At 42.8% G+C, this 72,089-nt stretch overlaps 1 protein-coding gene and 3 long non-coding RNA genes across 4 annotated transcripts in view; 3 read left to right on the plus strand and 1 right to left on the minus strand.

Moving 5' to 3' along the window:
* Positions 1–21,759: 21,759 nt before the first annotated feature.
* Positions 21,760–22,434, plus strand: LOC141779923 (uncharacterized). Its single transcript, XR_012596475.1, has 3 exons — positions 21,760–21,945; positions 22,052–22,192; positions 22,294–22,434. It is a non-coding gene; the product is annotated as an uncharacterized LOC141779923 (long non-coding RNA).
* Positions 22,435–37,672: 15,238 nt separating this feature from the next.
* On the minus strand, positions 37,673–38,888 carry LOC141781605 (uncharacterized). Its single transcript, XR_012596898.1, has 2 exons — positions 38,260–38,888; positions 37,673–38,177 (listed from the first exon to the last, which is right to left on the minus strand). It is a non-coding gene; the product is annotated as an uncharacterized LOC141781605 (long non-coding RNA).
* Positions 38,889–44,751: 5,863 nt separating this feature from the next.
* On the plus strand, positions 44,752–48,508 carry LOC141781606 (uncharacterized). Its single transcript, XR_012596899.1, has 2 exons — positions 44,752–45,490; positions 48,367–48,508. It is a non-coding gene; the product is annotated as an uncharacterized LOC141781606 (long non-coding RNA).
* A 14,245-nt stretch (positions 48,509–62,753) lies between these two features.
* Positions 62,754–72,089, plus strand: part of rad23aa (RAD23 homolog A, nucleotide excision repair protein a) — an 11,634-nt gene continuing 2,298 nt past the window's right edge. Inside the window, exons 1-6 of the mRNA XM_074655014.1 lie at positions 62,754–63,005; positions 63,906–64,067; positions 65,038–65,240; positions 66,003–66,046; positions 67,667–67,794; positions 69,002–69,071. Of these exons, the coding sequence (XP_074511115.1) occupies positions 62,940–63,005; positions 63,906–64,067; positions 65,038–65,240; positions 66,003–66,046; positions 67,667–67,794; positions 69,002–69,071 (673 nt within the window). The 5' untranslated portion in view covers positions 62,754–62,939. The remainder of the gene's footprint in view (positions 63,006–63,905; positions 64,068–65,037; positions 65,241–66,002; positions 66,047–67,666; positions 67,795–69,001; positions 69,072–72,089) is intronic.

Genomic DNA, 72,089 nt, shown 5'->3' on the forward strand with positions numbered 1-72,089 from the left:
ATATCGTGTTAATTTTCAGGTTCATACTTGTATTTTGTGTTTCTACTAGAATATGTTTATATGCTGTACATGATGTTCAAAAAAAACTTTATTTTCCTCATACTGTCTGTCTGAATATACCTGTATTTACCCTCTGTCTGAAACACTCCGTTTTAGTGCATTTCAACGGAATTGCGTTGCAAGGCAACAGCTTGGGTCCATGTTTAATTCCTGTCAGCTGATGTTATTCGCATACACTGCAACAGGAAATAAACTGGGACACATTTAGAATGTTTATGTTTAAAACTGTGTAATGGTCTAAATATTGTATATTTGTGACATCACAAATGGATAGAAATCCTAACGGCTTGTTTCAAACGCACAATTTCTGAATACGGGCTGTGTGTATTTCTCCGTATATTGAGCGTGTAGTTAACGATAGTTTAATAGTATTTATATAGAACTTCAACCTGCTTTATAATATAAAAAACATGAAAATCACACTTCTTAGAATATGGGACCTTTAAGTTCAAATCTGCAAGAAAAGTCAAAGAGAGAGAGAAATGAGTGATAGATCAAGAGACCTGGAGGGAAAATAAAAGAGACTGAAAGACATGAGTTGGAGACAGGAGGAGGCAGATGGTCCTAGAAGACACTCAAGGGAAAGATGGAAAGCTACAATCTCTTCTCCTCTTTCCCCTCCACTGCTTCTTGTAACTCATGAATAATAGAAAATAGGAGATATAGGAGGTGCTCTCACTTTCTTCACCCTGTCAGTGTCTCTCGGTCTCTCACTTTCTCTTTTCCCTCTCCAGCCCTGGCTACCTTTTTCTCCATCTTATCCCTCTCACTTCTCTCCCAATATTAATCAACAGTGTGCTGTGAGGAAAATGTATGTAGCAACATGAACTAGTGTGTACAACCAAAAATATATCGCCTGAGCTGCTGGGGATTACAGTATATAACCCAACACTTGGGCCTATGTATCTTTTTGAAAGAAGAAATAACACATCCTTCCTCTGGCAAATAAAAAGTTGAATTCATAAGCAATAAAACACACCTTTGCTCGATTAACTATTAATGAATTAACCGTTTAACTGTTAACCGACATTAAGCATTTTAACCGATTAACGCTATCGGTTAAAATAAATATTTATAATTAATTAAAAAGCTGAGCGGCTCAGAGGAGCGGTTCGTCTCTTTAAGGAGAAAAGCTGGTCCACCTTACCAGCCCACCTTAAGAGGCGGAGCCGGAGCTGCAGAATACAGGAAGTCGGCTCCGGTCTCAGGCTCGCTTGAGCGGAGCGGAGGAGTTGTAGTTTCATAGCATTTATTCACCGACAAATAAACTGAACACACACTGATACACCTATGTTCACAGCTAGAACGCCACCAACAACCTCACACTCACCACCAACACACACACACGGACAATTGTTAAAGTTACGTCGCGCTGACAGACTAGCAATGCTAGAGCTGCTAACGTAGCACAAATACACACACTGTTTATCGGGCAATCGCTATCGTTAATCCGGGCAGACACACAGCTGACACCTGCTAAACTAAACTAAATGTGCGGTGGAGACTTTTACTGGGAAAGTGGCTGCATGTCCGCGACACTACACGCAGCATCGTAGCTGCTAAGTTAACGCCTCCGGACGGTGAACTGGAGACTCAGTTGTCTGTTGTGCTCATACACTGCAGCTGGCGTGAGGCACAAATCTTGTTGGTTAACGGTTAATAATCGGTTAACGAAGGTCGGTTATCAGTTCAGAACATTTTTCAAAATGAACATCCCTACTCAGGGGTTTTGCTGCTACAGCCTTACTTGGTCTGGTATGACCAATAGCTCACCTAGCTAGCTAACTTTAGATAGGTTTTGTTGTATTACTGTACCATCACCTAGTCAGTTTGCTGACTTTATGACTCTTCTCTACTTGGGCTTTTCTTATGCTACTTTCTCATAGGGAAAGGGAATTGCGGAGCATTCTGGGGTGCGCCGCCATTTTTGGAGGGTAGCGTATGGAGCTACGGTAGACTGTCATTATATATCACCAGTCTAGTCATCTGTCATCTGTCAATCGTTCATCATCAGAAATGTTTAAAGTATGTGCGGAAGACAGTAAATGAAGACAAGCTGACAGAGGCAAAGGGGCGATATACTGTATATAAAAAAAAATTGAAGTTAGTTTATGATATCGATCGTGACAAACTGGGAGGACTTTGCCACCTATTACGGTCACTAATGTGTTTCGGTGTTGGTGAACACCTGTCAGCAGTTCAAAATGTGTTAATCTTCGGAAGCTGATGTCCAATTTACAAACGGGCAGGTACTGTATATAACTTTAAGGTACAAGCCAAATTGCCAACTACACGATCATCCGGACAAAGATAAGCCCAGTTTTGCCAACTCTTTTCCAATGAAAGTAGCGAGCAGCACTAGCTCTAAAAGTCCCTAAATCTAGAGAGAAAATTGCCAAGTTGGCAACACTGACATTCGGGCAAAATGAAATGATCGGATGGGGTAATAGAGTGCTCCAGGGATGCACATTTTTGTGGGCCAACCAGGAAGTTAGCATCGCCCTGCTTCCTCGACAAAAAGCCAATGGGATTTTTCCATTGGGTTTTGGATTATTGCAGAAAATCAGCTCTGTGGCAAACACAAGTTTATGATAATCTTCACAAATGAACACCACTTTTATGATTTTTGAAGCATGAATACAATGACCAGAAGTAAAAAGCTAACGTTAGGCTATAAACAAACTACACCACGGTAGCATGAGCATGAGTATCATAAACGAGAGTATAAAGGAAGACGAGTTGGCGTGATGGCGTTTAGTAGTCTCATTTAGCCATTTGTTAGCAACCGCCTTTTTTCTAAGACACATAAAGGCTTCAAAATTCACGAGTGGGGTATTTACTGATGTATTTTATGTTGTAGAACAAAACCTTAAAATCTCTTCAGCTTGTGTTAACCACAGACCTGATTTCAGGCATTTAACTAAAAAAACATTCAATAAACCCATTGACTTCCAGACGAGGGAACCGGAAGTGCTAAAGTGCTAACTCATTTCCGAGTTTTAGGACTCGTTCCTTTAGCACTCTTACAGTCCTGCAAGAGCCACAGATACTGGATTTTCTTCTGTCAGAGTATTTGATTTATTGATTGCTGTCATGATATCATGAGAATTTCAACTAATGTAACAAAAATGTTACAGTAGATTTTTACCAACCGTACATTTAACAAAGAGTCATTTTGTGTGTGTATACTTTGGCCCGTCCTCCTTCTCTCACTTACAGTGCTTCATACAATGCGTGTTATCTCTTACATCTCAGCTAGTAAAAACAAATGCAGGTTCATGTCTTTGGACACTGTGTTGGAAGATCTTTGGAGCTTTGGGGAGCAACACAGTGGCACTGCAGAATCCTTCCTAAACTAATTGTTTATGGCAATTGAAATGGTGGCATGTGGTTTGTTTTGGGTCGCGTGAAACAACGCCCCAATGTTCCTTGTTCATTAAATGATGCCGATACCTTCGGGTGACTGAGAACGACATCTCAACCTTCATTTATGGCACACATATTCACGTTTTCAACACTGGTGTGTTAATTCAACATCAAATTGTTTGATAGGTATATTTTGAATTAAAGGAAGAGGAGACAGCTGTGAGGTGTGACAGCTGACTCTTGCTCAGGGTGTGTCTGTCTGCTTTTTATGGGTCAGCTCCCCTCAATCCCTTCGACACACACTGACACACACATGCACTCACTAATGCACTCAATCCCCCTCACCCTCGCTGCTAAATCCTGACCCCCATTGTCCCTTTCCCCCTGCAATCCTCAAACCATCAGCTCTTCTCCACGCACACGCACACACACACACACACACACACACACACACACACACACACACACACACACACTACCCATCTCCTCACTCTTCCCCAGTCTGTCTGCAGTCAGGGCTAATGCACTGGTTAATGGCCCTCTAACCCCCTATTCACTCTCAGATTACACTCTCGTGCACACTGGAATACACAAACTGCATACCAGTACATCACCGCGTGCGTGTGCACATTCACGCATACACTTAAACACACACACACATGGATGTGTTCGTATACTTACACACAGATGCACGTACACAAACACCAAACAGGAACTAATGGCCTGTTGGTCCTCAGCATGTACATTCACGAGTGGATTAGGATTAACAATCTACCCGCAACACCACCACCACACACACACACACACACACACACACACACACACACACACACACACACACACAGAGTGTATACAAAGAGAAACAGGACCAATCTCTAATGCACATTCTGCTGGCGGTGATAATCTCTCTCTCACCCACCACATACACCAGGCCGACTGCTCTCTGTGCTGCTGAGGTCACCAGATGCCATCTAATCTAAGAGCTTTAATCCACTCTTTCGGGGACCTTCTCTCTCGCTCCCCCACTCTCTCATGAATGTACTGTTCTGTGTTTAAATGGGAAAAAGCGCTGTGGGCAGAAGACGCATGTTTGTTTTACCAGCTGGTGTGGGACATATAAAACAACCCTTAAACCTATTCAGATAGGACACAAACAAAAAGATGAATTGTCAACATTAAAGGTCCCATATCGTGCTCATTTTCAGGTTCATACTTGTATTTTGTGTTTCTACTAGAACATGTTTACATGCTGTAATGTTCAAAAAACACTTTATTTTCCTCATACTGTCTGCCTGAATATACCTGACCTTTAAGGCTTCAGTATGCTTCAAAAGAACTACAGTAGTACAAGGTGTCGTCCGAACATGTTATTTAATACTCTTATCAACATGGGAGTGGGAAAATATGCTGCTTTATGCAAATGTATGTATATATTTATAATTTGGAATCTATTAACGACACAAAACAATGACAGATATTGTCCAGAAACCCTCACAGGTACTGCATTTAGCATAAAACAATATGCTCCAATCATAACATGGCAAACTGCAGCCCAACAGGCAACAACAGCTGTCAGTGTGTCAGTGTGCTGACTTGACCATGACTTGCCCCAAACTGCATGTGATTATCATAAAGTGGGCATGTCTCTAAAGCGGAGACTCGTGGGTACCCATACAACCCATTTACATTCACATATCTGGAGGTCAGAAGTCAAGGGACCCCTTTAGAAATGGCCATGACAGTTTTTCCTCATCAGAATTTAGCGCAAGTTTGGAGCGTTATTAGGGCCCGAGCACAAAAGTGCCAGGACCCCAACGGTGTCCTGGCACGAAGTGCAAGGAAACCTATTGTTTTTCTAAGTATTATTCTTTTTCCGCTGGGAGATTGCCTTTTTGGGACCTTAGCCATCCCCAAAAACTCCCCAAAAGTGGAATATGCGTCAGAACTGGTGGGAAATTCAATGTTCTGTAGTGATTGGGCTCGGGTGTCTCCAGGGGGCTCCATAGCGCCCCCTAACGTACGCAGTTTTTCAGAGAAAGTTTCTTCGATCTTCACGAAATTCAAGTATGTCATTGCTCACATCCTGGATTAAATATTTTCGAGATTTTTTCGGCCAGCAGGAAGTCAGCCATCGTGGACTTCCTGCGTTTTTTTTAAATTTACGAACACATGTTTGAGGACTTTAGGATGCACAAAAACTCATGAAACTTTACACGCACATCCAAACTAGTAATTACTTTGATTGAGTTGTGAAATTTTGCTTGAGCGTGGCATGTTGGCTCTCTAGCGCCCCCTTATGTCTTTTAGCATTTGAACATGCCTTTGACGCCCTTGGTATACTCGAAAACTCATGAAAGTTGTCAAAAAGATGGACACCTGTGAACTTTACGTGAACGTACAGTTTTTGGGTTCAGCGTGTTTAGTGGGCTCTATAGCGCCCCCTAATGCGTGGAAGGCCGTAGTTTGGTCAAAGTTGGTCCTATATTCATAAAATTTGGTAGGTACATCCTGCTCATTATTGCTAACATATTCGTCATCGGGTTTCATTAGCTCCGCCCACCCGGAAGTCGGCCATCTTGGAATATGTGCGTTTTTCATGTATTTTATGCATACTTTTACGAACTCCTCCTAGAAAGTTTATCGGATCCGCGTCAAATTTGAGTGGTATAACCCTCAAACTACTGTGATGCTAAATTGCGAAGGAATTTTTGATCGCTTGAACGGTGATGTCATACGTCATGTGCGAAGACGCCATTTTGTCACTTTTTAGGTATGGAACTTTGCGATACTCCTCCTAGAGGATACAAGCGATCCATCTCAAAGTCAGGCAGCAGAATCTCAACACCTTCATAATACTAAATTGCGAAGCTTCTGTGTTTTCGTGTAACGGCGTTCTTGTGGCGGCGCGGCGAATTTTGATGTTTCGCCATGACACAGGAAGCTGTTGTAACTTGACTTTACATAGTCTGATCTGCCCCAAATTTCACAAGCTGGATAAGAGTCCCGGCCTGAAGACATATATATGCAATTATGAGTGAAAGTCATAGCACCCCCTACAGGAAACAGGAAATTGTTGTAAATTGACTATACATTGTCCAATCTTCCCCAAATTTGACAGGTTTTATAAGAGTCCAGGCCTGAAGACATATAAGTGGTATTATGAGTGAAAGTCATAGCGCCACCTACTGACAACAGGAAATGGTTGTATACTGCCAGCCACCCTCATAGAAGTGCTTTAAAGGACGCCCCACATGTTCTCACAGTTCATTTCCAGCGCCACATGCTCCAAGCAGAAAATTCACTCTAACTGTTGCGTGCAGTTTCCGACTTTCACAGAAATGCACGACAGCGGGTACCCCGACGTGCGCGTTCCCCAGACGTGCCCGCGGGGGCGAGGGCCCGTTCATCGCTGCTTGCAGCTTTAATTTATCTCTTATATCAGTATCTTCACGCTAGCTTTAAAACGGAGACCACTTCAATCTCAAATTTGCAAGTTGCGTTAATGTGTTAAAGAAATTAGTGGCGTAAAAAAAAAGAAAGTGCATTAACTCGTTATTATGGCGTTAACTTTGACAGCCCTAATGAATATACTACCTATTTTGGCCGTTGAACAATGTCTTATGACCATAGAAAGGAGTGGAAGGGTCATTGAACTGTTTGCTGTGGTAACTTGACTACTACAAAAGAAACTGGTGATTGTCGTTCGTTGTTATGGTGACAACAGAACCCGCGTCAGTGAGGCCGTAAAGTGTGTGGTCGCAGCTCGCCGGGAAGAGAACGGATGCAGCTTCCGGAGAAAGCTGGTTGGCTAGTTAGCTAGGTAGCTTGTCCCTTTCTGAAGTGGCGGAGGGAGCGTTTAGACCCGGCGGTAGCTGGCCACCAGCCCGCTGTTCGGCTCATTTTCTGTAGTCAGTGCAGCACTAAAGCATGGTAAAACCAGCCCAAGAACTAAACCAGCCAGCTGTCCGCTAGCTAGCTAGCTAATTCCACCATACTTTAATACCACACTGGTTACAGAAAACAAGCCGAATAAAATTGCCACTCATCTGGTGTGACAGAAGTGTGTGGGTGAAACATTAAGTTGTTCAATTTGACTCATTTACTCTGGCTCTCTGTGCTTCGTAACCTTACTACTCCACTGTTTAGTCGTTACTGCAAAACCTCACTTTAGTGAGTCTGCAAATTCTATGATTGTGATATTTAAATACATTTTGACGTTTATTAAAGGTCCCATATTGTAAAAAGTGAGATTGTCATGTATGTTATAGTATAAAGAAGGTTTAAGTGCTATATAGATACTGTGAAAGTAGTGAAACATTCAATATAGCCTACGGAGATATACAGAGGAAAGCCAAACATCATTAATTTGCACATACCACCCGCATTGCAAAGACACAAAGCCGGTTGACAATTGTTTAAGTTTCCCTTTAAGAACACGTTAAAATGTTATGTTCTGTTAATTTGCCTGAACAAATAATACATTTTAGTGTGTTGTCCTTGATAAATAAATAAAGTAACACATACACTACAGCACTTACACAGGCATATTCCCACATACATTAGCACATACATGCATAAGTGTCTTAGTGAATGGTTCTCTCTCTCACTCTTATACTTCTTATTCCTTTCAGATGTTACAATACTTACTGTGATACAAAATAAAGACACCAAACTACAGCTCTCAAGTCATAAAGTGTTAATAAATTGCATGGTTGTGTGGTTATTTAAAAAAAAATAAAGTAAAAAGAAACAAAAAATGCTTAATCGACCTTGAAGTCACTTCACATTTTCAGTATGAACATCTCCAAGTTCAGCCCGGTCGCACCAAATGGCGTATGAATGATGAGGTATTTGGCGTGTCATGTGTACGCCGTGTAGTCTGTACTAACTGCAATGTAAACTCATCTGCGTAAATATGCCACATGGGGATGAGATCGGGGTGGTTGGGTGGGTCAAAAAACAGGACTTTCGCCCAGGAGGCCGGTGCTCGTGTCCCGTGTGAAACCACAAGTCAAAGATGATTTATTGGCCAGAGTTATTTTAATCAAAAAGGCAACCTTTTCCTAAAGCTAATTAAGTAGTTTTTTTCACGTAACTTCCATACTTAAAGCTTCAGTAGGCAGTATATTTTTGGCATCATTCGGCAAAAATTCCATAATAACCTTTCAGCATATTGTAATTCAAGTGTTCTGAGAGAAAACTAGACTACTGCTCCTCCTCATGGCTCTGTTTTCAGGATTTAGAAAATCTAGCCCGTGACGGGAGACTTTGACCAATCACAGGTCAGTTAATTGAGAGGGCGTTCCTATTGGCTGTGCTCCGGTCATGTGACCGGAACTTGGTGTTCCTTCACCAGATTTCACAATGGCGGCGGCGTCACAAACTTTCTCATTTTACAGCTAAACCATGCACTACAAGATTATTCTTAAAACATTTGAGGAGAGAAATAGGCATTACAGTAACAGAATATTGATTCATGCAATGCTCTTGGTGGGATCTCTTGTTGGCTCTCTAAACTATAGAGTACGGTCTTGACCTGCTCTATATAAATAGCGTCTCGAGAAAACTTCTGTTATGATTTGACGCTTTAAAAAAACTAATTGAATTGAATTGAATTGAATTCATATTTGATCAGCGCTGCCTAGTTTGACCGTTTGATCGGAGTTGGCGAGTGATTGACAGCCGGCTCTCATAGACGGCAGCTGGACAGCAGACCTCAGATCAGCTCTTACTGCTTGTTTTCCTCCAGTCTGTGAAATCTTGCAGATGCCGTTAGGAGCACAGGAGGACACAGAGGAACATGATTTTTTTTCAGGTTACCTGTTTCATGTACTACTGACACGATATAGCGACCGTTTTATAAAAATAACTTTTTTTAATCATATTTGCTCCAATCTGCCTACTGCTGCTTTAAGTAACAGCACTTCTGGTGTTATTTTAACCCAAACTGCGATCTTTTCATAAACCTATGTAGTTTTGTTTTGAAAATACTGGGGCGGAAATTGACACGTGAGTCACATGTTGCTGGACATTCGTAGGAAGACGCACAAAAAATCTGTTGTTGTAAGTCGTCCTGAGAGTCACGAAAACAAAAAGAAATTTGTGTCTATGTACACAAATGAAATAGATTAAATTTCGTGACTATTTCACAATCTGCCGTGAGACTGCGTCGGCTGTTTGTGTCCCAAAGTGTTGTTGAGTTATTTTGAAGTTTCTTTATTGTTTGGGACGTGTTTCCCGTACTTATGTTAACGTTGTTTACGTACGTATTATACTTTTACGTAGTTTATCCAATTAGTGTGAGTCCAACCGTGATGTTTTTCCTGACTAAGTGGTTTTGTTCCCTAAACCGTAATGCAGACATTACTGTAGTTTTGTTGGCTAAACATAACCGTGATCGTTTCACGGTAACGACGTGGTGTTAAATGACGTTTGAAACAGTGAAAAGCCGTCCCACAACGTTGAGCCCGTGGCATATAAATGACACGCGAAAAGCCTAAAGGCCTTTGTACACCAAATACATATTTTTTGTCCAAGATTGATGGAAATTTAAAACTAAATATGACCTGATGTTGTGTCAATCACGTTTACGCACCGACTCCAAAACTTTCACCCGTCATTAAAGTTTTCGGAACATTTTCTGCGTTTTTTTCACATCCGTCAAAAAGCAAAAGAGGGTTGTATGACCACTTAGAGCTACCGTCCGTATAAACGTCATCATCCAAAATGGCATCATAAACAATCGTCTCCCAGCACAAAGCACTTTACAATAAAGAAAGAAAAGAAAACAGAGATACAGGATTTAAAGATAGATTGTGGCTGGTGATTACAGAACAGCTTGGAATCGGGGATGATCCCACAACAAAGGATGTATGAAAGATTAGACAGCAGTGATTGTGCTCTAAGCAGCTAAACAATAGCTTCTTGCTAATTCATTAGCCCCATCTGGGACTAGCGGTATCCATTGCAACCACATAATTTCTTCAGTTTTGTCTTGTAATACAAATTTCCGCAACAAGTAGAATGAGAAAACGCATCGGACTGAGTGTGCAAGGTTTCTGTACGTAATGTTTTTTTTATCGGATGACAGATAAATAAACACATACAAAAAATATGGACTTGCTGTGCAAAGAACTTTAAAGGGACTGTTTGTAAGAATCAGAAATTGCTTGTTAACAGCCACACATGTGGCCGTTTAGTCAACGAAAGTCAGCGTCCAGTTGCTCGCATGAACGAGCATCGGTCAACACAGTGAGGCAACACACGTCAGCTAAAAGCACAATATCACTCAGCTGCTTGTTAGCTGACCAGACGAAGGTCTCTCCATGAATCAATGCTGATCCTAGTGTTGGCTTTTCCTGCCTCAGCCTCCCGACCACAGCCGGAGGGAACAGGGGAGACACCGGAGTTTTGGTCGGAGACGATTAGGTTTCTCTCTGCAGAGCCCCGTCACTTCACAAGACACGGGAAACCTCTGTTGGTCTGGAGGAGCTGCAGCAGTTATTTCTGCATAAACATCCACTCTACATTCACTAGATATTCTCAGAGCTACACTAACTCTTCTGCAGTGTGGAGTGTGCGCACATGCACGTGAGAGGTGGAGCGAGCAGAGCGAGCGAGAACGAGCGCGGTGTGTGAGTGAAGGCAAGCAGGCAGGCAGAGGAGCAGAGTACAGCAGAGACTCCGACCGCGGCCAACACTGTTTAACAGACGGGCTTCACTAGATACAACCAAGAGGTTTTGGTGCTTCCGTGTAGTTTGTGTTGGAGTCTGAGTCTGAACAGCGTAGCCACACGCGAGTGCGCATGGGACACCGACCCGGGTGATTTATACGTGTAAGAAGTTACAAACTGTCCCTTTAAGTACATTATCATAGCACGTAGAAATGTACTTTTGATACACCTCAGGGGATTGGGTTGCCACGTTAGTTTGCTAGAAGCTAAGGAAGATGTAATGGGGTATCATGCTGGACAGAGTGATGGCAACAGTAGTTATGCTAGTAAAATGATCCACTAAATTATCTTTTTTTCTCACTTTAATTTTATGTTTTCATATCACACAAAGACAGCTTTGAAGGCCACCTCGTGTGTGTCAGTGCTTCACAGAACTAGTGAGAGATAGATAGAAATCGGTTTGTTTTTCTCTCTTACATGAAGGCTATTTTTGGCAGTCTGTCTCTCCTTCGCTCTCTTTAACTAATATCTTTACTGTCTCTTTCTGCCTTAGGTTTCTCAAAAGATATGACCCCAGAGTGCTTCATGCTGTATCCCCACCTGGTCCTGCAGATTACCGAGCCGATTGGAACCTTGGATTCCCTCGTCTTCAGGCTCCCACCGACACTCATTATCGCAGCAAGGGTTAATCCACCAGAGCTGCAGCTCAGACACTCACATAACACTCGGCTATATCCAGATGGAGCTGTCAAGAAACTCAAATGTTTTCACAAGTCCGTGCCAGCTCTGGGCAGCTTTTAGTGGCACACGCTGCATTCAGCAGTGAGTTACTGCTGAGCATTTAAGGGAGGCCTGCACCTGTATTGACGGGATGGTCTAGCAGCAAACAACACCATAATTTAGATTTATTTAACCACAATAACAAAAACTATAAAACTATTTTGACTCTTACATTATTGTAGTAAATGAATTAAATTGTTATAAAAAGAAAATCTGATTATGTATCTGATTTCACTTGGCAAATCCATCATGACGTCATCACTTTATTTATGTTGACGAAACTAATGAGTTATATTCATTAAAGAAAGTTGATTTAACAAAAAATTGAGGATTTTGTTGGAGAATCAGCTTTTGATACAAGTAGGGGGGCTTCAGGGGAAATAGGTTGGGAACCACTGTTCTAAGGTAACGAAAACACTACAATTCTTATTTTCAGGTGATTATACACAAAAGAAGACATACTTATTAATATTGTATTCCATTTCTGCCAATAGATCCCCTTAAATGTTACACACTGTTCCTTTAATTGATATTTTTTTACAATGTATCAAGTCAAGTCATTTGATATAAATATAAACCAAAGATGAAATGGTGGATGCAGAGTTGTTTTTTTCCTACTTAAAAATCTGAGCGAGAAATACCAGGCTGTTCAGCTTAAAGACCCTGAAAATCCAACAGCCTCTTAGAAAGATGTATAGCTCCATATGCAGATACTATCTAGCCAAATGAAATACTGTCATACTGCAAGCGGCATCAACAGCAAACACCCATTAACCCAGCAGTAATCCAAGCTCAGCGCTGCAAGATCAATAATAACCCAGCAAACAACTCGCCTGCTCAATTCACATAACCGAGCCAGATCAAATATGAGGTCAGGTCATAGGGGGAGGAGCAACCACAATATGCTTTGGGGGTTGGGGGGGGGGGGGGGGGGGCGTTTGCTGCATTATTTAACCTCCAACAGTCCAAGTATCAAAAGTCAAATTAGTAGTTTTGCGGATAAATGACTGTTATATGTCATTATAATGGATTGTTGATAATTTATCATTAAAGGGGAACTACGCCCATTTTCAAAATTCAGAAATGTTATTCCTATGGTCTAAGACAGTCCAAAAAATATTAATAAACATGAACAACTCTCTACCAAATCCCCAAATTAGTGGGCTAAAACTCAAATTTTGATGTCATAGGGTATGAAGTGTGGAACTGCTCCACAGACAATGAATGGGGAGAGATGTTCTAGATACACTGAGAGCACCCAGAGGAATTTTCTGAGTATATGGGGACATTAAAGGTCCCATATCATGCTCACTTTCAGGTTCATATACTTGTATTTTGTGTTTCTACTAGAATATGTTTACATGCTGTAATGTTAAAAAAAACTTTATTTTCCTCAAACTGTCTGCATGAATATACCTGTATTTACTCTCTGTCTGAAATGCTCCGTTTTAGTGCATTTCAACGGAATTGCAACGGAATTGCGTTGCCTGGCAACAGTTTGGGATTAGAATGTTTATGTTTAAAACCGTGTAATGGTCTAAATATTGTATATTTGCGACATCACAAATGGACAGAAATCTTAACGGTTTGTTTCAAACGCACAATTTCTGAATACGGGCTGTGTGTGTTACTCTGTATATTGAGTGTTTCGATACTTTCACAGTATTATAAAGCACTTAAACCTGCTTTATAATATAAAAGATGTGAAAATCGTACTATTTACAATATTGCACCTTTAAGTCATATAAATCGGCGCTAGCTATCTATAGCATATAGCATACTCACTGGGGATTTCAAGAGCTGTAGCAATTTCTGTCCACTTTTTTTCCTTCTCCATCTATCGTGGTACAAATGGGAGGACATGTCAAAGAGGCACTCTTGTTTACTCCACAACTCCACCAGTTCCTCCATGTTTACTTTCTACCATGTTAGCTACTTCCTGTTTGGTGCTGGAGAGAGCGCTCCTATTGGTTGTTGACCATGCTCGCATCATTGAAGAGAGCACACATTACGCCTATTTTAGTCTTTACACGGGTTACCTGTTAGTTTTCGTTTTGATTTTAAAATTATTTTATTAGTTTATAATAAGGCACTACATGGCCTTGCACCAGACTACCTTGCAGAAATGCTTTTGGTTCATGACCCAGGAAGGCCCCTCAGATCCTCCGCTTCTTCTCTTTTAGTTGTTCCGCAAAGCAGAACAAAAACATCTGGTGATGCTGCTTTCAGCCGCTGGAACAACCTCCAGAGGAACTGAAAATAATGATATTTTTAAACGTAAACTAAAAACCCATCTATTTAGTCTGGCTTTTATGTAGTGTTTTATAATTTTATAATTTTATGGTATTATTGTTTATACTTGTTTTGTTTATCATCATTATATCATCATTACAGTAAACGGATTGAGATCACGGTAGCTTGCCGCAACTCTTGTTATTTTATTCTGCCATTGGAAATATATCTGCAACAGTGAAATCGCTTGAGAAGTCGTTTGGCGTAAGGTCGGCATTATTTGACACAATAGGTGTGACAGGGGTCAAACCTGTGACCTTTTGCCGACAGGATTATCAGTTTAAACACAATGCCACAGTGTTTAGAGACAGACAAACTAGACATGAAAGTCTGACATCAGTAAACTTTGTGTAACAAATTTACAGTCTAGTGCACAAGATCGTGGCCTTTCGGAAACCAGAAAACGATGGTGAGTAGATGCTATGTTCCATTATGAGGAACATCCATCATGTGAGCTCTTTTTATGCAGTTGACCCAGGTAAAAATGCTGCTGCAGGATAACTCTGAAACATTTCCACAGACATTCCTTATCTGCCTTTGCTCAAGTATGTTCATCTTTGTAGTTTGTACTTTGCTGTAAGGAAAGTCCAGAGCAGTCACTGCATCTTGTGTAACAAGAAGGATTACGTAGTTTTGGAAATGTAATAGGCCTACTGTCTGGTAGTTATAAAACTAGGCTACACCAGATGGCTACAATGGCATTTGGACAGGCTTTCTTTTATACCCAGAAAAAAATACCAGGTCAGCTGAGGCTTTTCTCCTACTTTTGTCTTCACTGGTGAGCCTCATTTTCTCTGGTATGACATCTTTTCACGAACAGTGACAACCTGCTAACATGGTGTACAAATCCTAGGTTGAGCTAATGTGCAGGCAGTCTGTGGGCTTTTCACAGCAGCTTCTTTTTCCTTTTTTCAAGGCATTTGCAGGACTCACTCTCATTGCTTACTAGGGAACTGACAAAAATCTGGATATTAATTACGACCCAGTGTGCTGAATGGCTGAGATCAGAACAAAGTTACATGTAGACTTTCCACTGTGAGGGTTTGTTGTGTTATCCTTAATGACTAGTGATGGTGCAGCTTAGGGATGTCCATAATTAACCGTTTAACTGTTAACCGACATGAAGCGTTTTAACCGATTAACGCTATCGGTTAAAACGGTTAAAAGAAATGTTAATAATGAACTCAAAAGCTGAGCGGCTCAGAGGAGCGGCTCGTCACTTTAAGGAGAAAAGCTGGTCCACCTTAACAGTCCACCTTAAGAGGCGGAGCCAGAGTTGCAGGATACAGGAAGTTGGCTCCGGTCTCTGGCTCGCTTGAGCGGAGCGGAGGAGTTGTTGTTTCGTAGCATTTATTCACCGAAAAATAAACTGTACACACACTGCTACACCTACGTTCACAGCTAGAACGCCACCAACAATGGTCAGTCCTGTACTTGGTTGCATCAGCTGAAAGGTGCTCTATAGGATATCCAGAGCATTAATATAGCAGCAGACAGGTATTTGCTATGCAAAGATATAGTGGAATAATGTCTACCTGAGCAGAGAATGAAGTCACTTTTCCTCTGTGTGTGTTGTAATCCAAGCTTCTGCGTGGTTTTTTTTTTTTAGCCAGCCGCGTCTGCTTTTGGTGCATTTTAGTGCATGTGAGCATGCCCCACTGAGCTCATTCGGCGGTTACAGCTGTTGTAGAAGCATAGAACCCACCCTCTGGTCCCCCCCCCCCACAGGTTAACACTGTTAGCTCTGTCAGCATTGTTGCCTTTGTTTTCACTGTTAGCACCGTTAGCTACATGTTGCCGGCTCAGCTGTTGCCATGTTGAGAGCTGTGCGGAGGCAACATAGATGCTCCCAATCTCACATTTAGCACCTTTCCGATTATGTGTATGCTAAGGTTCCAAGTGATTTATGAGGCCTGATTCCATGGATGCCAATATTGATTGGTCCACCACTTTGGTCTAGACTGAAATATATCAACTAGGGATGTCCATAATTAACCGTTTAACCGACATTAAGCATTTTAACCGATTAACGCTATCGGTTAAAACGGTTAAAAGAAATGTTAATAATGAACTCAAAAGCTGAGCGGCTCAGAGGAGCGGCTCGTCTCTTTAAGGAGAAAAGCTGGTCCACCTTAACAGCCCACCTTAAGAGGCGGAGCCAGAGTTGCAGGATACAGGAAGTTGGCTCCGGTCTCTGGCTCGCTTGAGCGGAGCGGAGGAGTTGTAGTTTCATAGCATTTATTCATCGACAAATAAACTGTACACACACTGATACACCTACGTTCACAGCTAGAACGCCACCAACAACCTCACACTCACCGCCAACACACACACACGGTCTGTTGGAAACTCGCTAAAGTTACACAGACTACGTGTGCGGCGGCGAGCACGAAGCCTCCGGCAATGCTAGAGCTGCTAACGTAGCACAAATACACACACTGTTGGCCACTGGCTAAAGTTACTCCGGGCAGACACACAGCTGACAACCTGCTGAACTAAACTAAATGTGCGGTGGAGACTTTTACTGGGAAAGTGGCTGCATGTCCGCGACACTACACGCAGCATCGTAGCTGCTAAGTTAACGCTCCCGTCAACCAATATCTGTTGTGCTCCTGCAGCTGGTACACCGCTGCATGCGAGGCACAAATTTTATGCAAACATTCACAAACGACTTTGGTGATCCCCTGACTTTCTATTTCAGGCTGTTTTTATTCACCGTTCGTAGCTATATCTACGAAAAGTAATGCACTGTAATTCCTATATATCCTGCAAAATCAATGCATATTTAATCCACCTAATCGTGAATGCGGATATATAAGGAGTGACAAATGCCACATAGGGACGAGGTCAGGTTGGATGAAAAAAACACCAGACTTTTGCCCGAGAGACCACTGTTCGTTGCACCATGTAGTATAACAATACTGTCGAACACTCGTAATCACAGAAGTAAAAAACAAAAGAAGAACTTGTAATTTGTAATTGTAATTTATGTAACTTCCGTACTCAAATAACGCCACCTCCGTAGTTAATTTAACCCAAACCACAATCTTTTCCGAAACCTAGCCGAGTAGTTTTGTTGCCCAAACCTATCCAAGTTGTTTCCTGTGAAAACGGAAGTTGAAGTGTATGAATGCATGTCACGTGCAGAAAATGACACGTGTTGCAGGACATTATTAGGAGAATGCACGAAAAATGAGGAATAACGCTTTGTAAAATATCATACGTAGCGTCGTATAAGGATATGTTGTTCATTTAGTATCAACATTAGATCAAAATGTGTTCTTTTTTTTATGACCAAATACCTGTAAAACTAATGATATGCCCCTCAGCTGCACTTTGTGTTAAGTGCTAATACCAAATGTTACAATGCAAAAAAATGAGATGGTGGTACACATACCTGCAAAACATCAGCATGTTAACATCCTCATTGTGAACATGTTAGCATGCTGATGTTAGCATTAAGCACAGCCTCACAGAGCTGCTATGTAGCATGGCTGTAGTCTTTTTTTACATATGCATACATGGAGATTCTCAGAATTAGTATTCATGCAGTCCAGAGTGAGTGAGAAATGTCCAGTTACACAAGCCAGCAGACACTAACTGGTCATTTAGTCATTATAACATTGCGTAATTTGAGACATATTGTGTTATTTTTGTGAAATAAAATTGACCAGTTCCCTGTCAAGTCAACCGTAGTCCATCCTGCCTCTTTAGCTCTTCATTCTAAATGGGTTATTATATGTTAGCCAACTAATTTTATCAGTTGGTTCAGTTGGCTACACAATAGTTCCACTTGGCTGACCTGACTCATTTCTAGTCTCTGTGAGCAGCCTGTTCAATTTCAGATAATATTTTTTGAGTTCCAAGTTTCTAATCAAACTCTTCATTGCCAATATAGAAAAAGAGACTTTGTGGATTGAAAACAATCAAGAAATTAAATAGGGATGCACTGATTCCACTTTTTCAGTCCCGACAACGATACCTGGACTTTGGGTATCGTCCGATACCGAGTATCGATCTGATACCAGTGTTTAATTAATCAGCTGTATGCCTCACTGTGTGGAAGTGACTGGGAGCATTTTTTCATGTGTAAGGCATCATCAAGCCTGTCTTAAACACTGCATTACTATCTTTGTAGAACAAAATGTGATCGATGAATACATAGATATAAATTTATTTAAAGGTCCCATATTGTAAAAAGTGAGATTTTCAGGTCTTTTATATTATAAAGCAGGTTTAAGAGCCCTGTCACTTCACAAGACACGGGAAACCTCTGTTAGTCTGGAGGAGCTGCAGCAGTTATTTCTGCACAAACGTCCACTAGATATTCTCAAAGCTAAACTAACTCTTCTGCAGTGTGTAGTGTGCACGCATGCAAAATAGCGAGAACACGCGCGGTGTGTGAGTGAACGCAAGCAGGCAGAGGAGCAGAGTACAGCAGAGACTCTGGCCCTGGAGACCAAAGCTACGGTCTCCCCCGCGTCCTCCGACCGCGGCCAACACTGTTTAACAGACGGGCTTCACTAGATATAACCAAGAGGTTTTGGTGCTTCACTGTAGTTTGTGTTGGAGTCTTGTCTGAACAGCGTAGACACACGCGAGCGCGCATGGGACACCGACCTGCAATGATTTATACGTGTAAGAAGTTACAAACAGTCCCTTTAAATCTTTCAGCTTTCGTTATGCATTTGCCCTAAAAACTTTACTGATATGAACATTCATTTTTCTTGTCTGAACTCTTTTGGAACAAGCTGTTTCATGCTGGCAAATAATTTAGTTTGACTCAGGTTTTCGGATTCTACATTTCAGTTCCATTCAGCTGTCGGCTGACTAATGTCTAATATGCTGAACAGGCTGCGTTTGAAGGTGACATCGAGGCAGGCTCATATTGCGTCTGTTGGTTGCCATGGTGATGATGGATGCACGACTCCTGCAGTGACAGCTCAGAAACCATGGTGGGTAAACATGGACTCCCGTAGGAGTGGGACAACCGGTAATGACACCACAGAGGAAAAACACAGACTCTGGGCGCAAACACACACACACACACACACACACACACACACACACACACACACACACACACACACACACACACACACACATGAACGATCACACAGAGGAAAGTCACAGGGGACTTGGTTGCTTCAGTTGTTAACAACTCCATCATCTCTCCCTCCCTCTGCTTTTCTCACTTCTATCTATATCTGTCCTTTCTAACCCCTGTCTCTTCATCAGGCCTACAGTATTCTCCCTTATTCAGCCAAAACTGGGCCACGGAGCACAACCCTATCCCTATGCACACACACTCGTGTACGTATACACACATGCGCTCGCTCACATGGACACATACTCGCACACAGAGAGAGTCAATGCTAATTAGCTCTACAAACAGGTCTCAGCCTGCTCTGCATGTGTGTGTGTGTGTGTGTGTGTGTGCGCGTGTCGGGGTGAGAGGGGCAGTGTGCCGTTAACTAACTAGTGTGTCAGGGTTTCTTTTTCTGTCCTCATTTACGGAAATGAAGTTTGCCCCCAGAGTGACCCATATCTCCCGACACAGGGAGGCAGAGAGGAGGAAGGAGGGAGGAAGACATAGAGAGACATTAAAGAGCCATATCTTTTTAATTTATAAATCGGAGCCATCAAATGGGCAGAGGAAGACGAGGGATTGCAACAAAGTGAGGTAAGTGGAGGGAGACGTGTGGACGGACAGGACGGGACATGCAGAAAGAGAGGCGAGATAGATGAGTGATGACTGAACTGTACCAGTTAAGAGTTGGACTTTTCCTTGTAAGGCGAAGGGATGAGAGCAAATCCAGTGCTCTAAAGTCAGACGGTACATGGCTCAGTGAACACGTCTTAATGAACCACTTCCTTGATCCCCTCTCCATATACAGCCATGGACACGATACAGCAGGGTTTCCTTGACAGCTTTGTAGTGCTGCAGTAGCCATGTTATAAATCCTGTCCCATTTTAGCATCTATCTTGTGTACCATTGCCACAGACCTCCATTGTTGTTCAAAAACACATTAGAAACACGAGCAGTGTTCCAATCAGCGTACTTCCGTACTTCCAATTACTATTTTGAGTGCATAAGTGCGTTCACACTGTGAAGTATGGCAAAATGCAGTGCACTCAAAGAACCCAGACTTTTCACACTCAAAGGTCGCCATCTTGGCTACGTAGCGGAGGGGGCGGGACCACGACCACTATTCAATCATGTGAAAATGGCGGCAGATGATGCAGGAGCTTTTGCGGTGCTGAACAACGTACCTTATAGATGTCTATGGGCTACGTAGTTAACAGAATAAAACAAGACAGTACGTAAACATACCGATGCATTTTCAGCCAACAGGAGGACACATGGTAGGCAACGACGTTGGAAACGTATTTTCCACATTGCTTTCGTTTTCTGTGTATTCTTGATCAACAAAGCAGGCAGATATTTTGGCGGGTAGTGGACGGGTAAAACCTGAAGGAGGCAGCAGTGCAACACAAAGGATGCCAGCTGCCGTAAAACCCAGAAGAAGAAGAAGATATTTTGGCGGGTAGCGAGCCGCGGTGAAATGTTGCGATCGTCATTTCCGGTAAGTGCGCCGCAGAGTATTCGATTTGAGACGACTCTACCCCGTTGAAATTCACGCACTACTCAAGTACAGAGTGCACACAGTGCACTACATTAAAGTGTACTTCAGGAAGTACGTGGATTGGAACACACTGCACATGAACATTGGCACTGTAATTTATTATAAGTCAATCGCACATACCCTGCTCTGACGTCCTAAATACTCCCCAGTACACAAAATGTGTATTAATCTACATCTAAAATAGTCCCCAACACATGCGCTATAGAGTGCTACAGGAAGTTCTAAAACCCAGAAATGAGTTTTAGCACTTCCGGTTCTCTCGTCTGGAAGTCAATGGGTTCTTTGAATGGGTTTTTAGTTAGATGCCTGAAATAAGGTCTGTGGTTAACATGAGCTGAAGAGATTTGAACGTTTTGTTCTACAGCATAAAATACACCAGTAAATACCCCACTTATGAATTTTGAAGCCTATATGTGTCTTAAAAAAGGCGGTTGCTAACAAGTGGCTAAATGAGCCTACTAAACGTCATCACGTCACGACTCGTCCTCCTTTACAGCCTCGCTGTTTATACTTGCGCTCATGCTACCGTGGTGTAGTTTGTTTATAGCCTAATGTTAGCATTTACTTCTGGTGATTGCATTCACACTTAAAAATCATAAAAGTGGTGTTCATTTGTGAAAATTATCTTGCTGAACGAAATATTTAAAGGTCCCATATTCTAAAAAGTGATATTTTCAGGTCTTTTACATTATAAAGCAGGTTTAAGTGCTTTATAAATACTGCTAAACTATCAAAACGCTGAATATACGGAAAAACACACACAGCCCTAGTTCAGAAATTGAGCGTTTGAACAAGCCGTTAGGATTTCTGTCCATTTGTGATGTCACAAATATACAATATTTAGATCATCACAGGGTTTTAAACGTAAACATTCTAAATGTGTTCCAGTTTATTTCCTGTTTCAGTGTATGTAAATAACATCAGCTGACAGGAAAGCATGGCCCCAAAGTGTTGCCTAGCAACACAATTCTGTTGAAATGCACTAAAACAGAGCATTTTAGACAGAGGGTAAATACAGGTATATTCAGGCTGACATTATGAGGAAAATAAAGTTTTTTTGAACATTACAGCATGTAAACATGTTCTAGTAGAAACAAAATACAGTACGAACCTGAAAATGAGCACAGTATGGGACCTTTATGTTATGATTCTGTTTTGTTTTGCTGTTGGTTGTTTTTTGTGCTTGCTTGTTCTCCTTGTTCCCTTCCCCTTTCGTATTTTTCTCATGGCAGGGCATGTGTGTGGCAGGGAGTGTGGCTGACTCGGCCTGCAGCAGCAGAGCAGGCACACCGGTTCCCTATCAACCTCATCAACCGCTCCATAAAAGCCTGGTCTTCACTCCACTATGGCACCAGATAATTCCGTTTTATTTGGTAGAGCATCACGTTATTTCTTTGTAGATTTTCGAGTTTTGAGATTTTTCTAGTGTTCACTGCTGCGTGTACTTACCAGTGTCTTTTTGTCCTCCCGTCAGATCTTCCGGTCTGCCTCGCTGCTGCTGCTTCCGCGTTTCTGTGACTGTTGTTTCCATGTGCTTGGTCCTCTCGGTCCAAATCCTCCGAGCCACGAGTCCTCCAGCTCCCTGCCCTCCAGCTTGCATTTTTGCTTCATTGTTTATAATAAACTTTGTTACCTTTTTACTTCTCTGTGCCAGTCTCTGCTTTGGGGTCCAGCTGTAAAAACAAAACCTAACACTTTAAGTGTCATAAATGTGTGTTTGCCACAGAGCTTATTTTCTGCAATAATACAAAACCCAATGGGAAAGTCCCACTGGGCCGATTGCTTGGCCCCCGGAAGTGCTTGCAGTGTTGTCCAGAACCGCTCATCGCTTGATGACTCCAGGGAAGCGAAGAAGAGTTTGGTTGTAATGTTAGTATATCCAGCAGCAATAGGAAGTGCATTCAATGAGCCGTGGCCTATAAAGACCAGCTCTGGACGACATGCTTGCCTCAGTCCGCGGAGCTCAGAAGCCCCGTCTGCGTTGCTGCACAAAGCGCTATCGCTTGTTTTTTCAAAGTTTATTAAGATTGAACGACACGTGCATGTCCAAATTGCCCCAACTTTGACACAGCACATCCTCGGGTCCCCAGCAATACACCCGCTAAGTGTGAAGTAGATCGGATGAACGGTTCTCAAGATGTGAGAAGCACACACCCACAGACAGAGAGATATCTTGCTTTATAGTTCGATATATTCAGTAGAAACATATGGGCATGGGGCCAAGAGAATGCAACAGAACAGTACTATACATAGCGATAGCCTAGCTCAGGGGTCAGCAACCGTTACTATCAAAAGAGCCATTTTAGGCAAAAATCTGTCTGGTGCTGCAAAACATTTGATCATTGTGATGAAGGTAACACAGTTTATAGTCTAAGTGTATAGTATATAAGTCTAATGCAGTGAGGGCCAAAGAGACAATGTTCTACGGAGTATTAGGGCCACATTGAGGGAAAAACATCTGAGATTACGAGATTAAAGTCATAACTTTACGAGAAAAAAAGTCGTAGTATTACAAGAATAAAGTCATAACTTTACGAGAAAGAAAGAAAATAACACCTAAAATTACTGCTTTATAATATTATGACTTTATTCTCGAAATCTCAGATTTATATTTTTCCCTCAATATGGCCCTAATACTCGGTCGTACCGTCGTACCATAGACCTACAACAATGATCAATAAAAATGAGAATGTAAACAAAAAACAGTTATTCATTTCCATTTTTTTTTTTAAATCCACAGGGAGCCACAGGAGAGGGGCTGGAGAGACGCAGGTTGCTGACCCCTGGTCTAGCTCATTGTTGGTTTTGGTCATTTAATGGAATTTGTAATCTGAAAGGGGTCACTTGTAGTGTTGAACCCACAGATAATTAGAATCACCAAATGTTATATTATTGTTACAGCCAGCAACTGAACTGCTCTGATCATTTGCTCTGATAAACCCACTGAAACCTGCTCAACACTAAACAGCAGACAGACAAAGATAGCGGATAGTTGGTGAACATAACAGCAGCTAGAGAGCCAGAAATTTCCCTCAGGAGTTGGTGGAGACCAAAACAGAGCTCAACAGGAGAGAGAATATTGGACTTCCTTCGCCTGGTGGTCTGAAACACGATTCCAAATGAATGCTAATATAGCTCCATATCTGCTGGATGTGGAAATAAGCAACTTTTTGACGTGTCAAATAGGGGTGAAAATGTCGCTGTAGCTTGTTCTGCTGCCCCCAAGTGGCCAAAAGAATGAATTATTCCTGTTTTAACAAATTCAATATAGAGTATAATCAGGGGTGTAGTGCTATTTGTTGAAGTATCAGAGCGCATCTATTACCATGGTTAAGTTGTGGCTCATTTTGAAGGTTATGTACTGTAACCATTGTTCCACGGGGCAAGTTTACATACAATAGTCAACTAAAATTATAACTGACCACACGTTAGACGGACTTTAGGAATAGTTCCATCATGTTGAGAATATAATGCGGCAGTCAGCCAAACATCTAGCTAAGTAGGCTTATTGGCATGGGTAAAATACGTTTCTATTACTAAGCAACTGTGAATTAAAAACAAAAATATGGTCCTCTCTCTAGGTTCATGGTGGAGAGGAGGTCGTGTTGCTCTGGTTCTACCTATATAGAGTGGAGAGGAGGTCGTGTTGCTCTGGTTCTACCTATATGGAGTGGAGAGGAGCTTGTCATGCTAAGGCTCTCTCTGGTTGGCATCGAGAGGAGGTCGTGTTGCTCTGGCTCTATCTGTTTGGCGACGCCTGGAAGCTGCTTGACATCCTCCTGGATCCACCTTCTCACTTATATTCACATTATGCATATTATTTTTTGTCATGGATTGTCTATGTTGTATTTTCATTATATTGTTACTCTGTACACAAGGCATCTATTGCACGTCTGTCTATCCTGGAAGGGGGATCCCTCCTCTGTTGCTCTTTCTGAGGTATATTCAATTTTTTTTCGGTTAAGTTTTTCCTTATCGATGAGAGGGTCGTACTGTCAAGGACAGAGGGTGTCATATCCTGTACAGATTATAAAGCCCCCCGAGGCAAATTTGTGATTTGTGATTTTGGGCTATGCAAATAAAATTTACTTAACTTGACTACTCTCCCAAACACACAAACCTTAAAAAAAACTAATGAGTGCTGCTAGATTTTACAAATAAAATTTATTTGATTTGATTTGATTTAGGCTAGTATTAGGCAATGGAGAAGGGTGTTAAATTTGGATTTTTCAAACAGCCAGCAGGGGGCGACTCCTCTGGTTGCAAAAAGAAGTCTGGTTATATAGAAGTCTATGAGAAAATGAGACTACTTCTCTCTTGATTTATTACCTCAGTAAACATTGTAAACATGAGTTTATGGTCTCAATCACTAGTTTCAAGTCTTCTTCAATACAGCATGATGTTCATTTAGTAAATTGTGGTCCCATTTAGAGTCAGCTAGACCATAAAGCAGGGGATGCTTTAGGGCGGGGCAATCTTATGATTGACAGGTCACTACCACGGCGTTGTCCAGTCTGGGAGTTGTCTGTGTTTTTGTCTTAGAACTTTAACCCTTTCACAGTGTGTTTTCACTTCTTGAAAGTTAATTATAACCTTTTTGGTTGCCTAAAAATTTCCTATTCAGTGTTCGATTGTACTTAGCTCCACCCTCTTGTGTTACTTCTGATTCCAAAAAACAAAATGGCGACGTCCAAAAGCCAAACTCAAGGCTTCAAAACGGCAGTCCACAAACTAATGGGTGACGTCAAGGGGACTATGTCCACTATACAGTCTATGTGTGCGATGTTGCTGGCTACACTTGTGTAGTGTACACTGTAGGGAATAGAAGTCAAAAAAATAATTCTCATCTTGTCTTCTGTAAGTAAAATTACTTTCATCATTGTGAGTGAGCTGCACTAGGGATGCTCATTTTGAAAAAATGTTCTCAACCGATAACCGACCCTCATTAACCGATTATTAACCGTTAACCGACAAGATTTGTGCCTTGTACCAGCTGCAGGAGCACAACAGATATTGGTTGATGGGAGTCTCCAGTTCACCGTCCAGGAGCGTTAACTTAGCAGCTACGATGCTGCGTGTAGTGTCGCGGACATGCAGCCACTTTCCCAGTAAAAGTCTCCACCGCACATTTAGTTTAGTTTAGCAGGTTGTCAGCTGTGTGTCTGCCCGGCGTAACTTTAGCGAGTGGCCAACAAACAGTGTGTGTATTTGTGCTACGTTAGCGTAGTCTGAGTAACTTTAGCGAGTTTCCAACAGACCGTGTGTGTGTGTTGGCGGTGAGTGTGAGGTTGTTGGTGGCGTTCTAGTTGTGATCGTAGGTGTAGCAGTGTGTGTACAGTTTATTTGTCGGTGAATAAATGCTATGAAACTACAACTCCTCCGCTCCGCTCAAGCGAGCCAGAGACCGGAGCCAACTTCCTGTATCCTGCAACTCTGGCTCCGCCTCTTAAGGTGGGCTGTTAAGGTGGACCAGCTTTTCTCCTTAAAGAGACGAGCCGCTCCTCTGAGCCGCTCAGCTTTTGAGTTAATTATTAACATTTCTTTTAACCGTTTCAACCGATAGCGTTAATCGGTTAAAATGCTTAATGTCGGTTAAACGGTTAATTGGGAGATTGGGAGCATCTATGTTGCCTCCGCACAGCTCTCAACATGGCAATAGCTGAGCCGGCAACATGTAGCTAACGGTGCTAACAGTGAAAACAAAGGCAACAATGCTGACAGAGCTAACAGTGTTAACCTGTGGGGGGGGGGGACCAGAGGGTGGGTTCTATGCTTCTACAACAGCGCCATCGGTCAGGTCAGCGTTATCAGCTGTAACCGCCGAATGAGCTCAGTGGGGCATGCTCACATGCACTAAAATGCACCAAAAGCAGACGCGGCTGGCTAAAAAAAAAAAAAAGCACGGAGAAGCTTGGATTACAACACACACAGAGGAAAAGTGACTTCATTCTCTGCTCAGGTAGACATTATTCCACTATATCTTTGCATAGCAAATACCTGTCTGCTGCTATATTAATGCTCTGGATATCCTATAGAGCACCTTTCAGCTGATGCAACCAAGTACAGGACTGACCATTGTTTAACCTCACTAATTTTCACACAAAGGGCAGAAGAACTGCAGATATACAGTAAATGCTGTTGTTGGATATTTTATATCTTATATATTTATATATATCTATGTTTTTACCTAGCTAACTGGAAGAGGAAGGGAACATGTAGGTGCAGCTAAAGTCAAAAGCAAACAGCAGCTTGATGTTGTCTGATGTTCTTCCCCATATTCCATTCTGAAACAGGATGTGGGGACAATACAGGACATGTATTAAATTATTGATGAAATGAATAATTTCCAGATGTTGTGTAAAGGAAGAACGTTTTGTTGTAGCAAACAACTCAAACATGCAACACTGTTGAACTTTGCTGCTTGTACCACTTTGATAGCTAAACGATAACTTTGACTGTACATGACTGCACTGCACACGCACGGGGGAGATTGTTCAAATGACAATGCTATTATTAGCTGGAGTCTCTACATACAAGCACAGCATTAAATGATAAAAAACACCATTTACCAGGAAGTGACAGTAATACACAGAAACACGTTAACACATTAGAATTACGTTACAGATTGTGAGTGTGTGTGTGTGTGAAGAGTGTGTGTAGGCCTTATGGGTCTCAGAAGTCTCATATTAACACAAATCCCTGTGGGTTGAATACATGACTCACTCATTGCACTGGTGACAGCACTGTCACACACACACACATACACACACACACACACACACACACACACACACTGAACAGTGTGACATATCATAGCTATGCAGATGATACAGTGCTGTGGGGGTGTTCCTGTAGAAGAATAGAAGGATTTCTCTCAGAGGACAGAGAGACAACAGAGAGGAGGAGGAGTGACACAGTCGGTAGTTCCTTTGCCACCCACACACCAATTAAAAATTATTTTTAAATGCACTGTTGGTGTTTTAGGCTTTTTTTGGCATGTGTATGAGTATGTCTGTTTTTGTCCATGAAGTGATTTATTATATCTGTTTATTCAGTTGTATATGGAGGTCTTTAGGTTAGAACACAGATATGGCACCATCATGAACATCCAGTGGACGAATGTAGTTTGTTCCACAGTCATTTTTAAAAAGAAAGCGATTGGAAGGTGCGAGGGCTGGGTAATATATTGATATTATTTTGATATTGTGATGAGACAAGATATCGTCTAAAATTTTGGATATCGTAATATTGTAATGTGTTGTCTTTTCCTGGTTTTAAAGGCTGCATTAAGCTTTGTTTATACTCGCGCAAGACACTGTGGCACGGGCCTCCGTAGATGGCATGCACGCTACGAGCATACACAGAGGCGTTTAAGCTAAGAGCACGCACAGAGGCGTTTAAGCTACCAGCACGCACAGAGGCGTTCAATCTACGAGCACGCACAGAGGCGTTAATGCTACGAGCACGCACAGAGGCGTTTAATCTACTAGCACGTAAAGAGGCAATTCATCTACTAGCACGCACAGAGGCGTTTAATCTACGAGCACGCACAGAGAAGTTTAAACTACTAGCACGCACAGAGGCGTTTAAGCTACGAGCACGCACAGCGGCGTTTAATCTGCGAGCACGCAAAGAGAAGTTTAAACTACTAGCACGCACAGAGGCATTTAAGCTACGAGCACGCACAGCGGCGTTCAATCTGCGAGCACGCAAAGAGGCGTTTATGCTACGAGCACGCAAAGAAGCTTTTAAACTACGAGCACGCACAACAGCGTTTAATCTGCGAGCACCTAAAGAGGCATTTAAGATACGAGCACGCACAGAGGCGTTTAAACTACGAGCACGCACAGAGGCATTTAAACTACGAGCACGCACAGAGGCGTTTAAACTACGAGCGAGCACAGAGGCGTTTAAACTACAAGCGAGCACAGAGGCGTTTAAACTACGAGCACGCACAGAGGCGTTTAAACTACGAGCACGCACAGAGGCGTTTAAACTACGAGCATGCAAAGAGGCGTTTATGCTACGAGCACGCACAGAAGCTTTTAAACTACGAGTACGCACAGAGGCGTTTAATCTACGAGCACGCACAGAGGCGTTTATGTTACGAGCACGCACAGAAGCTTTTAAACTACGAGCACGCACAGAGGCCTTTAATCTACGAGCACGCACAGAGGCGTTTATGTTACGAGCACGCACAGAGGCGTTTAAACTATGAGCACGCACAGAGGCGTTTATGCTACGAGCACGCACAGAGGCCTTTAAACTATGAGCACGCACAGAGGCCTTTAAACTACGAGCACGCACGGAGGCGTTTATGCTACGAGCACGCACAGAGGCCTTTAAACTACGAGCACGCACAGAGGCGTTTATGTTACGAGCACGCACAGAGGCGTTTATGTTACGAGCACGCACAGAGGCGTTTAATCTACGAGCACGCACAGAGGCGTTTAAACTACGAGCACGCACAGAGGCGTTTAATCTGCGAGCACACAGAAGCGTTTATGCTACGAGCACGCACAGAGGCGTTTATGCTACGAGCACGCACAGAGGCGTTTAAACTACGAGCACGCACAGAGGAGTTTAATCTGCGAGCACGCAGAAGCGTTTATGCTACGAGCACGCACAGAGGCGTTTATGCTACGAGCACGCACAGAGGCCTTTAAACTATGAGCACGCACAGAGGCCTTTAAACTACGAGCACGCACAGAGGCGTTTATGTTACGAGCACGCACAGAGGCGTTTATGCTACGAGCACGCACAGAGGCGTTTAAACTACGAGCGAGCACAGAGGCGTTTAAACTTCGAGCACGCACAGAGGCGTTTAAACTACGAGCGAGCACAGAGGCGTTTAAGCTACGAGCACGCACAGAGGCGTTTAAGCTACGAGCGAGCACAGAGGCCTTTAAACTACGAGCACGCACAGGGGCGTTTAAACTACGAGCACGCACAGAGGCGTTTAAACTACGAGCATGCACAGAGGCCTTTAAACTATGAGCACGCACAGAGGCGTTTAATCTGCGAGCACGCAGAAGCGTTTATGCTACGAGCACGCACAGAGGCCTTTAAACGACAAGCACGCACAGAGGCGTTTAAGCTACGAGCGAGCACAGAGGCGTTTATGTTACGAGCACGCACAGAGGCCTTTAAACTACGAGCACGCACAGAGGCGTTTATGTTACGAGCACGCACAGAGGCGTTTAATCTACGAGCACGCACAGAGGCGTTTATGCTACGAGCACGAACAGAGGCGTTTATGCTACGAGCACGCACAGAGGCCTTTAACCTATGAGCACGCACAGAGGCCTTTAAACTACGAGCACGCACAGAGGCGTTTATGCTACGAGCACGCACAGAGGCCTTTAAACTACGAGCACGCACAGAGGCGTTTATGTTACGAGCACGCACAGAGGCGTTTAATCTACGAGCACGCACAGAGGCGTTTAAACTACGAGCACGCACAGAGGCGTTTAATCTGCGAGCACACAGAAGCGTTTATGCTACGAGCACGCACAGAGGCGTTTATGCTACAAGCACGCACACAGGCGTTTAATCTGCGAGCACGCAGAGGCGTTTAAACTACGAGCACGCACAGTGGCGTTCAATCTGCGAGCACACAGAAGCGTTTATGCTACGAGCACGCACAGAGGCGTTTATGCTACGAGCACGCACACAGGCGTTTAATCTGCGAGCACGCAGAGGCGTTTAAACTACGAGCACGCACAGTGGCGTTCAATCTGCGAGCACGCAAAGAGGCGTTTATGCTACGAGCACGCACAGAAGCTTTTAAACTACGAGCACGCACAACAGCGTTTAATCTGCGAGCACCTAAAGAGGCGTTTAAGCTACGAGCACGCACAGAGGCGTTTAAACTACGAGCACGCACAGAGGCGTTTAAACTACGAGCACGCACAGAGGAGTTTAATCTGCGAGCACGCAGAAGCGTTTATGATACGACCACGCACAGAGGCGTTTATGCTACGAGCACGCACAGAGGCCTTTAAACTATGAGCACGCACAGAGGCCTTTAAACTACGAGCACGCACAGAGGCGTTTAAGCTACGAGCGAGCACAGAGGCGTTTAAACTACGAGCACGCACAGAGGCGTTTATGTTACGAGCACGCACAGAGGCCTTTAATCTACGAGCACGCACAGAGGCGTTTATGTTACGAGCACGCACAGAGGCGTTTATGCTACGAGCACGCACAGAAGCTTTTAAACTACGAGCACGCACAACAGCGTTTAATCTGCGAGCACCTAAAGAGGCGTTTAAGCTACGAGCACGCACAGAGGCGTTTAAACTACGAGCACGCACAGAGGTGTTTAAACTACGAGCACGCACAGAGGCATTTAAGCTACGAGCACGCACAGAGGCGTTTAAACTACGAGCACGCACAGAGGCGTTTAAACTACGAGCACGCACAGAGGAGTTTAATCTGCGAGCACGCAGAAGCGTTTATGCTACGAGCACGCACAGAGGCGTTTATGCTACGAGCACGCACAGAGGCCTTTAAACTATGAGCACGCACAGAGGCCTTTAAACTACGAGCACGCACAGAGGCGTTTAAGCTACGAGCGAGCACAGAGGCGTTTAAACTACGAGCACGCACAGAGGCGTTTATGTTACGAGCACGCACAGAGGCCTTTAATCTACGAGCACGCACAGAGGCGTTTATGTTACGAGCACGCACAGAGGCGTTTATGCTACGAGCACGCACAGAAGCTTTTAAACTACGAGCACGCACAACAGCGTTTAATCTGCGAGCACCTAAAGAGGCGTTTAAGCTACGAGCACGCACAGAGGCGTTTAAACTACGAGCACGCACAGAGGCGTTTAAACTACGAGCACGCACAGAGGTGTTTAAACTACGAGCACGCACAGAGGCATTTAAGCTACGAGCACGCACAGAGGCGTTTAAACTACGAGCGAGCACAGAGGCGTTTAAACTACGAGCACGCACAGAGGCGTTTAAGCTACGAGCACGCACAGAGGCGTTTAAGCTACGAGCATGCACAGAGGCCTTTAAACTATGAGCACGCACAGAGGCGTTTAATCTGCGAGCACGCAGAAGCGTTTATGCTACGAGCGAGCACAGAGGCGTTTAAACTTTGAGCACGCACAGAGGCGTTTAAACTACGAGCGAGCACAGAGGCGTTTAAACTACGAGCACGCACAGAGGCGTTTAAGCTACGAGCACGCACAGAGGCGTTTAAGCTACGAGCGAGCACAGAGGCCTTTAAACTACGAGCACGCACAGAGGCGTTTAAACTACGAGCACGCACAGAGGCGTTTAAACTACGAGCACGCACAGAGGCCTTTAAACTATGAGCACGCACAGAGGCGTTTAATCTGCGAGCACGCAGAAGCGTTTATGCTACGAGCACGTACAGAGGCCTTTAAACGACAAGCACGCACAGAGGCGTTTAAGCTACGAGCGAGCACAGAGGCGTTTATGTTACGAGCACGCACAGAGGCGTTTAAACTACGAGCACGCACAGAGACGTTTAAACTACGAGCACGCACAGAGGCGTTTAAACTACGAGCACGCACCGAGGCGTTTATGTTACGAGCACGCACAGAGGCGTTTAAACTACGAGCACGCACAGAGGCGTTTATGCTACGAGCACGAACAGAGGCGTTTATGCTACGAGCACGCACAGAGGCCTTTAACCTATGAGCACGCACAGAGGCCTTTAAACTACGAGCACGCACAGAGGCGTTTATGCTACGAGCACGCACAGAGGCCTTTAAACTACGAGCACGCACAGAGGCGTTTATGTTACGAGCACGCACAGAGGCGTTTAATCTACGAGCATGCACAGAGGCGTTTAAACTACGAGCACGCACAGAGGCGTTTAATCTGCGAGCACACAGAAGCGTTTATGCTACGAGCACGCACAGAGGCGTTTATGCTACAAGCACGCACACAGGCGTTTAATCTGCGAGCACGCACAGAGGCGTTTAAACTACGAGCACGCACAGTGGCGTTCAATCTGCGAGCACGCAAAGAGGCGTTTATGCTACGAGCACGCACAGAAGCTTTTAAACTACGAGCACGCACAACAGCGTTTAATCTGCGAGCACACAGAAGCGTTTATGCTACGAGCACGCACAGAGGCGTTTATGCTACGAGCACGCACACAGGCGTTTAATCTGCGAGCACGCAGAGGCGTTTAAACTACGAGCACGCACAGTGGCGTTCAATCTGCGAGCACGCAAAGAGGCGTTTATGCTACGAGCACGCACAGAAGCTTTTAAACTACGAGCACGCACAACAGCGTTTAATCTGCGAGCACCTAAAGAGGCGTTTAAGCTACGAGCACGCACAGAGGCGTTTAAACTACGAGCACGCACAGAGGCGTTTAAACTACGAGCACGCACAGAGGAGTTTAATCTGCGAGCACGCAGAAGCGTTTATGCTACGACCACGCACAGAGGCGTTTATGCTACGAGCACGCACAGAGGCCTTTAAACTATGAGCACGTACAGAGGCCTTTAAACTACGAGCACGCACAGAGGCGTTTAAGCTACGAGCGAGCACAGAGGCGTTTAAACTACGAGCACGCACAGAGGCGTTTATGTTACGAGCACGCACAGAGGCCTTTAATCTACGAGCACGCACAGAGGCGTTTATGTTACGAGCACGCACAGAGGCGTTTATGCTACGAGCACGCACAGAAGCTTTTAAACTACGAGCACGCACAACAGCGTTTAATCTGCGAGCACCTAAAGAGGCGTTTAAGCTACGAGCACGCACAGAGGCGTTTAAACTACGAGCACGCACAGAGGCGTTTAAACTACGAGCACGCACAGAGGTGTTTAAACTACGAGCACGCACAGAGGCATTTAAGCTACGAGCACGCACAGAGGCGTTTAAACTACGAGCACGCACAGAGGCGTTTAAACTACGAGCACGCACAGAGGAGTTTAATCTGCGAGCACGCAGAAGCGTTTATGCTACGAGCACGCACAGAGGCGTTTATGCTACGAGCACGCACAGAGGCCTTTAAACTATGAGCACGCACAGAGGCCTTTAAACTACGAGCACGCACAGAGGCGTTTAAGCTACGAGCGAGCACAGAGGCGTTTAAACTACGAGCACGCACAGAGGCGTTTATGTTACGAGCACGCACAGAGGCCTTTAATCTACGAGCACGCACAGAGGCGTTTATGTTACGAGCACGCACAGAGGCGTTTATGCTACGAGCACGCACAGAAGCTTTTAAACTACGAGCACGCACAACAGCGTTTAATCTGCGAGCACCTAAAGAGGCGTTTAAGCTACGAGCACGCACAGAGGCGTTTAAACTACGAGCACGCACAGAGGCGTTTAAACTACGAGCACGCACAGAGGTGTTTAAACTACGAGCACGCACAGAGGCATTTAAGCTACGAGCACGCACAGAGGCGTTTAAACTACGAGCGAGCACAGAGGCGTTTAAACTACGAGCACGCACAGAGGCGTTTAAGCTACGAGCACGCACAGAGGCGTTTAAGCTACGAGCATGCACAGAGGCCTTTAAACTATGAGCACGCACAGAGGCGTTTAATCTGCGAGCACGCAGAAGCGTTTATGCTACGAGCACGCACAGAGGCGTTTAAACTACGAGCGAGCACAGAGGCGTTTAAACTACGAGCACGCACAGAGGCGTTTAAGCTACGAGCACGCACAGAGGCGTTTAAGCTACGAGCGAGCACAGAGGCCTTTAAACTACGAGCACGCACAGAGGCGTTTAAACTACGAGCACGCACAGAGGCGTTTAAACTACGAGCACGCACAGAGGCCTTTAAACTATGAGCACGCACAGAGGCGTTTAATCTGCGAGCACGCAGAAGCGTTTATGCTACGAGCACGTACAGAGGCCTTTAAACGACAAGCACGCACAGAGGCGTTTAAGCTACGAGCGAGCACAGAGGCGTTTATGTTACGAGCACGCACAGAGGCGTTTAAACTACGAGCACGCACAGAGACGTTTAAACTACGAGCACGCACAGAGGCGTTTAAACTACGAGCACGCACCGAGGCGTTTATGTTACGAGCACGCACAGAGGCGTTTAAACTACGAGCACGCACAGAGGCGTTTATGCTACGAGCACGAACAGAGGCGTTTATGCTACGAGCACGCACAGAGGCCTTTAACCTATGAGCACGCACAGAGGCCTTTAAACTACGAGCACGCACAGAGGCGTTTATGCTACGAGCACGCACAGAGGCCTTTAAACTACGAGCACGCACAGAGGCGTTTATGTTACGAGCACGCACAGAGGCGTTTAATCTACGAGCATGCACAGAGGCGTTTAAACTACGAGCACGCACAGAGGCGTTTAATCTGCGAGCACACAGAAGCGTTTATGCTACGAGCACGCACAGAGGCGTTTATGCTACAAGCACGCACACAGGCGTTTAATCTGCGAGCACGCACAGAGGCGTTTAAACTACGAGCACGCACAGTGGCGTTCAATCTGCGAGCACGCAAAGAGGCGTTTATGCTACGAGCACGCACAGAAGCTTTTAAACTACGAGCACGCACAACAGCGTTTAATCTGCGAGCACCTAAAGAGGCGTTTAAGCTACGAGCACGCACAGAGGCGTTTAAACTACGAGCACGCACAGAGGCGTTTAAACTACGAGCACGCACAGAGGAGTTTAATCTGCGAGCACGCAGAAGCGTTTAAGCTACGAGCGAGCACAGAGGCGTTTAAACTACGAGCACGCACAGAAGCGTTTATGTTACGAGCACGCACAGAGGCCTTTAATCTACGAGCACGCACAGAGGCGTTTATGTTACAAGCACGCACAGAGGCGTTTATGCTACGAGCACGCACAGAAGCTTTTAAACTACGAGCACGCACAACAGCGTTTAATCTGCGAGCACCTAAAGAGGCGTTTAAGCTACGAGCACGCACAGAGGCGTTTAAACTACGAGCACGCACAGAGGCGTTTAAACTACGAGCACGCACAGAGGCGTTTAAACTACGAGCACGCACAGAGGCATTTAAGCTACGAGCACGCACAGAGGCGTTTAAACTACGAGCGAGCACAGAGGCGTTTAAACTACGAGCACGCACAGAGGCGTTTAAGCTACGAGCACGCACAGAGGCGTTTAAGCTACGAGCATGCACAGAGGCCTTTAAACTATGAGCACGCACAGAGGCGTTTAATCTGCGAGCACGCAGAAGCGTTTATGCTACGAGCACGCACAGAGGTGTTTATGCTACGAGCACGCACAGAGGCCTTTAAACTACGAGCACGCAGAAGCGTTTATGCTACGAGCACGCACAGAGGCGTTTATGCTACGAGTACGCACAGAGGCCTTTAAACTACGAGCACGCACAGAGGCGTTTAATCTGCGAGCACGCAGAGACCTTTATGCTACGAGCACGCACATAGGCGTTTAAGCTACGAGCATGCACAGAGGCGTTTATTATGCTCAAGGCGTTGTTTTTTTCACAATAAAAAAAAAACATACCTTCAAACATTGCATTTGTGTACTCTAATTATTACTGTTGATTACCTCCAAGTCAAAATTATTTTCTGTCTCTTGGTGCTTCACCTCGGGTCGCCACTTCATCCATGAGACCTTTTTTTCAGCTTTTATGAAACAATCTAAAATACTGTATACTTTCACAGCCTGCGTGAAAAAGCCTCTTCTTTCCCCAGGGTGTTGTCTATTTCTTTCCAAGTATTTAATAACATGTGACTGTCCCTGTGGTCATATGACTGTCCCTGTGGTCATGTGACTGTCCCTGTGGTCATATGACTGTCCCTGTGGTCATGTGACTGTCCCTGTGGTCATGTGACTGTCCCTGTGGTCATGGGACTGTCCCTGTGGTCATGGGACTGTCTCTGTGGTCATGTGACTGTCCCTGTGGTCTCTCAATGGACAGTTGTAGAGATGTCTGTACAGGCCAACCTGCTTGGCCAGTCTTCCATCGAAGGCGTCCATGTTGAAATGAAAAGTGTGCGCAGTGGGCGCATAGTTACAAAAATTCCGAGGTGCAGGACCCAGCGCTGCGTGAAGGCTCAGCGTGGTGCGGAGCCTTCACGCACCGCGCAGAAGCAGCAAAGACGTACTTTTCTAGCAAACGCACCTTGCGCTGGCTCCACTTCAGCGACCATAAACCAGGCTTTACAGTAAAGTGATGTAGTTTTCTGAACTATTCTAGCTGTTCTATTATTTGACACACTACACTACAATCAAGCTGATTTGGGGCCTGATTCCCCCCCTCCCGACATTCGTCAGCAAAGCCCTGATCCTTTGATGGTTTTAAAGATGATCTTTCCAGATGTTCCTTTCTTTTGTGATAATTTTTTTTTATTGAGAAAGTGTAGAGAAAAATGATACATATCATTAATTTTACCCCTTTTATATACGTAAAGTCACGTTTGATCACGAGAGATTTTGCCAGATTTCCATTTTTTGTTTATTTTAGACATGACTCTTGTTGTTCATGAATGAATCTGTTAGTGTGTGGGGTGCTGTTTGGGCCAAATCGTTGCTCTCCACACACTATAGGAACAAAACTGTTCAATTTAACAGAACATCTCGTCATGTGTGAGGTCTCTCACATTTTACACATCTGTTAATATATGAAAAATATTTTAGTGAGGGCCAGCCTTAAGTCATTATATCCGCAGATATGATGATTATTTATCAAACATATCGTGAAAATATTTTTGTAAAAGCACCAGTAGTCAACCATATAATATATCGTAATCAAGGTATTTGGTCAAAAATGGATTTTCTCCATATCGCCCAGCCCTAGAAAGTACCTGGAAAATGGAAATGGTAGAAAATGTAGCAGCACTCATTAGTTTTTTTTAAGGTTTGTGTGTTTGGGAGAGAGTAGTCAAGTCAAGTCAATTTTATTTGTATAGCCCAAAATCACAAATCACAAATTTGCCTCGAGGGGCTTTACAATCTGTACAGGATACGACACCCTCTGTCCTTTACAGTACGACCCCCACTGTCATCGGATAAGGAAAAACTTAACCAAAAAAAAACCTTTTAACAGGGAGAAAAAATTTTAGAAACCTCAGGAAGAGCAGCAGAGGAGGGATCCCCCTTCCAGGACGGACAGACGTGCAATAGATGTCGTGTGTACAGAGTAACAACATAATGAAAATACAACATAGACAATCCATATGACAGAAATGAATATGTATAATGTCAATATAAGTGAGAAGGTGGATCCAGGAGGATGTCAAGCAACTTCCAGCTTCCAACACAACCTCCTCTCCACGCCAAACCAGTAGAGCCAGGGCAACACAATCTCCTCTCCACGCCAACAAGATAGAGCCTTAGCAACACAACCTCCTCTCCACGCCATATAGGTAGAGCCAGAGCAACACAACCTCCTCTCCACGCCAAACCGGTAGAGCCAGAGCAACACAACCACCTCTTCACGCCAAACCGGTAGAGCCAGGGCAACACGACCTCCTCTCCACGCCAGATCGATAGAGCCCAAGCAACACGACCTCCTCTCCATCATGAACCTAGAGAGAGGACCATATTTTTGTTTTTAATCCCAGTTGCTTAGTAATATAAACGTATGTCACCCATGTCAATGAGCCCCCTTGGAAGTTGTTGAGTAGAACTCTTTCACAAAGTTTTAGCCTCTCAGAAACGAGCCAATGCATGTCAGCTCCTTTTCTTAACTAATCCATCAAATGCTGGATTTCATGTTCCCATAACAACAACAAATATGGAGAAAATGTCCCCGGAGGATATAGTTGTGGTAGTAGAGGTGGAAATTAAAAACAAGCAGGGGTGGAAAGAGTACTATTACTTTCCTATTACTATTACGATTACTTGTGTTAATAAATGTACTAAGGTAAGAGTAAAGTAAACGGGTCAGGTAAAATGACCCGTAAAAACATCAACGTACATCTACTGGAATAACATCACGCCACTTATGTCCAAACCAGCAATAAATTCCTTTACTATTTACTAGCACTTTGCAGCCTGTACATACAACTGATTATCAATTCTAAATATACATTCGCCTTCCTCAGTGTAGCTTTACTAGGATTAACCAGAAAAGAGGACAAAAGTCAGACAATTAAACACAAATTACAGACAACACATAAAGTGTATGGACATTGCAGTGAGTGCAACAAGCATTATTAAGCCTTGGACGCACCAGGAACGTCAGGAGCGTGTGGCGGCTGCGTTACCTTTTTTTTTTATATGTTGGCGTCCGTGTTAACAGGTTTGAGCAGCCACACTGCGTCTCACGCGCGTCTCAGCTTCTCTTCTAGAGAATAGACATCTCGCCTATTTTTGACGCCTGAAATGGCCATTAAAAGGCAAACTCTTTGTAGAAAGAAAAGGCTGACAGCAGCACTAGAAACGCAGCAGACACGCAGCTCCTGACGTTCCTGGTGTGTCTGGGGCTTGACGGCCGGGACACACAGGGAACGTCAGGAGCATGCGGCGGCTGCGTGGCACAGCGGCTGCGTGGCGCGGCGGCTGCGTGATTCATGCGTCGGGTGTTCACACCAGCTGCATTTCAGCTGCGTGTCTGCTGCGTTTCTGCAGCTGCTGCTGTCAGCTCTTTCTTTCTACATAGAGTTTGCCTTTTAATGGCCTTTTCATTTCATTATAAATATCATTGTATTTTTTTTAGACAGAGAAAGATTAAGAATCATGTGGTAATTTGTAAATAATAGTAATAATCCACAATTAAAACTTCGTGCTATATTCATTCATGGAGCTCTCCAAGTCACTGCATGTTCTAGAACAGGGGTTCTCAACCTTTTGCAACTGAAGGCCCACTTGTGATTGTCAAAACATTTCCGAGGACCACCTTCCCAAATAAATTAGTAAAAAACCTAACATGTTTATACAACAAATAATAAACTGGGCTGTAGATATGTGTTATGCCACTGTCAGCTGTAATGACCAAAATACATATTCTGCTTAACCTCAGTGAGACACTTGGGCTTGCCTCTGGGAAATAATGAGATCAAGTCGTGGTGGGATGGGTGAGAGGCTGACACGCAGAGTAGCATTCAAAGTTGCTTTCAGTTTGTTCCTTGCCTTTGATTTTGTGACAGTCACAATGGAAAACCCTGACTCACATAAATAGGTGGTGGTGAAAGGCAACAGAAATTTGATTGCCCGTTTTGACAGAGAGGGATATTGACTGGCAGCCAGTATCCAGAATGAAGCAAGGTCAACTTGTGTGAGCTGAAGCTTCAGGCTGCTGTCTGCTGATAGTTCCATCAGTTCATTTTCCAACACAGTGGAGAGAGCTATGTCTTCTGAAGCAGGATCCACAGAGAAGGGGTCCAAAATCCAAAGGTTTCCATCTCGTGCATCTTCTGGGAAGTAGTCTGTAAACTTTCCTGACAACTGAGTCAAATGCTGGGTTATAACACTGGATATGTTGACACGAGGAGTGGCTTCAAAAGTTTCACTTAGGAGTGAAAACACGTCAAATCGTCCCTCCTTGACTCTTCTGTTCCACAGAATAAGTTTTTTCTTTTTCTTTTTTCTTTAATGTATTCAGGGTCATATTTCCTCACCACACGCTTCGGAGCCTTTACTGGCGCAGGGTTGTCTCCCACATCACTTTTTCGCTTTAAAAACCGATCCATTTTGTCTCACTGCATCCGAGAACGTTAGCTAGCTAACAGTGGCAAACACGTTTGTCTCTACCTGATGATGTTTGGTGTTTTTACACAAGGCCTATTGAAGGAGGTTGGGTCACACTTAATCAACGCGCTTTCGGGGTACCGCACATGCGCAGTAATATCTGCTCTGCACTCGCCGAAATTGAGCCGATCGCAACGCACGACCGCAGCTCCAGTTACACTGTGCATGTGTTATACCCAATACAAGACCCGTGTCCGCCCGTGTCTCAGCCTCCTTCAATAGGCTTTGGTTTTACGGCAGCTGGCATCTTACCTCCTTTAGGTTTTACCTGTTCACTTTGCTAAATAATAATAAAAAAATAATCTAGTACCACTGCCTCGCGGCCCACTAGATGGCGCTATGCGGCACACCGGAAGTGTTGATTTAAAAATAAGTCTTTACTTTTTTTCATCTCCGTAACATATTCTACGGATAGACATCGAAACTGTAGTAATCTTGCTGGTATGATGTTAATATACAGTCAATAGATCACTTTCACTGTCTGTTGCTGCTGTTAATCGCGCGCGGCATGCATCAAAATAGGCGAGACCTCGAATCTCTAGAAGAGACGTAGCTGAGACTCGTCTCACGCACGTCACACGCGGACAGTGTGGCCACTCTAACACTGACGTCGAAATAAAAAACAACAGGTAACGCAGCCGCCACGCGCTCCTGACGTTCCTGGTGTGTTCCTGGCTTTAGACTACATCAATCAAACAGCCTGACCCTGACACCTGAATTACCAGTAGAATAAAGCATCATCAATGCATACAACACAGAGATGTAGAGATAATAGAACCCCACAGTGGCTGCAGCCACAAACACACACATTGATTTGAAGCAAATAGAGAGCATGTAGTTTCTATACACATAGCAAACACTCACGACGCTATGTTGCTAGGCAACGGAGTGTTTTTTGACATTCTCTGGCGAGTGAGTTCAGTGACTGTATTGTCGTTCTCACCTGACTAAACGGCCTCATGCTCCACAGAGTCCTCCACCATCTACCCAAAGGTCCAACTTCTCTGCTCATTCATTTTCAACGTATAATATAACCAGTTCACTTAACCTCTGTCCCACTGTAACCAGTTCACTCAACCAGTCTGTCTCACTGTAACCAGTTCACTCAACCTCTCTGTCCCACTGTAACCAGTTCACTCAACCAGTCTGTCCCACTGTAACCAGTTCACTCAACCTCTCTGTCCCACTGTAACCAGTTCACTCAACCAGTCTGTCCCACTGTAACCAGTTCACTCAACCTCTCTGTCCCACTGTAACCAGTTCACTCAACCTCTCTGTCCCACTGTAACCAGTTAACTCAACCAGTCTGTCCCACTGTAACCAGTTCACTCAACCAGTCTGTCCCACTGTAACCAGTTCACTCAACATCTCTGTCCCACTGTAACCAGTTCACTCAACATCTCTGTCCCACTGTAACCAATATTAAATACTCTTATCATACAAATTTCCCTTTGAGGTACATTTTGAACAGATAAAGAATATGTGATTAATTTGCGATTAATCACAATAAATCACGATTAATCATGGACATTCATGCGATTAGTCATGATTAAATTTTTGAATCGATTGACAGCCCTAGTTTTAAGCTGAATAAGCTCTCTGCAGTCACAACTCGACAGGCCTACAGCCAGAAACATCACAGAGGTTGTGCACTCCTCCCTCTCTCTCAGTGAACGCAGTAGTCACTGCTGAAGGATCCACCAGGAGCATTCTGGGACGTAAACATCTAACATGTATCTTTCCCAGAGTGTCCCCTCTCTGGAGCTCTGGAGCTCTGGAGCTCTGCCCTCCTGCGGCCGCAGATTCACCAGCAGCTTCTCCTCTGCTGATTTGACTTTCTCATGTGACTCTTGTTTTCACTCTATAATGGATGCGACTTGAAATGTAGAATGTATAATACTTGAGATAAAAAATCTTAAGTAGAAGTAGAACAACTGATTTTAAAAGTCCATTTTAAAAAGTGACTTAGTTATAGTAATGACAGTAAATGTTATTTATTACTTCCAGTTCCACCCCTGCAGACCAGATCAAATGTTTGAATTAGTGCAATGTATTCTCATACAACGTATGATATCTTAGGAAAAGTTATTTTTTATTTTTTGTGCGTTTCCCCACAAAAGTCCAGTGGCAATTTCCGCTCCAGTCTTTTCAAAATAAACTTCCGTCTTCACAGGCAACAATTGGTTAGGTTTAGGCATCAAAACCACTTAGTTAGGTTAAGGAAAGAAAACAAGTTAGTCAGGATTAGGCAACAAAACTACGTAGTTAGGTTAAAGCAAGAAAACCACTTAGTTAGGTTAAGGAAAGAAAACTACTTAGTAAGGATTAGGCCACAAAACGATTTAGTTAGGTTAAGGCAAGAAAACTACTTAGTCAGGATTAGGCAACAAAACTACTTAGTCAGGATTAGGCAACAAAACTACTTAGCTAGGTTAGGGCAAGAACACTACTTAGTTAGAATTAGGCAACACAACTACTTAGCTAGGTTAAGGCAAGAACGCTATTTAGTCAGGATTAGGCAAGAAAACTACTTAGCTAGGTTAAGGAAACAAAACTATTTAGTTAGGTTAAGGCAAGAAAACTACTTAGTCAGGATTAGGCAACAAAACTACTTAGCTAGGTTAAGGCAAGAACACTACTTAGTCAGGATTAGGCAACAAAACTACTTAGTTAGGTTAAGGCAAGAAAACCACTTAGTTAGGACAAGGCAAGAAAACTACTTAGCTAGGTTAGGGCAAGAACACTACTTAGTTAGGATTAGGCAACAAAACTACTTAGGTTAGGGCAAGCAAGCTACTTAGTTAGGTTAAGGAAAGAAAACTACTTAGTCAGGATAAGGCAACACAACTACTTAGCTAGGTTAAGGCAAGAACACTACTTAGTCAGGATTAGGCAACAAAACTACAAAGGTAGGTTAAGGAAAGAAAACTACTTAGTCAGGATTAGGCAACAAAACTACTTAGCTAGGTTAAGGCAAGAAAACTACTTAGTCAGGATTAGGCAACAAAACTACTCAGCTAGGTTAGGGCAAGAAAATGACTTAGTTAGGATTAGGTAACAAAACTACTTAGTTAGGTTTAGGAAAAAATCATGGTAACACTGCAGCGGAAGTGGCGTAACATAAGTACTGAAGTTCCGTGTCAAAAACTACTCAGGAAAAGATTGTGGTTTGGGTTAAAATAACACTGGAAGTGGCGTAAATTAAGTACTCCTGGCAAGAAAGCAAATAAGAGTATTTCCAGTAGGGATGCACCGATATTGTGCTCACGTACTCCTACTCGCAAAACGGCTACGATACCTCTTTACGGCAGCGTGACGTGATCATCTCGTCACCATCTTTCGGATCCTATCGCACGCTCACGCTCCACCTCCTCGACGGTGCGGGCGAGACGAGCCGGTGGTGCGCCCGACCCCGCGGGTCCGGGATCCCACCTTAGCCAGCTCACTTTCATTGCGCCACGGGGTTTTGCTTGCACCCTCTGACACTTGCGTGCGTTAGAGTCCTTGGTCAGTGTTTCAAGACGGGTCGGGTGGGTTGCTGACATTGCCGCAGACCCCTGGCCCTTTAACGTGGGCCGAGCCTCGCCCTGGGGGCACGACGCGGTTGGGGCGCACTAAGGACAGTCCACCCCGGTGACACTTTGGTCACGGTCACGGCCCCGGGAAGCACCTTCGCCCGAGCCTTTCCAAGCCGACCTGGAGCACCGTATGCGGGACTCCCCAGCCTGCCGTGTGTCGCTCACACCCTCCAGCTGGCTGTTAATGAGGGTCTTTTGGCACAGAGAAGTACTCGTATCGGTACTCGGTATCGGCGGGTACCCAAATGCAAGTACTTGTACTCGGTCTGAAAAAAGTGGTATCGGTGCATCCCTAATTTCCAGAATGTCAAACTATTCCTTTAATTGCTCATCAGCAACCCGTTTGCAACACAATCATCACGTCATGATGTTTATGTGATCTCCATTGCTGAAAGCTACCGATTCTGTAAATATAAGTGGTGATTCAGTATACTCGGTTGAGTTTGAAGATCCGGTGTTCTGAACACCTCTTGGAGTATATGAATATTGCTAGATAATTCACTATCTGTGGCAAGCAAAGTGCCGTGATCAGATATAAACACGCAATAGGTAAGCTACAATGTCCCAGTAAGATTTGTCTGGACCGCAGAGGGCCAGCCCTACAAACGCAAAAGTCTGTCACTGAGTGAGTGAGTGAGTGAGTGAGTGAGTGAGAAATACCGTGTATTCACACCAAGCGCGAAGCAAATTTTTGCCCGCTTTCCTCCATTTCCTCCATCAGCCATGGAAGAAATAACCACTGTTGTCGCTTTGTACATGTTGTGGAAGTCCCAGATATGTCAGAAAAACCAAACGCCGTTGTGTCTGGGTTCATAACGTTACCCGGCGGCGAGCTGTATTCACATACAGTTCCATTGCACTGACTGTATCTACTAAGCCACACGTCGCTACTGCAGTATGAACCCAAAATAAACAGACTGTGCTGTGATTTAATTGCAATAAAAGGATCAAAATAATGCCGAAATAACAACATCATGATGTTGATTTGTAAAAGGACCGAATTCATGCTTTGTCAGGTCTGGTCGCAAGACGACAAGCAAACAACTTTTAAAATGCTTGTTTTCTGAACGGAGTTCGGATCAGTGTCAGGCTATGCTAACATTGTAGCTGCTCCATCAACGCTCAACATAACATCATTTAGGCATAAATACGGCAGCGACGTTGTTGTAAACGGATCAAAAGTGTGCCAAAATAACATAATGATGCTGATTAGTAAAAAGTCTGAATTCATGCTTTGTCGGGTCTGTTACCATGACGACAAGCAAACAACTTTTAAAATGCTTTTTTTCTGAATGGAGTTCGGATCGATCAGTATCAGACTATGCTAACATTGTAGCTGCTCCGTTACCACTCCATCTAGGAATAAATACGGCAGCAACAACGTCAGTGACAAAAGCGGGAGAATCTCAATGCTGATAAACTTTCGCGACGTATGTATATATTGTTACACACCACTTATATGATGAATGCTTTTGATACACATGCTTTAAGAAAAAACTGAAATACATTTAACCTTGCAGACTGTATGTCATACTATTACCTTTTCACCTTGTATAAAATGTGTAATATACTGACTAGTAAATGTTACCATTTACTATTACTGAATGTCATTATAAGTTGTCTTTCAATCAAACATTAAGATATAAGTGGAAAATTTTTTTCACAAAACATGATAGACATTACCACTGACTATATGTGTAACAATTAAGCCACAAATTCACATACTGACTACTACTGACCGAGTATATGTCTGGACCGTAGTCCAGACATATACTCGGTTTTGACCGAGACTTGTTTCTTGTTATCTACAGTATTTATCTATTTTTGCCCACAATCTGTGTCATTTCAGATTGAGTATGTGCATGTCCTGATCTTTTCCAACATAACTGACATTTAGTAAAATGTGGACAGACATTAAAGGTCCCATATCGTGCTCATTTTCAGGTTTATACTTGTATTTTGTGTTTCAACTAGAACATGTTTACATGCTGTAATGTTAAAAAAAAACTTTATCTTCCTCGTACTGTCGGCCTGATTATGCCAGTATTTACCCTCTGTCTGAAACGCTCTGTTTTAGCACATTTCGACAGAATTGCGATAAAATTGCAACAGAATTGCGTTGCTAGGCAATAGCTTGGGTCCATGTGTACTTCCTGTCAGCTGATGACATTCACATACACTGCAACCAGGAATACACTGGGACACATTTAGAATGTTTATGTTTAAAGCTCTGTAAAGGTTTTAAATATTGTATATTTGTGACATCACAAATGGACAGAAATCCTGACAGCTTGTTTCAAATGCAGAGTTTCTTAATACGGGCTGGTGTATTTCCCTGTGGATTGAGCATTTCGATACTTTCAAAGTATTTATAAAGAACTTAAGCCTGCTTTATAATAAATAAACATGAAAATCTCACTTTTTTATAATATGGGACCTTTAAGGGAGGCCAATCTAATGGAGGAAGGACTGCAGCATTGCAGCACTGCAGCAAAAAGCCATGCCTACAGTCACGACATGGCTTTTCAGAAAAGAAGGTCTTTTTGTCTGGACAAAATAAAAGCCTGCAGGAAAAAACACACACACACAAACACACAAAGCATTTTAAGTAGGTCTGTGTTTAGAGCCATATGCCCTCGAATGCAGCTCGTCTCAATAAAACATGGTGGTTCGTTGTTAATCTTTAATAGTTCTGTCCTTGAGAATTAACCCAGATGAACACACATTTAGGGCACCATCCCCTCACACACGCACGCACGCACTCACGCACGCACGCACGCACGCACACACACACACACACACACACACACACACACACACAGATTCCCTGTCTCTTGTTCTTCCTCCTAAATCTCTCTAAATATTTCGCTCCATTCATCCCCTCATCCCCTTTCTGACAGTCTTCCATGTGCTTTCCTTCCCCTCTCACCTTCCTTTCCTCTCTCTCTGTCATCTTTTCTTCACTTCCCTCTATTCTTTTTGGCCTTTCCCTCCCTCTCCTCCCGTGTGCCCCCCTTCTCCCCTTTCACCAGATTTCACACCAGTTCACAAAATAAGATGATCCACTGAAGAAAAGACGGACAGCAGTTCGTGAACTAGTCACGAAATTGAATGTCTTGATTCGTGTACATAGACATGAGTTTCACTTTTTTTTTCGTGATGGTCAGCACAAAATCAATTAGTATATAATTCACATAATTGTGAACTGGGAAGAATAAAGAGAAAACACAGGACTTTCACCAGGAAACCGGTGTTCGTGTCCCGTGTGAAACCACAAGTCAAAGTTGATTTATTTGTCACGTAACTTCCGTAATTAAGTTACAGCACTTCCGGTGTTATTTTAACCCAAACCACCATCTTTTTCTCAAGCTATCTAAGTAGTTTGTTGCCTAAGCCTAACTAAGTCGATCTTTTCCTAAACCTATCTAAGTAGTTTGTTGCCTAAGCCTAACTAAGTCGATCTTTTCCTAAACCTAACTGAGTAGTTTGTTGCCTTAGCCTAACTAAGAAGTTTGTTGCCTAAGCCTAACTAAGTCGATCTTTTCCTAAGCCTAACTAAGTAGTTTGTTGCCTAAGCCTAACTAAGTCGATCTTTTCCTAAACCTAACTGAGTAGTTTGTTGCCTAAGCCTAACTAAGAAGTTTTTTGCCTAAGCCTAACTAAGTCGATCTTTTCCTAAACCTAACTGAGTAGTTTGTTGCCTAAGCCTAACTAAGTAGTTTGTTGCCGAAGCCTAACTAAGTCGATCTTTTCCTAAACCTAACTGAGTAGTTTGTTGCCTAAGCCTAACTGAGTAGTTTGTTGCCTAAACCAAGTCGATCTATTCCTAAAACTAACTAAGTACTTCTATTCTATTCAATTTCCCGAACTGTCGTGAGACTGTTGTAATATCAGTTGGTGTAGAAAACAAGAAAGAAACGATGATGACCAAATGGAGGAGTGGAAGAGGCTGAGTGCAAAACAAAACTCTGGAGGAGAGGAAAGAGGGGAAGGAGACAGGAAGAGAAAAAAGGTTGAGGAGCAAACAGGAAGTAGAGAAACGACCCTGCCAAGCTGCAATGCTTGCTGGGAGGTTTGACTGGTGGTGCACATGTATGTGTACGTTATTGTGCGTGTGAGTGCATGCATGTGTAACTTAGTGATGACACAAAGGCTAAATGAATCGCACAGATCTGATGATTAAATCAGATTATTGCAGCACTCACACTGCAAGTAAACGCTATCTCCAGTGTCCATTCAATAACAAGCATGTATGTCTTACATGTAAAGGGCCAGAGCTGTCATTCCCTTCTCTGTCTCTCAACAGGAGTAGCTGCATCCATTTGAGTGAGTGAACTCATTCACCTACCCATCCGACGATCTGTCTATGATATAATATCACCACAGAGCTCTCCATTATCCTGCCAGATCCAGTTAAACAAATAAAGCATCATCCCAAACAAACACAACCGGTGACATATTGGTTTTTCATGATTTCGATCATTTCTCAGTTTTTCCTCCTGGCTTTCTGCTCTCCCTCTCTGTCAGTCCTGCTCTGTGCTGCTATCTGTAGTCAAACTCTGCTCCCTGCTGGCTGCATCACTAAACTGCACGGATAAAGTGTGTGTGAGAGCTTAGCCCAGGGGTCAGCAACCTGCGAGCTCATGCGGCTCTTCAGTCCCTCTCCAGTGGCTCCCTGAGGATTTTAAAAAATGGAAATGAATAACTTTTTTTTTGTTTACATTCTCATTTTTATCTATCATCGTTATAGGTCTTTGGTACGACGGTACGACGGAGTATTAGGGCCACATTGAGGAAAAAAAATTAATCTGAGAATTCGAGAATAAAGTCATAATATTACGAGAATAAAGTCAGAAGTTTATGAGAAAAAAAGTCGTAGTATTACAACTCTTTTTCCCATAAAGTTATGACTTTATTCTCATAATATTAAGACTTTTTTTTCTCATAAAGTTATGACTTTATTCTCGTAATATTACAACTCTTTTTTCCCGTTAAGTTATGATTTTATTCTTGTAATATTACAACTTTTTTCTTGTAAACTTATGACTTTATTCCCGTCATATTACAATTTTTTTTCTCGTAAACTTATGACTTTTTTCTGGTAATATTACGACTTTTTTTCTCCTAAAATTATGACTCTATTCTGGTAATTATACGACTTTTTATCTTGTAAAGTTATGACTTTATTCTCGTTATATTACCACTTTTTTTCTCATAAAGTTATGAATTTATTCTCTTAATATTCCAACTTTTTTTTCGTAAAGTTATGACTTTTTTCCCGTTATATTACCACTTTTTTTCGTAAAGTTATGACTTTTTTCTTGTTATATTACGACTTTTTTTCTGGCAAAGTTATGACTTTATTCTTGTTATATTACAATTTTCTTTCTCGTAAACTTATGACTTTATTCTGGTAATATTATGACTTTTTTTCTCATAAAGTTATGACTTTATTCTCGTAATATTACGACTTCTTTTCCCGTAAAGTTAGGACTTTATTCTCTTAATATTATGACTTTTTTTCTCATAAAGTTATGACTTTATTCTCGTAACATTACAACTCTTTTTCCTGTAAAGTTATGACTTTATTCTCGTAATATTAAGATTTTCTTTCTCGTAAAGTTATAACTTTAATCTCGTAATCTCAGATGTTTTTGAGAACCGTTCATCCGATCTTCTTCACACTTGGCGGGTGTATTGCTGGGGACCCGAGGATGTGCTGTGTCAAAGTTGGGGCAATTTGGAAATGCACGTGTCGTTCAATCTTAATAAACTTTGAAAAAACAAGCGATTGCACTTTGTGCAGCAACACGGACGGGGCTTCTGAGCTCCGCGGACTGAGACGAGCATGTCGTCCAGAGCTGGTCTTTATAGGCCACGGCTCATTGAATTACACGGCTCATTGGTAACTGTGTTACCTTCATCACAATGTTCAAATGTTTTTGCGGCTCCAGACAGATTTTTTTCTTTTTCTTTGTCTAAAATGGCTCTTTTGATAGTAAAGGTTGCTGACCCCTGGCTTAGATGCTAGCAAGTCAGACTGATTCCCTCCAGATGTACATATTTTCATGGTAACACACATAAGGAGCCTTACGTTTCAAGAGCCAGGTAAAAATGTTCAAACTGACAAGATTAAACATTTGGTTGCCATGGTGCCAGCAGTTACAGCAGGTACATCAAGTTCATTTTTAAACTTATTGGACTGTATGTTGAAGCAGTTAAAGGCTCATTACATCCAGTAAGGTTGATAATGAACCATAAACTTTGCCAGAGAACTGCTGCTGTTAAGACTGGTAAGAATCCCAGTGGCTGTGTGATTTGGAGCTTACAGTTTTGTGTTTAAACTAGGGCTGTCAATTGATTAAAACAGTTAATCGTGATTAATCGCAAATGAATCACACATTTTCTATCAGTTCAAAATGTACCTTAAAGGGACTATTTGTAACTTTCAGAAATGCTTGTTAACAGCGACACCTGTGGCCGTGAAGTCAACGAAAGTCAGCGAGGTGTCGCTGACTGTCGGGCTCGCACTTGCTTGCTCTAAATATACCTGAACGAGCATCGTGAGGCGACACACATCAGCTAAAAGCACAATATCACTTATATTTCAGCTGCTTGGCAGTAATGTTAGCTGACCAGACGAAGGTCTCTCCATGAATCAATGCTGATCCTAGTGTTGGCTTTTCCTGCTCAGCCTCCGGTGCTTCCCTCCTGAGAGGGAGACACTGGAGGTTGAGCAGGAAAAGCGGGACGGTGGAAGAGAAACGTTACCGTCTCCGACTGGGTGCCGCTGATAACGTTTCTCGCTGTGGAGCCCCGTCACTTCACAAGACACGGAAAACTTCTGTTGGTCTGGAGGAGCTGCAGCAGTTATTTCTGCACAAACGTCCACTGTACATTCACTAGAAATTCTCAGAGCTAAACTAACTATTCTGCAGTGTGGAGTGAGCGCGCGTTCACGTCTAGAGGTGGAGCGAGACAGCGAGAACGCGCGCGCACTGTGTGAGTGAAGGCAAGCAGACAGAGGAGCAGACTCCGGCCACACGCGAGCGCGCATATGCGAGCGCGCATGTGTCCCGACCTGGTACATTTATACGCTTAAAAAGTTACAAACAGTCCCTTTAAAGGGAGAATAGTCAAGTATTTAATCCTCTTATCAACATGGGAGTGGACAAATATGCTTCCTTTATGCAAATGTGTGTATATATTCATTATCGGAAACCAATTAACAACATACAACAATGACAGATATTGTCCAGAAACCCTCACAGGTACTGCATTTAGCATAAAACAATATGCTCAAATCATAACATGGCAAACTGCAGCCCAACAGGCAACAACAGCTGTCAGTGTGTCAGTGTGCTGACTTGACTATGACTTGCCCCCAACTGCATGTGATTATCATAAAGTGGGCATGTCTGTAAAGGGGAGACTCGGGGGTACCCATAGAACCCATTTACATTCACTGATCTGGAGTTTGGAGTAAGTTTGGAGCGTTATTTAGCCTCCTTTGCGTAAGTAAGTAAGTTAGTATGACATGGTTGGTACCGATGGATTCTTCAGGTTTTCTAGTTTCATATGATACCAGTATCTTCACTCTAGCTTTGAAACTGAGCTGCTACAACCTTGAAATTGCAAGTTGCGTTATGCTTTAAATAAATTTGTGGTGATAAAACAAATTAGTGTTGACGTGTTATCGTGTTAATTTTGACAGCCCTGGTTAAAATAAAAAAAAAAAACACCAGGATTTGGGACAATGGAACCTTGTGTCTACAAATTACACAAAACACCATATTATTAAAAAGATTCTGATTTTAAATCCAGATTTATTTTAAGTAAATCAGGATTCATTTTTAAGCTATATTTCTACATTTTGGGAAATACTCTTTATTTTCTTTCTTGACGAGAGTTAGAAGAGAAAATCGTACGGTTGTGCTCGAACAAAGAAATTATTACCACTCAATTTACTAATGGAGTAGTTGATTGACAGATCTGTGAAACTGAGTTTCTCCACAAAGAATAACACAAAAGCAGCACCCTAAATCGTGTGCTCTTAAGTTTCTTGGAAATAAGTCATTCAGCATGAAAAAGCATAAAAAATGACTAATCGACTAAAGTTGACCATTTGCAACCAAACAGATTTGTCCCGCTAAGTTGAAATATTTGTAACAATTGTGCATTTTGCAATAAAAGCAACACGTTTGACACAGACGTAGGTTTATAAAGTATGTTATGAAAAGATATACGTAGATATCTGGGAGTTGCAAATTTGGTCCCTAGGGGCCAAATAGGTGCTAAATATTCAAAAATGTTGCAGAAAACTGATTATATGACCCAATCCCAATGTCCTCCCTAAGACCTTATAAGCCCTGAACCCTCAGGGACATGACTGACTTCACCTGATAAATGGTTGAGTGTGAGAGGCGGCGAGGGCTTGAAATGGTATAAATACGAATGGGACAGCAGTTTGTGGCAACATATCACGTTACCGCTTTTATTTTACTATTTACTATTTAACATAATGAAAATACAACATAGACAATCAATGACAAAAAATAATATGTTTAATGTGAATATCAGTGTGAAGGTGGATCCAGGAGGATGTCAAGCAGCTTCCAGGTGTCGCCAAACAGATAGAGCTAGAGCAACACGACCTCCTCTCGATGCCAACCAGATAGAGCCTTAGCAACATCTGTCATGTGGAATGAGGCACCACCAGAGAGGCAGAGAGACGTCACAGAACGACTGATGGTCCAGCACAGAGAAGCCTGAGTAAAAGGAGAGAGAGGGGAGACAGAGCGAGGCACACAGCAGTGCTTGTGGGACATAAACAACAGAGGGTTATTGAGAGGCAGTGGTTTAAAAATGAAAAATGTTCTCGTCAGCAGGCTACTAGGCTGAAATTATACATTGAGACTGAGACTACTAACGACTAACAAACTACTAACTTTTGTCAAATTCATTACGCAAAATTAAAAGAGCTGGTTGATGAATAAACCAGGTGTGTCATATAGTCTAATGATGCATTCCTCTGATTTCATGTGTTTTTTATGTACCTTCTTAAATCCTTAATGTTAATGTTTCTGTGTAAATGCAATATGCTAGGTTGAACACCCATGTGCCGTCCTGTTTTTTTTTTTTACGCCTCCGGGCTTCCCCTGTTAACCATGGTAGCCCTGTGTTTAACGTCACAACGCTATGAATTGTGGGTAATTCCCTCAGGCAAAGTCTGCAGAAACGCAAACTTACGGAAAGTGCTCATAAAGGGCTCAAAATGTCAGCGAGAGAGCCCTCAAGGACCTGACGGTCTGTCAGTGGGACAGCCCTGAAGCCTCACAGGCTTTGCGGGAACGCACCTCGAAGTCTGTGAGTGTGAGAGGACGTGTGGACGTTGGGAACATTGGGCCTATGAGTCTTGATGATTTCCAAGGTGTGTTGATAAGATCAGATGTCAAAAGATCACAGACATGTTTTTTTTCCCTCTTTATTTTTTAAGGGTGCTTTTTAAAAGCTTTTAACCTGACAAAAACGTGAAAACCAAATTAAAGGAGCATGGCCTCTTCAGGGTCAAACTTCACCCCCTTACCTTCATGATAGAATGACAACCAATGCACCTCTCGAACGGCGAGATCTTCAGCTTTCCATCGGTGCGTATATCTTTTCCTTAGCACAGAGAGATTTGACAAAGATATCGCTGGATAAAGTTGAGGATTGCCGGTAACCTCTAGTCACGAGTCCCATGAGAACTGTTTAGTTTGGGTAGGTGATTCACGTTAATATGACATGTTTTATTTTTGCAACGGCCTTCAAATCTGAGTGAGGGAGCTGATATTTGTCTGATCTCTAACCTGTGACCGAGCCCACTTGGTTGAACCTTTAACTAAACTAAGATCCGTCTCCAATGGGAATAGCTCACAGGGTCAAAGAGACACACAAGCTGTGTTGTTGTGAGTTTGTTTTCCCTGTCTTTACTGTTATTGTTTTGCTTTCTGCCTTAGTTGACTATGATCCTCTTATATCACATACAGTATGTATCATCCACATTACTGTATAATTAATACCAAAGATTTTTATAAAAAATGTAAAGGTCACCTTTTATGACAAAATGCACTTGTCCATGTCTTTTAAACATCAATATCTGTCCCCATTGTGTCTACAGGCCACCATAGTATCATAAAAGACCATCCTCTCTTTTTTTCTCCTGCTCCATCTGTCCGAAAATGCGTCTGAAAAAACGCTGAGCACTCTTCCTTACTTTGGTGACGTCGGTGACGATTTTCATGCCATATAAGGGTTTCCTGGTGGAACGGTGAGAACCTCCAGCTAGGTGACCCCGCCTCGTAACTATAAGCAACGTATGCTCCTACTTCTGTTAGTCTACAAGAACCAGCAGAACAATCTTCATGTACTCCCATCATCTGAGATAAATATAACATGTTCTTTCACAAAGGCTTTATGTAATTACACAGTTTAAATCAGGTGATATGAAACATTAATTTGATGTCATGTATGTAGAAGAGTACAGGTAGTAAATAGTGACTGTAAGCAACAACTGTTTCATAGTCAAACTTTATTTGAGTAGACAGATGACAATATTAATTATACACAGCATTTTTAATCCCACCTGCAGTTTAGTTGACAGAGACAGGATAAAGTCTTTCAGCTACGGTAAACTACAGTGAGTGTAATGTTAACCGGTCTGTAGTCATGGTAACAGAGACAGCTCCTACAGTAAATAATATACCATTACTCTGATTACTTTACTACGTTTATCAGGTGTCTTTTACCAGAAATAATGAACTGACTACTGTTTCACATCTTCTATTTTCCACCCTGATGTTCGCTGTGTTTACACACCGTCACATGTAGCTACATGCTAACATGTTAGCTCTGTAATGTAGCTACATGCTAACATGTTAGCTCTGTAATGTAGCTACATGCTAACATGTTAGCTCTGTAATGTAGCTACATGCTAACTTGTTAGCTCTGTAATGTAGCTACATGCTAACATGTTAGCTCTGTAATGTAGCTACATGCTAACATGACTTCCGTAAGGTTATGATGTCACAACTATACAGTCACCGGTAGAAGTGCCGCTAAACTCTGTGTAGCTGAAACACCCAGTGAGTCCCCAAAAAGCTGACCAATCAGAGCAGCCTTTTTTGGGAGGTGGCCTTAAAAAGACTTTAAAACGGAGCGAGCGTTTCAGACAGAGGGTGAATACAGGCATAGTCAGGCAGACGGTCTGAAAAATAATGTAGCATTGTCAGGGTGAACATAGGGTGCGTTCCCTGAAAGTTTAACCAGCACAATATATTTGCAAGGTCCTGCCAGTAAGCCGTTTTTGACTGAGGGGATAGATGGACTGGTACCGCGGGAACATTTCAGAGTCTTCATATTTTTCGTAGATCTCGCACTGAGTAGCCACCAGAGGGTAGAAGCACTGTGCCCATAAATGACACCAAAACAAAGCAGCATAGTTATTTTTCTGTTCATTTGGCTTAGGCGCTGTGAAGAAAATGCTTATGATGGCAGGCAAAACCCGGATTTGTATCAATTGCATCCACATTTTGGCAATTTCACAATGTTCAGCAGTTTGCAATTGATTCCATTTTTATTATCAAATTCTGCGATTCCATCCATGTTTCCCTCATCGCGGAAATCACAGGACCCTACAGAGCTTCATAACAACACAGCTTCATAACAACGCATAACAACACAGCTTCATAACAACACAGCTTCATAACAACGCATAACAACACATAGCTTAAACAAAAACAGATAACACATATCTTCATAACAAGTTCAAGTTCAAGTTTAGTTTATTGATCACATACACATTGAGATGGCAGTGAGATTCTTTGTTCCTGTTTGTTACTCTCTCATCCTTGTATAATAAACAATCGATCTCTCAATCAATCGAATAACAATAATGAATTAAATACAATCATCCTTATAAACATATAAATATAACAGCAACAATAGCAATTAGTCGATAAATATGAGATCGGGAATACATACACAATTATAAAATAAATAACAGAATATACACAGAGAATTTACACCCGCCCGCACAACCGTAAGTTTGTGGTGCAATAAGTGCAGTGTAACCAAGGGTGAGGAGGTGGGTACGAATGGATGAATGGATAGAGACTAGATAGAGACAGAGACAGTAGGTTTAAAAAAACATACTGCTATGAAGAAAACAATCGAAAGACAATCTAAAGACTAAAAAAAATTCTAAAGACTAAAAAAATCTAAAACAGCAAGAGACAGGAGGCGTGCTGCTGCGTTGAGCGCTACCATGGCAACACATAACACATAGCTTAAAGGTCCCATATTATAAAAAAGTGAGACTTTCATGTTTTTTTATTATAAAGCAGGCTTAAGTCCTATATAAATACTGTGAAAAAGTATCGAAACACTCAATCCACAGGGAAATACACAGCCCGTATTCAGAAACTCTGCATTTGAAACAAGCTGTCAGGATTTCTGTCCATTTGTGATGTCACAAATATACAATATTTATACCTTTTACACAGTTTTAAACATAAACATTCTAAATGTGTCCCAGTTTATTCCTGGTTGCAGTGTATGTGAATGTCATCAGCTGACAGGAAGTACACATGGACCCAAGCTGTTGCCTAGCAACGCAATTATGTTGCAATTCCGTCGAAATGCGCTAAAACAGAGCGTTTAAAACAGAGGGTAAATACAGGCAAATTCAGGCTGACAGTACGAGGAAAATAAAGTTTTTTTTGAACATTACAGCATGTAAACATGTTCTAGTAGAAACACAAAATACAAGTATGATCCTGAAAATGAGCATAATATGGGACCTTTAAATAAAAACACATAACAACTCATAGGTTAAATAAAAACAGATAACACATAGCTTCATAGCAGCACATAACAACACATAGCTTAATTGAAAACTCATAACACATAGCTTCATAGCAACACTTAGCTTCATAAAAACACATAACAACACGTAGCTTCATAACAATACATATTAACACATCATAATAACAAACCGTAATCCACTTAGGAGCAATTGATGACAATTTCCTCCTTTAGTTGGGCATATATCACGGCTAGTTAGCAATACAATCCAAAGTTATACCAAAGTTCAGTATCGCTTTAACTGTGATTAGAAGTTACTGGCGACCAAGAATTTTATCCAGAGATATATCTGTTAATTTTACTGCTAAAGAAAAGATAAATGTTCCAATGGAAAGCAGAAGATTTCGCCGTTTTATAGTTGTATTGTTTGTCATTCTTTCACGAAGGCAAGGGGGGTGAAGTTTGACCCTGAAGTGACCATGCTCCTTTTATTTGGTTTTCACGTTTTTCTCAGGTTAAAAGCTTTTAAACAGTATCCCTAAAAAATAAAGAGGGCAAAAAACATGTCTGTGATCTTCTGACATCTGATCTGATCAGCTTGAACACAACTTGGAAATCACCAAGATTCATAAAATCAGTTTTCTGCAACACTTGATATAACACAATATTAAGCGCATATTTCAAGTCAAGTCAATTTTATTTGTATAGCCCAAAATCACAAATCACAAATTTGCCTCGGGGGGCTTTACAATCTGTACAGGATACGACATCCTCTGTCCTTGACAGTACGACCCTCTCATCGGATAAGGAAAAACTTAACCAAAAAAACCCAACCTTTTAACAGGGAAAAAAAATGGAAAAAACCTCTGGAAGAGCAACAGAGGAGGGATCCCCCTTCCAGGACGGACAGATGTGCAATGGATGTCGTGTGTACAGAGTAACAATATAATGAAAATACAACATAGACAATCCATGACAAAAAATAATATGTATAATGTAAATATAAGTGTGAAGGTGGATCCAGGAGGATGTCAAGCAGCTTCCAGGCGTCGCCAAACAGATAGAGCTAGAGCAACACGACCTCCTCTCGATGCCAACCAGATAGAGCCTTAGCAACACAACCTCCTCTCTACGCCATATAGGCAGAACCAGAGCAACACGACCTCCTCTCCACGTCAAGATAGATAGAGCCAGAGCAACACGACCTCCTCTCCACACCAGATCGATAGAGCCAGAGCAACACGACCTCCTCTCCACCATGAACCTAGAGAGAGGACCGTATTTTTGTTTTTAATTCACAGTTGCTTAGTAATATAAACGTATGTTAACCCTGCCAATAAGCCCTCTTGTACTGAGGCAAGTTGTTAGAGAGGCGTTATTGATGTTGCAGAGCTGTCCCTCAACATCTGTTATAAATGTTGTCGTCACTACTGCACTGCATTGTGGGAAATTTATGCTGCCGGAAATGGTATGCAATTCGCAACTATTGGTTTCATACTAACATTTCGGACGTACTAAAAAATCTCATGTACTGTTTTAGCGTACTAAATAGCATGTTAGTGTGGAATTTCAGACGCAACCTATTTCTAGTCTTCTAAAGAATTCTAGAATTATTCCATTTACTTGTACATCCATGGTCTGTGGTAGGGATGCTCATTTTGTAAAATGTTCTTAACTGATAACCGACCCTCGTTAACCAATTATTAACCATTAACCGACAAGATTTGTGAAGCATTGTACCAGCTGCAGTAGCACAACAGATATTGGTTGACGGGAGTCTCCAGTTCACCGTCCGGGAGCGTTAACTTAGCAGCTACGATGCTGCGTGTAGTGTCGCGGACATGCAGCCACTTTCCCAGTAAAAGTCTCCACCGCACATTTAGTTTAGTTTAGCAGGTTGTCAGCTGTGTGTCTGCCCGGATCAACGATAGCGATTGCCCGATTAACAATGTGTGTATTTGTGCTACGTTAGCAGCTCTAGCATTGCCCGGAGGCTTCTTCCTCGCCGCCGCCGCCACACATACAGTCTGTCAGTGCGACGTAACTTTAACAATTGTCCGTGTGTGTGTGTTGGCAGTGAGTGTGAGGTTGTTGGTGGCGTTCTAGCTGTGAACGTAGGTATAGCAGTGTGTGTACAGTTTATTTGTCGGTGAATAAGTGCTACGAAACTACAACTCCTCCGCTCCGCTCAAGCGAGCCAGAGACCGGCTCCACCTCTTAAGGTGGGCTGTTAAGGTGGACCGGCTTTTCTCCTTAAAGGTCTCATATTATGCTCATTTCCAGGTTCATAGATGTATTTTAATGTTGTACTTGAACATGTTTACATGCTGTAATGTTAAAAAAAACAACGTTATTCTTCTCATACTGTCTGCCTCGGTCTGCCTGCATAAAGCCTCTTTCACCCTCTGTCTGAAAAACTCTGATTCAGAGCCTGTCTCCTCCCAGTCTGCTCTGATTGGTCAGCATTTCCTGCTGTCCGCTGTCAATCAAACGCCCTCAACACAGCGTCACTTTCTTCCCTGCCCTGCAGCTCGCCCTGAGCTAGAGAGAGCAGGCAGCAGGAAGAGTTTCACACTGCAGTTATGCTGTACCGTGAAAAATAAACTACTTAAAAGTTTATAAACCAGAAACTTCACACAGCACATGTTACCGGAGGAATCTGATCTGAAATTGGCGAGAAATGAACAACAAGATTCCAGGTTTTCCTGACGGTTTAACTCTGTAAACCGTAAACATACCCTCTGTTTTACGTTTGTCTTTACAGATCCATCTGTGAGAAATGACCGACAGAATCATCCCAGTGGAGAAGAAAACATTTGCTGTGAGCAGATACAGTAGTTCTATTTACATGGGAGATACAGAGCTAACATGTTAGCATGTAGCTACATTACAGAGCTAACATGGTAGCATGTAGCTACATGTGACGGTGTGTAAACACAGCGAACACCAGGGTGGAAAATAGAAGATGTGAAACAGTAGTCAGTTCATTATTTCTGGTAAAAGACACCTTATAAGCGTAGTAAAGTAATCAGAGTAATGGTATAGTATTTATTGTAGGAGCTGTCTCTGTGTTACCATGACTACAGACCGGTTAACGTTACACTTTCCGTAGCTTACCATGCTGAAATAGACTTTATCCTGTCTCTGACAACATAACTGAACTTATATAAAAACTGCTCAGTAACCACAGTATCAGCAGCTACTGGGAGGACTTACGTTATGTTATGTTTCAGAGTAACGGTTCTACTTGTCAGACAGTTATTGCCATATTTATGTTGTGAAATGTGGTTATCTGTTCACGTTCAAAATGCTGTGAATAATTAATATTGTCATCTGTCTACTCAAATAAAGTTTGACTGTGAAACAGAAATGTGTTGTGTTGCTTACAGTCACTATTTACTACCTGTACTCTTCTACATGCATGACATCAAATACATTTTTCATATCAACTGTTTTAAACAGTGTATTTACATAAAGCCTTTGTGAAAGAACATGTTATATTTATCTCAGATGATGGGAGTATATGAAGACTGTTCTGCTGGTTCTTGCATACTAACAGAAGTAGGAGCAGACTTTGCTTATAGTTACGAGGCGGACAGCGAGAGAGCCACTCTGTGGGCGGGGTGACCTAGCTGGAGGTTCTAACCGTTCCACCAGGAAACCCTTATATGGCCTGAAAAATGTCACCGATGTCACCAGTTTAAGCATGTGCTGATCAGCATTTTTTCAGACCCATTTTCTGAGGGATGAAGCAGGAGAAAAAGAGAGAGGATGGTCTTTTATGATACTATGGTGACCTGTAGACACACTGGGGACAGATATTGATGTTTAAAAGACATGGAAAAGTGCATTTTGCATAATAGGTGACCTTAAAAGAGACGAGCCGCTCCTCTGAGCCGCTCAGCTTTTGAGTTAATTATTAACATTTCTTTTAACCGTTTTAACCGATAGCGTTAATCGGTTAAAATGCTTAATGTCGGTTAACGGTTAAACGGTTAATTATTAACATCCCTATCACGAACACCAACCTGATTATTCTGGTGGGTCGTTACTTAAAAAGGTTGAGAACCACTGGATTAGGGGTCCACACACACTAATGTAGAGCATACAGAGCATACACAGTTGTTCTTCATAGCAAGGTTGATCATTTTCTTCATTAGCAAAGCTAGCACTGTTAAAGCTAGCACCTTTAGCACTGACCCAAACAGTAGGACATCATATTCATGTTTCCATCAAAGGTTTGTGTAATATATTAGCTATGACCATTTTATGACCTTAGGTGTACGGTCATAGACCTGCTCTACATATAAAGCGTCTTGAGATAACTTCTGTTGTGATTTGACGCTATACAAAAAATAAATTGATTTGATTTGATTTGATTTAGGATGAACTCTAACAAAAGCTTATGTCATTTTCCTCACCTCATGCTTTACAGGGTCAACTTCCTGTTTGATGTTTGCCCCGCCCACCTACGTGATGTCACACCATTGAGGGCACGCAATTTTGATTATGTGGTTTCATAGCTAGGTGTCAACTTTTCCTGCTTCAGCCTCCCGACCGTAGTCAAAAGACACAGGGGAGACCGTAGCTTTGGTCTCCAGGGCCGGAGTCTATACTCGCTTCGGAGTTAACCCCCGTCACTTCACTCAACAGCAGGGAAACAAGACACGGGAAACCTCTGTTGGTCTTGAAGAGCTGCAGCATTTATTTCTGCACAAACTGCAACTTCCATCGAACATTCAACTTGATAGTTACAAAGCTAAAACCACCTTTCTTCTGCTCCACTGCCCGCTTGCTTTCACTCACACACCGCGCTTGTTCTCACTTGCTCTCTCGCTCCCCTTCTCACATGCACGCAAACACACACTACACACTGGCTGTGCTACTCTCCAAATGACCTACGCCACTCTCACAATATAGGGCTCAGCAAAAGAGTTTTTATTTTCACTCATCAGGCGAGTAGTAATACTGTCCCATTCGACCTTATGTCCCAATCACCCTTAAAGGTCCCATATCATGCTAATTTTCAGGTTCATACTTGTATTTTGTGTTTCTACTAGAACATGTTTACATGCTGTAATGTTAAAAAAAAAACTTTATTTTCCTCACACTGTCTGCCTAAATATAGCCTACCTGTATTTACCCTCTGTCTGAAACTCTCCGTTTTAGTGCATTGCAACGGAATTGCGTTGCTAGGCAACAGCTTGGGTCCATGTTTACTTCCTGTCAGCTGATGTTATTTACATACGCTGCAACAGGAAATAACCTGGGACACATTTAGAATATTTATGTTTAAAACCGTGTAATGGTCTAAATATGGTATATTTGTGACATCACAAATGGACAGAAATCCTAACGGCTTGTTTCAAACACAATTTCTGAATACGGGCTGTGTGTGTTTCTCCGTATATTGAGCGCTTTGATAGTTTAACAGTATTTATAAAGCACTTAAACCTGCTTTATAATGTAAAAGACATGAAAATCTCACTTTTTACAATATGGGACCTTTAAGTCACCCTATTGAATTGCTGTTAATAAACAAATTGAAGATAGCCTATATAGCATGCAATATTTGCCAAAATCAATCTAATAAATGATAAAATACCACATGAAGATCTTAAAAAACGACTTCTGTATATTTGGAGATACTCTGAATTATTGTTCTCATCAGTCGGACTGCTGCACATCTATGGAATCCTTATCCTTATTACATACACTGTAGCCTAATTATGACGATTCAAAATGCATGTGTAAGTATTTGAAATAGAATTATTCAAGTGAAACCTTTCACATGTTAAAGGTTAAAACCACTTCCCGTAGTCTCGTCGTATAGAACGAGATCTCGTAGCTTCCAGCGGAGCTACTCTCGCCGCTCCACCAACTGGTCACCAAAGATGGCGGTTTGCTGAGTGCTCATGGATACACACATTCTTCGGCTTGTCGTTATCTTACCAACTTTAAAACCAAACTAAGTGCTTAGCGAGCAGCTGTTTGTCCGTGTGAAGCCCACCTGGCTCCCCGTCAGCCGCCGCTACCATGCAGATCACGCTGAAGACGCTGCAGCAGCAGACTCTGCAGATCCAGATCGACCCCGAACAGACGGTGAGTGGCTGCTAGCTAACTGGAGCTAACTGAAGCTAACAGAGCCAGCTGCGGGACCTCTGCTTGAACTTTACGTGTAGACCCAACACTTTGATTCCATATTTCCAATGAGATAACATGTTATGTAGTCTCCTCTAAAGGGTGCCCACTAACAGCCCGGGTTAGGAGTTTGGCAACACAAATGAAACGGGTGCTAAACAACGTGAACCCTCACTAGCCAACCGGAGCCAGTCAGCTAGCTGGACAGCCGTTAGCCCGGTAACTAAGTGATCCCGACGCAACTGCTAACGGATCTCTAATCGGTTCAGGTTTGTGTCGCGGTTCCTTTGCTGCTGCTGCTGCTCTTCAGTGCGAGCTGTTGGGTTTACGCGATGCTGTAACTTCTGTGACGAGCCTGAGCCCGAGCTTCCCACTACGATAACACTGCTAATGCTAACGCTTATGACACTGCTAATCACGATGAGCCTGATTGGGAGCGCACTGAGCAGCTGGCTAAGTTTGTTAGCATGCTCACATCTCTGACATGGAGCTAGCAAGGCCAACGTTCAGTGAACTGTACTTCCGTTACTCCCAGTGGAAACGATTCACATATGTAACTTGTATCTTATTTACAATGAGCACTGTCATGCTGTGTGATAGAGAACAGCTCAATGAAACCCTGAAGTCAGTTCGGATACTTCCCTGCCTGGTAATGACATTGTCATTGGTCCATCTAGTCTTGTTTGAGTTCATAGCTGCTTTGTAGAATATCGAGGACCTATGACTTGAAGGTTAGAGACCAAAGAGGTGCATGAAAGATTTCCACCGGAGCCAGAATATGGATACGAATGCATTAGGAGACCATTAGGAAGTGCTTGCATGTCAATGGTTATTGATTATGATGAATCTCTTCTTTGTCAGGTGAAAGCCTTGAAAGAGAAGATAGAAGCAGAAAGAGGAAAAGACAACTTTCCTGTATCTGGGCAGAAGCTGATATACGCTGGAAAGATCCTGCAGGATGACACGCCTATTAAGGACTACAACATTGATGAGAAGAATTTTGTTGTAGTGATGGTTTCAAAGGTGAGGTCTTAATTGATTGTAATACTTACTGATGACATTGGGTTTTATAGAGTGGTGGTGTTTTAACTTTTCTGAGCCAATCTACTGTCAGCAGTTAGGCTATTATATTATAGTACTTTTTGTTGGCTGATTATAATGTCAGACATTTTCTTTAATTAAAGGCAGAATGAGTAGAATTTTCCTAAAAAGGAAGGGCCCTCTGCCCCTATTTTCTCTTTTCTTTTTTCATTTTGCGGTGTTTGGGAGGTTTCGGGGCGTCAACCTCTAAAAATATGTAGTGACCAGGTGCCAAATCATAAGCATGCTAGGGCTTCACGATTATGGCCAGAATGATAATCATGATTATTTTGAACAATATTCAGATTACCATTATTTGTCACATTTATTCATTCAATTTTAGGGACAAAATATTTTTATTGCACTTTCACATTTAAATAAACAAGTGTACTGCTTTAACTTCCATGTCATGCTACATTCCTGCTAATTCACAAGTCTTTGCATCAAAATAAGACTTAAAATAAGCTTCTTCTTTACCTGAATTCAGTGTATTTTTGTTTTGCCCGTCTGTTCTAAAGTATATTATTTTTCTACTAGTCTGGACTGCATTTTAAACATCAATATTGCAGTCGGTCATGTTCATTTAATTGTGGGAAGCCAGAATCGGGATCACGATTAGTATTTGATTAATTGTGCAGCCCGAAAGCACACAAGAAGCTACCAAAATGGTGGACACAGCGCAGAAAAGAAACGCAAATAATAGCAAGGCGAAATGCCAAGCGGACAAAGCTCGTTCAAAACGAGAGTGAATCCGGGGTTGGCTTTCACCCGCTGGCGATCACCCTAGCCCTCGTTTAGCCAGGGAAGAGGGGCCAACTTTGAATGTTGTGTTTACAAACCGCAACCGACAAAAACTACTCATTGTGCCTTTAAGTTGCTAGTCTAACAGCGCCTTCTTTTGAACGGGCTAAAGGCTAAACCCGCAGCTGCCGCCTCGCCTCCGGCCTCAGAAGCACCCAAGCCCCCTGTACAGGACTCTGGCTCCACGTCAACAGCTGTCCCCGCCACAACCCCGGCTTCAGCCCCAGCCCCAACCCCCGCAGCTGTCCCCATTCCCTCCGAGGAGGCCAAAGAGGAGCCAAGTGCCGCAGCCACAGAACCACAACAACCAGCCAGGTACAACCTGTCTATTTCACAATGTATAATGTTATTAAAACCATTTCTGAAGAAGATTAATTATATGCACATCATGTAGGTGCGAGGTTACCAGAACAGCGTCGGTAAAGAAAAAGGTAACGGCTGCATACTACTCCATGCAACAGTATTTTTATTGACTACATTTCAATCCTGCTTGGAACATCCTCAGGTCAAAAAAGAAAAAAAAACAACAACTAAGGATCGAAACAGTCAATAAAAATATTGTGGCATGGAGTTGTTTGCAGACGTTACCATTTCTTTATCAAAACCATTTTTTACATACTAGGGAGAGTTGGGAAGTAGTGCTGGGAAAATTAATTTCATAGATAATATTTTTGAGATATTAATTTTATTTATTTTTAATTTAGGGTTTGACTCAGAGTGATAAATGATTCTAACACTCGTGTCGTTTTCCAACCTTAATGGTTAGAAGTGACTTTTTGTTTAAGTTGGTCCTTAACATAACTGGAAAACTTTACTTTTACGCCATGTTTCCTAAAACTTGGAAAAATGGGTTGTTCAGTGGTTAGTCAGTGTTACAAGACGATTGCAACATACATTTTCTTAAATATCTAAGACAAGTATTTTCATTTCAACACAATAAGTAAACAGTTGTTTATGTGATGGAATGGATGCTGATATCTAAATGCAGTTGTCATCAGTGTCTACTTCCTTTCTCTCATCACCCTGGAATCATAGAAATGTTGTCTGACTTTCCTCCTCACCTCTTATGTTTTGTAGCTCCAGTGGTGGGGGTCAGGGCTTGGATGCCTCCTCAGCGCTGGGTAAGGAACAGTTGAATCACTGCCAGACCGGCAAGCTGTGCAGCTGTTATAGTCTCAGTGCAGTAGTTGCTATTTGCTCACTGTTGTTAAATGTAAATGGTGTTATAAATGGGTCAATATCACAGCGGTACATTTCTTGTGTAAAACTTGGGTTATATTTGCTGTGCCAGAAATTGTTCCTGCTGTGAGTCAGGGACTTTACAGGCTGCAGTGCAGCACATACTGCTCCTATATTTAGGCTGTGACAAAGTACGCCATCCCTTATTGTGGTGCCACAGAGAGCAATGGGGATTCCCAGTTGGTCCACTCATACATTGTGTTTCATACTTATAGAGAATGTAAAATAGGAGGAGTCAGCTGCTATTTAAGCCCATTTTGTGTGTTTGTATGTTATAAACTGTATGTAAGATTTTAAAGGTGCTAAACGCGAAAGTCAGAGGATATCTATTGCCTCCACACAGCTCTCAACATGGCTACGGCTAAGCCGGCGGCCTGCTGTTAACAGCGCTAAAAGTGCAAACAACGGTAACGGAGCTAACAGCGCATACCTGAGGGGAAATCGGGGGGTGGGTGCTACGCTTCTGCGACGACGCCGTCAGTCAGGATGGCGTTATGAGCTGTAACCGCCGTGTGAGGGCAGTGCAAAGGCATGCGCGACCGTATTGGCTATGTAAAAAAAGTACAGAGAAATTCAGATTACTACATACAGAGAAGTAGAATGACTTCATTCTCTGCTCAGGTAGACATTACTCCTCTATATCTTTACACAGACAGTAGTTCTTTGCTGCTGTATTAATGCTCTGAATGAAAAACTGCTCTCAGAAGGAGACTCCTCCTTGAGCGAGACTTGGTTAGACCCAATAACAAACAGATCGGATCAAACAAAACGTAAAGAAAAATGTTTTATATCTCTGTAGGGTCTTTTCCAAAATGTTGTTATAATAGCAATCTGGGCCTGTCAGTGGCAAAGCAAGCACTTTTAGTAGACGTACATTGACGGTGCGGAATTGCCCGGAAGGATTACATTGCAGCCCGTTTTGCAGCTGCTGGCTGCAGCGCTCTCCCTCAATACTGGACCAATTAAGAAAACTGTTGTCCCCATTAGTCACTTAGACACAAAAACATGGGAAAATAGGGCCCAGGTTGGAAAATACTGATGTTACCCTTTAAGGCATAGTTCTATTTCTATAGTTCTATAAACCCTAAAACGGATGTATGTATCCCCTATTAGCAGCTTGCTGGTGCAGCATATGCCACTTCTCTCCACTGACGATATCTGCTGTCCTCCACAAAGGAGGATGCTACAGTGTCTTGTCGCTGTGGACAAAAGCGGCAAGTGAATGAATGTAAAATTTAAATATACAGTACAAACCTTTCCGAACGAAAGGACATCTGTTAGGAGTATTTCTTTAAGGTTTGTAGTGTTTCAAATTTGCAAACTAAGTGCTATATTTAAAAGCATTTTGGGGAACTTACTACATTAGCTACTTCTGACGGGAGGAATAATTGGAAAAGCTATTTTCTGTTTATGTTCCTGTTGATCGTCATGCATGAAGGTGCAACTTTGCAAAATATGCATGGTTAGTAACTTGGTCATCTCTGTGTGTGTTTGGTTTTCAGTGACTGGAGCCGAGTACGAGGCTATGCTCACAGAGATCATGTCTATGGGCTACGAAAGGGAGAGAGTGGTGGCTGCACTACGGTCCAGTTACAACAACCCCCACAGAGCAGTGGAGTACCTTCTCACTGTGAGTCACCCACACACATACTTATATTAGTCTTACATCTGAAAAGCACCACCGGTTTAACATTAATGCAACTAAAGTCAGCAGTAGTAGTATTCATGTATTTTCCCAGTTATTGTTTTATACAAATGTAATTAAACTTCTCTGTGCTGCAGTTGTGCCTGCTGACCATCATGTCAGTCTATTGTGGTAATCCACTTGTAACTTCCTACATAGGAATACTAAAATCTACTCAACACAGCCTAAGCTCTGCTCTTTCCAAAGGTCTCCCCAAGCACCAGCTGCCACTACTCCGCTTTGTCTGCTTGCTGCCTTAATACACTGTGGAAAAGTCAAGTTTTTGGGAAGAGGATGGCTAACTAGGCTGAAAAATAACAATGCACTGTGTTAATCAGTGTGAGCCACTCTACTTCTTGATTTAGTTTGTGTAATTAAGCAATGGTGCCACATGCTCCATATGATCTGACTTACTAAGCTTTGCTCTGTGAGGTCAATTAAAGGACCTCTATACGAAATTAAGAGCATATCTTTGATTGAGGGATTGCCTCCACACGGCTCTCAACATGGCAACCAAGTGGCTAAGCTGGCGGCTAGCAGCTAACGGTGCTACGGTGCTTCCGTGACCACGGCGTCAAACGGGACGGCGTTATCAGTTGTAACTGCCGTATGAGCGCAGTGCAGAGCGGCTGCGATTAGCTAGCCAGTGGGACACACAAACAGGGACTCACATGTAGGCACGGCTGGGCTGGCTATGTGAACTAGAACTACTCATTCTTCGCAGGCAGACCATTAAATTATCTTAATAAAATGACAAAAATCGCCCCGTCCCCCCCAAAAAAAACAACTGGCGATGTACTCAGCCAATGGCCGATATATTCATCCAGTCGCCCAACCTGAAGGGCTGTTGTATTAGCTTAGTTTAGCTTTGGTGCATCTAATAAACTGGGAACTGAGTGTATGTTATTTTGAGAATACTGAAAGCTTTACGAGGCAGTTGTCCTTACGGGGTCAAATTAAATGTGTAAGTCTACTCAAAGTAAATGTCTTGAGTTGTATTTACCAACTAATATGAACCAAATTATCAGTTGCTATCTAACGTCCATGGCCCTCACACTATTTGGATCTCTCCCTGTTCCTTGGCAGCATGCAGTGTGTGTGTGTGTGTGTGTGTGTGACTGAGTGACTGACAGTTTTATTGTTGTGTTTTCAGGGTATCCCCAGCAGCCCGGTCCAGGAGAGTAACCCCCCAGCGCCGGCCCCCGCGTCTGGACCCGCAGAGGGTGAGGCACACGCTCATTTCGGTCCAAAAATACAAACGGTCCACTTGACACTATGTGTCCGTGTCTCCCTACTGTCTGAAAGATACAAAACAGTACTGGTGGGGTATTACTTATAGTGGATTTTAAAACTGCCCACCATAGTTTTAATATGTGAATGGGAAAGATCCCCAAAGTTTACTACAACTAGCATCCTTATTCCAGAATGTTTAAACATGTGACCGCTGCGAGGACTGGACACATTTACTGATAACTACAATTAATAATAGTCATAGCCTCACTGGCAGGCAGTGATTCATCATATGACTCATTAGTCACACAATGTTTCTCTACCATGGTCACAGGTCATAGTTGTTTGACTTGTTAGCTGCCACCAAACCTGCGCCTTTGTTCCTTCACTCTGTGGGGACGTGTTGTGGCCTCTATGAGCAGATACAGGCCATTTGTTTTTATTAGGACTAGAGCTTCAACCATTAGTAGATTAATTAATTGATTAGTCGATCAAAAGACATCTATTATTAATATTTTAATATCAATTAATTGTTTATTTTTCAAGCAGTGATGCCAAACATTTGATGGTTCTAAAATGAAAGAATTTGAAACTTTTCTTGATCTTTACTATTGTAAATTAAATATGTACCAAAGAAGAAATATCTGCTAAGTTAACACTGCTTAGCTAGCGTAGCTAACGTTAGCCTGACATGGTGAAACAACTAATGTCTACTAAGTTACCACTGCTTAGCTAGCGTAGCTAATGTTAGCCTGACATGGCGATACAAATATCTGCATAGTTAACAATGCTTAGCTAGCGTAGCTAACGTTAGCCTGACATGGTGAAACAAGTAACGTCTACTAAGTTAACAATGCTTAGCTAGCGTAGCTAACGTTAGCCTGACATGGTGAAACAAGTAACGTCTACTAAGTTAACAATGCTTAGCTAGCGTAGCTAACGTTAGCCTGACATGGTGAAACAAGTAACGTCTACTAAGTTAACAATGCTTAGCTAGCGTAGCTAATGTTAGCCTGACATGGCGATACAAATATCTGCATAGTTAACAATGCTTAGCTAGCGTAGCTAACGTTAGCCTGACATGGTGAAACAAGTAACGTCTACTAAGTTAACAATGCTTAGCTAGCGTAGCTAATGTTAGCCTGACATGGCGATACAAATATCTGCATAGTTAACAATGCTTAGCTAGCGTAGCTAACGTTAGCCTGACATGGTGAAACAAGTAACGTCTGCTAAGTTACCTCTGCTTAGCTAGCGTAGCTAACGTTAGCCTGACATGGTGAAACAACTAACGTCTACTAAGTTAACAATGCTTAGCTAGCGCAGCTAACGTTAGTGGGCTAAAGGCACTGTCTAGGGGCTGCGGTGGTCCCACAGAATAATAAACTCAATCAACTAACTGTGGCGTTATTGTTAAATATAACGTTACTTATATATATAACCTACTAACAAAGTAAACATGAATCGGTCGCCATCACAAACAGAGCACATAGTGTCTGTTAACCGTGTTAACTGACTCTGCCATATGCATCGTGGCTTCTTGAAGTGACGGCAGCTGTGTCCTCGTAAAGTCAAGTCAATTTATTTGTATAGCCCAAAATCACACATCACAAATTTGCCTCAGGGGGCTTAACAATCTGTACAGGCATATACCTGTACAGTAAAAGCCTTCAAGTTTATTTCAATCAATTTTAAAGTCATCTGTGTTTTATTATCTACGCCAACCATTTACTAGGGATGTGCATTCCAAGCAAAAATACTATTTGAAATTACTGATAATTAGTAGATTATTAATCGAAAATCATGACCCATTCCTACCATCCGTAAGTTACTACGAGCAACCACAGCATTCGGCTGAAAGTCCCCAGTTACTACTGTTAGCAGACAGTACAGTCAATACGACTTACCATCGCAGTAATGGCAGCGCCATTAGACGGTGGAACACACAAAGCGGTCGCCGGATTTGTCTATACATTTGTATACAAATATTTGCTATGTGGTGCACATGTCCATTACAGTGGAGGGAAAATCTAATTTTTATATCTAACTATAAAGCAAACGATGTCTGTCTAAATGTCCGTCACATATCTTGAGAACCGCTCATTCGATCTCCTTCACACTTGGTTGGGTGTATTGATGGGGACCCGAGGATGCACAGCGTCGAAGTTGGTGCAATTTGGACATGCAGTTTTAAAATTTGAATGAGTGCTCTGTGCAGCAGTGGGGACGGGGCCTCAGGGCTATGAGGACTGAGTCCAGCATGTCGTCCACAGTGGGCCTTAACAGGACGCGGCTCATTGACTGCAGTTCACTTTTGCTGCTGGATGCTGGATATACTAACGTTACAACTGAACTCTTAACTTGCAGCACTTCCAGGAGCCAAGCATTTGTCATGCTCTGAACAAGGCACACGTCAAACAGGCACATGGTCCGAACGGGCACGCTCCAACAACGCTGCAAGCAGCAATAACCGGAGCCATGCAATCGGCCCATTCCGAATGGCCACCCCCAGAACTGTCACTGCACTAGTTTTGGATAAAAGAAACAGTCACTTGCCACAAGTATTTAAAATTGCACCTCTAAGCATCAGTGTTCGCAGACTATGGATGTCCATAATTAACCGTTTAACTGTTAACCGACATTAAGCATTTTAACCGATTAACGCTATCGGTTAAAACAGTTAAAAGAAATGTTAATAATTAAGTCAAAAGCAGAGCGGCTCAGAGGAGAGGCTGTCACTTGAAGGAGAAAAGCTGGTCCACCTTAACAGCCCACCTTAAGAGGCGGAGCCAGAGTTGCAGGATACAGGAAGTCGGCTCTGGTCTCTCCAGCTCGCTTGGTCGGAGCGGAGGAGTTGTAGTTTCATAGCATTTATTCACCGACAAATAATCTGTACACACTGCTACACCTACGTTCACAGCTAGAACGCCACCAACAACCTCACACTCACCGCCAACACACACACACGGTCTGTCGGAAACTCGCTAAAGTTAGGCAGACTACATGTGCGA

The sequence above is a fragment of the Sebastes fasciatus genome, chromosome 13 (assembly GCF_043250625.1).
Source record: "Sebastes fasciatus isolate fSebFas1 chromosome 13, fSebFas1.pri, whole genome shotgun sequence".
In the NCBI taxonomy this organism is placed as follows: domain Eukaryota; kingdom Metazoa; phylum Chordata; class Actinopteri; order Perciformes; family Sebastidae; genus Sebastes; species Sebastes fasciatus.